The following is a 72,089-nucleotide window of genomic DNA, read 5'->3' as shown; positions in this document are numbered from 1 at the left end:
GTCTACGGGATAGAAGAAGTCTTGGACTTTTACGAGGACGTTTTCCACAATTCCTTTTGGATACTTTATGGAACGATCGGCTAACTGTAGAGTCATGGTGGTAGGTTTGAGCTCATGAAGACCTAGCTGTTTAAATAAGTAATATGGAAGTAAGTTCACACTAGCTCCTAGGTCTAGTAGTGCAGTAGCCGTATATTTGTCACCTAAGGTGCATGGAACCGTTGGTCTACCAGGGTCTTTGTATTTGACTATACCATTGTGTTCTGTAATGGATGGAAACTATTCGGTGAGGAACACTTGTTGAGGAACATTAGTTCTCCTTTTTGTGGTGCACATATCCTTCAGAAATTTTGCATGTTTTGGTAATAGTTTTAAGGCATCGAGAAAAGGCAAGTTGATCGTCAAATTTTTAAAAGTCTCTCGAATTTCCGCAAAATTCTCATCAGGTTTATTCTTTGCCAAGCGTGCAGGAAACGGTGCCTTGGGACGGAATTTGGAAAAGGGGTCTTCTTGCTTATTTCCTAAATTCTGAGATGTTGACTTTATTTGATCTGGTGAATCGTCCATAGGTTCATTATTAGAAATAGGTTCATTGAACCTTCCAGTTCCTTTGGTTGATCATCTGGCATACGTATTTGATTGTCTACCATTTTTCCAGATCGTAGAGTAGTGATTGCATGCACCTCACCTTGATTGGAGGTGCTTGTACCAGGTGCATTAGTAAGTTCAAAGGTTGTGTTTGCTGGTTTAGGGTTTGGAACTGCTTGTCCAGGAAACACGCCTTTTTGACTCTTTTCTTGCGCCAATTGTTGAAGTGATTGTTGGATAGAGGTTAAAATTTGAGACTGTTGGTTCATGTAGGCTAAGAAAGTCTTGTTTGACCTATCCGAAACGGGTTTCTTGAGGTTGTGCAGCGGTAGTAGTTCCACGATTATTCTTTGAGAAGTTGTTGATTATAGTTGGGATCTGGATTAAATTTGGAACAAGGCTGCGATTGGTTTGATAGTTAGCATTGGAATTATTTTGAAATTGACCTTGTTGGTATTGTTGATTATTTCCTTGGCGGTATGGAATAAAATTGTTGGTAGGTCGAGCAGTGGATTAAGCGAAACCACGGAGGAGCCCCATTTGTTGGTTATTTTGGCCAAAGCGAAATTCAGATGTTGTCTCCACGGTGCATTGGGAATGTTGAATTCACATGCCTCCTCCGATTGTTGAGTAGGGGAAGCATATAACAAGGGACAATATGCATCAGGATGGTCAGAACTAAGACAAGGGACACATGGGCCGATGTCAACGTTCATGAATGGTTTTGGTAGTTGATCGTTTACTTGAACTGCAAGGGCATCTACTTTTTTAGTTAGGGATTCTATCAAATTTTTTATTTCGGGATCGGGTTTTACCTCAAAAATAGATGTGGCCTTTGTAACATTGTCCTTTGATGACCTAGACGACTCAGTGTTACCCCAGTGTGTACCTTTTTTCGCTTGTTTTTCAAGAAAAGTATAAGCTTCAGTAGCTCCTTTGTCCATGAAGCAACCGTCGTTCATTATATCAAGAGTTTCTTTTTGATGATCAGAAAGACCATTAAAGAATGAACGAACAAGGACAGCTTTGTCCAATTGGTGATGAGGACATTCTAACGAAGATCGATAAAAACGACTCCATGCTTACGTAAAAGGATTCATGAGGATTTTGACGAAAAGAATTGAATTTTTACGAAGCATTTCGGTTGTTTTTTCTCGAAAGTGTAAAACTGAAGCATGAAAGATTGAACTAGTTTATTCCATGTATCTATGGATCGTGGTGTTGTCCCGCTAGCCAAATTGACGCTTTTTCCGCTTAAAGTGAATGGAAACGGTCGAAGCAAGAGTTGTTCCTTAGAGACTGCTGGATGGTGAAATGTTGTTGCCACTTGTTGAAGCCTCCGAAGATGATTATAAGGTTTTTCGTGCTCCAAACCATGATATATAGGTAACAAACTGAAAACGTTTGGTGGGATCTGAAAATCACCGACAATGTCCTCAAGTTTGATCGCGGGGAAGAAGGTCCTTCCCTGTAATGCAGTATAGAAGTTCGAGAGGGGCTTCTCTGCTGGTGGAGGATCGTCGGCCATAATGACAGAAGTTGATGGCGACGAAGGATCGTGATGAAGGTAATTAGCAAAAGAAGAACAATTTGTAGGTGAAAACTTACGCAATTGCGTATCGTATTTTTTTCGACGATAGGTATGTTCAATTTCTTTAGTGGAACCAGACCTTAATCTTATGCAAGCCTAAAATTAGATCTAACTTACAGAAGGAATTTAGTAGGACTCGAATTTTATTATTATCTTAAGCATTAGAGTTGAAAAACATATGCCTAAGCTGCTGCTAATGTAGCAGTGAAGCTAGGAATACGTGTGCATAAACCAACAGCCAGGTCACAAGAGAGATATGAGGGAGGCTTTCCGTACAAGCACGGTTCTAATTAAGTAACCTCAATCTTTCAAGTTTCCTAGACACCATTGGAATATGATTAAGATTTATGGAATTAAAATTTATGCAAAGGCGGTATTAATTTTAATTTAATTTGTTTTTAATTATTAATTATTAATTTTTTTATTTTTTATTTTTATTTTTAACTTTTTTATTTTTTTTATTTATTTTTAACTTTTTTATTTATTTATTTATTTTTTTTAAAAGATTTATGCAAGAGTTAAAATACAAACATGCAAATATGATCTACTCATACAATACTATGTACGGTAGCATGTGAAAATACTCTACTCATACGTATAGCTATACGAATAGGCAAGCTTGTGTCATCGATAAATATTTCCATACGTACAGGCAAATATACATCAGTAATACGTATATGTACACTAATTTGTAAATCGATATTACGTAAACGTATATCAATAGTAACAGGCAAATTTGAATCACTCATACGTATCTAAATACACTAGCATGCGAATACAATATACATATGCAGATAAATACGACAAAACTAAACATGCAAAGTATTATACATAAACTAAAATACGACTCTTGTATTGCATAATAATTCGATTTCGACAATACTCATTGAGATTGCGAGTGTCATATAGAGAGCAGCTTTACCCGTAGGGTTTAGAAACAACTTACCCAACTCAGATTTTAACCCTCGTTGGAATGTTCTCCTCTTTCTTGACAAAATCGATTTATTAGACAATACCGTGTACGTATACGTAGAGAAAAACTAAACATGCAATAATAGGCACTTATACATATAAATATAGATAACCATGCAAAACAGTACCATTGGTATGTACATATACATTAATATGCAATTCATACCCACTTAATCGCATATAAATATTTACGGGCGTATTAATACGATTCATGCATATTTTTAGCCCAAGACGTAAATAATAATCCATAAACTAATTTATAATAACTACGTACATGACATTCATGCAATAATAAATAAAAAAATTAAACAGTAAAACGTTGGAACCTGTAGCTTCCCGCTAAACCGCCAAAGAGTGAAAGAGACGTTTCAATCGTCGACGTGATTAATCCCAATAGATATTCGAAATTTTTAGGTACTGGTTCAGAGAGTTAGGCCTGGATATGGATCAGGGTGTATCAGTGGATGCTGGAGGTTGAACAGGAGAAGCAAACAAGGAAATACACCCGTGGATGCGGGCAACACCTGCGGACGCGAGTCTTTCCACGCACACGCGAGTCAAATATGCCACAATTAGTTCAACTTTTCACAGAAGTCTTATAATTGCCTGCGGTATACTTTCCCAGTCCTAACTTTTGGTATCTGGAAGTGCAACGAAAAATCCGTGAGCGAACAGGTCTATTGCGAGACAAAAAAACGAAATTTAACAAAAAACTTAAGAACGAAACTAAAAGGAAGAAAGGAAGAGAGTGGGGGTTCCCCCTTGATGCAACTTCCAATCTGTAGCACAAGTCCTATGGCTTTAGAACAGTAGTGGCGCCATTTTGATATTGGCTTTTTCTATGTCTTTCGAGATTTGATTCTCTAATTTGATGCAAAAGCGAACTCAAAGTTCCTTACTCACGATTTTCGTATCGTAAAGTGGAAGTAAGGAATGAACCAACCTAAAGGTTAGGACAACTACAACTTGGTTGCTACTCTTAGGGAACTAGTGAGTAAGTTTATATTAATACTAGGTTTATTTCCTAAACATTAAAGAAAAACATTAAGATTCGAAATATGAAACTAAGACAAAATACAATTTAACAAAGAAAAGGTGGAGAGCTAATCCTCCTCATGTGAAAATAACATTTAGTTGTTGATTTAAAAAGGTTCATTTGATTCTTCCTAGACTCATAGACAAGCCCTAATGGAAGAAAACTTGATCCCTAATATGTATGACTCATTTCTAAACTCATACATGTTAGCAATTGGAATCAAGTGATGACTTATCTCTAAGCTCATTACTTGATTCCTAACTAGACACTACACCAACTATCATTTTGGGATAGGATGTAGTGCTAGTTGTTCTTCCTAACAACCTACCAAGCCAACAACACTTATTTTCCCTCACATGAGTTGGATTAACTCCCCAAAAGGGAAGTTAGCTCATGATCCTTGGAATAAAGGATTACAAACTTGAAGAACAAAAGAGAGAGAGGAAGAGGAAGAAGAAAAACTAACTAAACTCACTTGCTTTTTATTTATTCTCTAGAAGAAAACCAAAGTTTTCCTCCATTAAAACTATTACAAGCTTTCTTACTAAAAACTAAAACTAAAAAATGGCTAAGGAACTAAAATAATACAAGGTAAGGAAAAGAAGTCAATGGAGTAAATGGAGTGTCCCCCCCTTTGTTTTGTTTTCTTCTCCATTTGAGAGACATCTAATTTCCTCCCATGTGAAACATCAAACCACATTTACTTCATTTTTATCCACCACATTAAAACAAAGTGACACCTTGCCTTTTTTTCACTATTAACACCTAATCTAATTAATTACATACAAGGTGTCAACTTTGCACCAATAATTTGTCATTTTTGTCTTGACATGCTCCATGATTGATGACTCATCCAATCTTCCGGGCCCGTATAGTAGGTCATATGTGCAGTCCAGTGGCGGTCCGGTCTTTGGGCAATTTTACAACTTCCCGTCTATGCGTAGAGTTCATTGCCCTAATTGTCTGAGCAGCTCACTTGTCGCGATTCGAGTCCCGGGTTCAAGAGGTAGGAGCTCGGGAAGTTTGATACTTACCGTATGGTTGGAAGATTTCATATATATGTCGTTTCCTCGTGCTTTATCGCGGGTTTAAACCATATTTCCATGTCTCTGCGAAATACCGCAAAAAGTATGAAAACATATTTATTTCATGATTATTAAACACATAGTTAACCAAATTTATATGTCTCAACGGGGTTTCATAATACACTTTTGGGTGCTTATCAATAATTCTTGTTCTATCTCATGCTAGTATACTTAATTGTACTGAAGCTCAACGTTTCTCGTTATAATACAATCCACATTATCACGTGCCAATACTATTCATTGCACGATATCCAAATATCTATATATCAAATCTCGAAACTTATTATTTCACGTGCCAATTATATATTGCACTACACCATATGGAATATCTCAAGCCTTCATAAATACTACAATTCATTTAAGTAGCAACTTATAAAAGTAATCAATCATGTAATGTATTCGTTCAATATATTTATGTGAACTCAATTCACCATCAAAGCCCAATACTAAAGTCTATGAATCTAACTCCGTATATAATTTAATTCTTATAAAAACGTATATATTTAAGTCTTATAAGAATTCCCCTCTTGTTACGTGCCAATATTTATATGCTTTACACACTACTCACGTCAAATCTCAATTAGATAATGACAAACCAATTTATACATGCTTCCATAACATTTTAGCATTTGTTTTGTCCATACAATTTACAACATAAAACGTAGTACAATTAAACAGTCCACAATCCACAATCAAAGCCCAAAAATCTAAATATTTAAAAACCTCATTTGGATCTATATTAAGTTATATGAACCGGCATAAAAACAAACTTAGAAACTGGCCTAAAGAAAAACACTAGTTAGTTTTGGCCCAAGCCCAAAAGTCTAAAGCCAACTTATTTATTCGACCTGACCCAATTGGGAACAGAAGGACCAACCCACATAAAATTAGAAACCGGCCCAAAGAATACATGAAATTTTGTCCCAAAGACTAAACTGAAAAAGCCCAAACAACTAACTTATTTCGGCCCAACCAAACAAAATAGAACTAGCCCAACCAAGCCAAATAGAATCGGGCCCAAAGAACTAAACCAACAAACTCAAAAGAAACTTGGCCCAAAACAACTTAAACTAATGTGGACCGGCCCAAGACTTAAACTAAAACTGGTCCAAAACTTAACTAAATTGGTCCGGCCCAACAACTAAAACTAAAGCCCAAAAACTGAAACCGGCCCAAACCAAATAGATTCCGGCCCAAGGCCCAACCAGCCAAACAGTCGTCTCCCTCACCTCAGCAGCTCTAGCAACTCTCCTCCACCAGCCACCACTGACCACCCACCGGCACTCCAACTAACCGAAACCACTCAGGAGGAAAAACCCAACCAAAAACACCGAAAATTGGAAGTGAGACTGGGTGCACTGGGTCGCGATCTCAGTCACCCAAACCAACACACCAACTCAATCCCGCCACCATCGATTCTTCTCCTCCTCTACTCACTTCCTCATTCCACCAGTTTGACTCCCTGCAAAAACCCCTAATACTTTAATAAATCCAAAACCTTAATTCATTGATCAACAACCCTTCCTCAAAATTGTATCGACATCCGCCATTAACAGTTATTCAAAGCTTCCAACAGCCCCATAAACCAACAACTCGATCCCCCTTTCCCAACCACAATTCAATCAACAACAACCCAACAAAACAACAACAAAAATAAGTTAAAGAAAATAGTACGATTCCTGAGCTCACGCCGCCATTAATGACCTACGGAGTTCGGTCCAACAGTTCCAACGAATCTTACTTCTAAAGTTTAAGTAATTAAGCAAGACAATACCTAACGTTTAACGAGTTAACCATTTAACAGGATTAGAGGAAAACAACATAGAAAAACAGTACAAAAATGAACGGAAGAAAAATAGATAAAAAACATATATAGCTTGCTTTTTTTTTTCTTCCCGTAGGTTCGATGAAAACAAAAAACTATAACTACTCACTTAATTAAAAGCTCCACGAATCCTTATAGTCCGAATCGTTGTGCTTCAACTCTCTAGCAAACGAGCTTTTATCTCCGCCTCCATTTTTATTTTATTTTTATCTAAAAAAATCATATTCTCTGGAAAAATATGTATATATACCTGGGTTTGAAACCTAAGCCCAACACAGACTCGGGCCCAGAAATCAGGCTCACGTATCCCAAATCCAATCCAACAAATTTTAAATAAATAAATAAATACCTATTACAAATACGGGCATTATAGCTATACACATCTCAAAAGAATCTCGTCCCGAGATTCGGAAGTAAAGTAATCTATACGAACAAATAATGTTGGTTATCAACTTAGAACCTACACAAGAATGTACATAGATTAAACTTAAGCAAGATAACGTTGATATTAATTATTTTAAATAATTCCAGAATATATGTCCTCATGCCATTACAAAATCTATTATAGTTTAACTGTCTATATTAAAACAAATTATTACTGTCACTTAAACACCAGATAAATATATCATTTCTCATTAGCATGCAGTTTCTTTACACGTAGCAACCTCTATGAAAAAATAATATTCTACTTAAACTAATAAATAATATGGAATAAGTTCATCCCTGCATAAAATATTATGGAGTTTTTTTTTTTTTTTTTTTTTTTTTTTTTTTTTTTTTTTTGCACAAAAGAATATTAGTGTCCTAATACACTTAAAACAAAAATCACTCATGTCATTGAAACTACAATAAAAATTTCAAATATTTTAATTAAGTGTACTCCCGTTTTATATGAGTCAATTCGAAAGGGAACCATCAAATTAAAAATACAAACAATAATATGAATCAATAACGTTCACTACTCTAAACACCAATGTATCATCATCAATAACGCATTAAAACACTCTTATTTAATTTTTATATCAATTTCTTCTCATGCATATATCAAAATTTATTTTCTTTTACTAGTAAACTATTTTTTTTTTCTTACTAAACAAACAAATCAAGTTTCTCTTATTATCATGGATGACGATCTAAGCAACGGACATGCTACATATTTCATAAGAAAATTGAAACAACAAAATGCATAAAATTTGTAGTTTGTTTCATGACTACTCACTATGATAACCCATGGATCTAAAAGTGTAAGAAAACTTCGACCTACTAACACATTTTAATCATACAATAATAAAATTAATAAGTCGGCAAAAGTTATAGAGAACGAATGAATTACATTAATTATTTTGCATGTGAAATCTATTGAAATGTCACCGGATAGTAACAACCTCAAACAATAAAACTTTATATTTACTTTACTCATGCTATCAGAAACCTTTTTATTTTATTATTTTATTGTATCGACAAATATTATTTATTTGCATTGTTAATAAACAAACTATTAAGGAACTCTAACTTAACTTCATGCAACTATGATTCATCAACACGAGAGGAAGATAAACAATCAAATCTATAATACTCTCATTCAAACCAGCAAAATTAAATCATTTAAAACTATATAAATCATGAATATGAAAACAACCATCGAATCCTAATTCAGGAATGCAACTGGATCAAATATAACATGTATTCAAAAAATAATTTTTTCATATTCATCTATCAAAATCCTATAGACTGAAACAAAACAATTAAGAAGAAATATTTGAATATGCAAAAATCAATGTGAAACCATATTAATCAATCCTGTCATAATTTATAGGCATGAAAGACACTTACAAGACAAAATAAAAGAATTTGTTTGTTGTTGAAATAAGATCATCATTATATTAAGACATCCTCTACAGAAATCCCAATATAGTTTAAGAATAACAATTATCATAATTATTTTAATTAATCATTAATAACATGACATTAAGAAAACAACTTTACACATGTCAAGTTGGTGATACAATCTTATCATCATATACCCATGGTAATAGTTCATCTACACACAATAATATAAGAAAGCGTGTATACGCAAGTATCCACATCTCAAAAGGAATACACATATATTTTATTTATTTTTCTTTCTATTTCTAACTAATCACATCTATAAATTAATCTTTTATACTTTAAAATATTATTCATCCATTAAATCTTTTACACAGAGGCAATTAGTTCCTTATTTAGTACATCAAAAGTCATCAGTTAATGCAGCTCATTCAATATAGATTAAAATATCTCATTATTTTTTGAATAATAATATAACACTCAAATACAAAGTTCACAGACATGTTATCGCATTTAATCCATAATCCATGTGAAAATGAACACTAACAATAAAACAATATTATAGCAGCACACATCATTTTGATCAAATCCGTTAATAATTAACATATTACACATATAACCACTCCTCATATGATAAGGATAATAAAAACATTTCATATGCACTCCACAGGAGTAACTAAGATAAATATACACATTACACATACAAACAAATCAAGAAAAATATTGACTTGCTTTATTTATGTATTTTTTTTTCTTTGTAGAAATAAAACGACTAGCGGAAATAGTTTTGAAAATAATACTTCTTAAACACTACCCATAAACCACGATCCGAGAATCACTTATATTTTTTTTGTATTATTGTTGAGAACTAAATAATACAAAATTTGTGACGTCTAACATTTTGTGACCTCATTTTGACGTCACAAATATTTGTGACACCATTTTAGCTTCACAAATATTTGTGACGTCACAATGACGTCACAAAATATAGTGACGCCATTTTGGCGTCACTAATTTGTGACACTATTTTGGCGTCACAAATATTTGTGACGTCAAAATGGTGTCACAAAATTTTGTGACACTATTTTGATGTCATAAATTTGTGACATCAAAATGGCGTCACAAAAATAATTGACGCCAAATTGTGATGCCAAAATGGTGTCACTAAAATTATTTGTGACGCCATTTTGGCGTCACAAAAAAGCTGTTTTGGTGTAGTTGTTTACACTCAACTAATTGAGATAATAAAAAGTATATTTCATGAGCTATAAATGTCACTCCCCAAAAAAACATTATTCATCTACGCTCCAAAACATCAAAGGTTTGACAGTCAGACAATATTGTCACTTTATTGATTTGCAAGTATTGTGCTAATTTCAATCCTTCAAAGATAGCTTTGGCTTTATTAGCCTTTTCTGCGTCTCCAGATCTAACTCTGTCATGTCCTGCACCAATGTATACACTAGTAGCAGAGTTCCATAAAGCATAGCTAAAGCTTGCTTATTCGGTGTAATTGTCCACCCAAGATACATCTATAGATATATATAACCAATCTAAGCCTATGTTGGGCCAATTGGTACTCCTGATAAGTGGTTGGTTGTTCTTGGTGATGTAAGTGTTTGCCCTGAAGAGGATAGCAGGGATCGGAGTTTGCTTGTTGTTGAAGGTGAGATCATTTCGATCGATCCATATAGAGTACATGGTTGTAGCTACGGAGCTAAGCATATCTATGGTATTATGCTTATTATTGTGTCGATTGAGAAGACTTACACAAGACAGAGCTGAGATAATCACTCGGATTCCAATTTTCAATTCTTAAGCCAAGACCAGAATCAGACCAAATACACTTAAACATAGTACAATGGAAGAGAACATGGGAAGTAGATTCCACCTGGTTATTACATCTTGGACAGATGACAAAATTATGTTCCGGTAACTTAAATTTTTCTTTGTTAGCAATGCATTTTTTACTACTTTCCATAAGAAGAGCTTTACCCATTGAGTACGTATTGTCGAGGTGCGGCCAAATGGAATTCTATAAAGAAGGTGAATTTTCTTGGTGATTACTGCTAAGATACTTGTACACTGACTTAACTGACTTAACTGTGAGTTCACCATTCTTCTCTCCTAACTATTTGATAGTGTCGTCATAAACAGTATGGCTGAGTGGGACCTTAAGAATTTCGTTTGCCACTACGAAGACGAATAACAAGTTTATAATATCCAAGTTCCATACCCTGTTTATGGGATCGATCAATAAGATCATACACAAACTGAAATTGGTTTGGCTTGGGTGGTGACCCAAAAGGTTTATGGTCACATATGGTAGGGATCCACAGATCCAACTAAATGTACGTCAATGTTTGCATCATTACCAATAATATGCCAACACAAGTTTGGTAGGATCTCATTGCAAGCTTTTATAATGCCCTTCCAAATTTTGGAGGAATTAGGCGAGTTTTTTGCTATGAGAATGGGTGTTCTAGGAAAATATTGTTTGATAAGGCTAGGTGCCCAATTCTTTTCAGGTTCTCTGACCAATCTCTAGAAAAGCTTAGCCAGTAAAGCTGTGTTGTGGTTTGAGACAAGTTTGATGCCTAGCACGCCCTGTGATTTGGATTGACAAATTTTGTTCTAGCAAATGAAATGGGTTTGGTTTGCATTGTTCTCATTCTATCCCCAAAAGAAGTTTGCATTAATTGAGTCCAATTTGGAACATGTAGTGACCGGTACATCAAATATCGACATAAGATATGACAATATGGCTGAAGTGACTGATTTGATGAGAGTGAATTTTCCTGTCTGGGAGAGAATATTAGCTCTTCAATCTTCCATCATCTGAAAAACTCGATAGTAGTGACCTCATTGAGGTCTTGTGTACTTCGTCAGTTTAATACCAAGGGTGTTCCCAAATACTTGTCCGAAGTAAAGCTTTTCTTAATCTTAAGAATCCGTTTTACCAATCTCTGGCGTTTGTGATGAGTGTTCTTACTGAAGAAAATGTTAGATTTTTTAAAATTGATTTCCTTACCAGAGACATTCTTGAAAACATCGAGGATATATTTAAGCTTGTGAGACTCGTCGATATTAGCCTTGCAAAAAAAAAAAAGTTGTCATCAGCAAATAGCAAGTGAGATATGTGTAGAACCAGAAGATTCAATTTAATTCAGTTGTAAATTTACTTGATTATATTCTAAAGAGGTTACAATTGTTTATATAGAGGTTGCTACAAATAGAAGCAAAACAGTTGGTGGCTTGAGAAACACGGGGCGCAGGGTGCGCCTAAGCTACTAGACTTTGGTCATGCCTGAGGCGCGCGGTGCGCTCCATCATGCTAATATTTGAGCGCGGCCTGCGCTCTATACATAAAATGCAATATACAACTTTCTACACTCCCCCTCAAGTTGGTGCATAGATGTCAATCATGCCCAACTTGTCAACTGAGCTGTCAAACACCTTGTGAGATACACCTTTAGTAAGAACATCAGCTAATTGCTCCTCTGAAGTTATGAACGAAAAACGAATAACCTTCCTGTCAAGATTTTCTTTAATAAAATGACGATCAACCTCCACATGCTTTGTTCGATCATGCTAAACTGGGTTATGTGCAATTTGAATAGCAGCTTGATTATCACAATGTAAATCCATAGACTTTTGAAGCTTAAAGCCTAATTCCATCAAGATAGAACGAATCCATAACAATTCACATACTCCCTATGCCAGACCTCGAAATTCAGCTTCTGCACTCGATCTGGCAACAACTTTTTGCTTCTTACTACACCAAGTTATAAGATTTCCACCGACAAAAGTGAAATATCCTGATGTAGAACGTCTATCAGTTCTATCACCAACCCAATCTGCATCTGTGTATCCTACAATATCCAGCACATCATACTTTCCAACCAGTAAACCTTTGCTCGGTGCCTTCTTCAAATACTTCAAGATACAAGAGACTGCATCCATATGTTTTTCACTAGGACAATGCATAAACTGACTCACCACACTCACAGTATAAGCAATATCAGGTCTAGTATGAGAGAGATAAATTAACCTTCCTACAAGATGATGATACCTTCTTTTATCAGTAGGAATTTGATCAGGATGAATGGCGAGTCCATGATTCATCTCAATGGGTGTCTCCATTGGTTTGCAATCTAACATTCTTGTTTCAGCAGGCTAGGCAAATCTAGGACATACTTCCTCTGTGAGAGTGAAATCCCATTTTCAGACCTTGCAACTTCAATTCCTATAAAATACTTCAGTTATCCTAGATCTTTCATTTCAAATTCTGCCGACAAATACTTCTGCAATTCATTTATTTCCTTCGGATCATCCCCTGTAACGATCATGTCATCAACATACACAATTAGAGCTGTAATCTTACCATCCTTGTGTTTGATAAATAAGGTATGGTCAGAATTACTCTGTTTGTACCCAAAAACTCTCATTGAATGTGTAAGTTTTCCAAACCAAGCTCTTGGAGACTGTTTCAGGTCATACAAAGCCTTCTTCAGTTTACACACCTTCCCAACATCTTTGGGATGGTTCTTCACACCTGGAGGCATATCCATGTATACTTCTTCCTCCAAATTCCCATTTAGGAATGCATTCTTCACATCAAGCTGGTGCAAGGGCCAACCTTTATTTGTTTGCAAATTAAAATTGATTTGTATTGATTTTTGCCACAGGTGCAAAAGTTTCCTCATAATCAATTCCATAACGCTGTGTGTATCCCTTGGCAACCAATCTCGTCTTATATCTATTAATAGTTCCATCTGCATTAAGCTTCACAGTAAACACCCAACGACATCCAACAATCTTCATTCCAACATGCATATCAACTACCTCCCATGTTACATTCTTTTGAAGGGCTTCCAATTCTTCATTCATTACTTTCTTCCATTTTGAATCTTTCAAAGCATCCTGCACGTTACTAGGAATAGATACAGTAGATAATTGATTTATAAGTACATGTGACTCAGAAAGGCTATGGTTAGACATAGAGTTAGCTATAGGATATTTGGCATTGGCTTTGATGTCTGGTTCATATTGTTTCTTAGGAACTCCTTTACTAGTTCTTTGTGATTGTCTAGTTTCAAGACTTTCTAACCCAATAGATTCATTAACAATTATAGGAGGTACTTGAGGCGGATCATTCTGATCGAGATCTTCAGTTATTGATGTAGAGGGGGAAATGTCTTGTACTACAGTTCTAGATACATCCAGATCATGTGCTTCTGTCTTTACTGCTACATGATCAATTTCTGCTTCAGGAACTTCAAATCGTTCCTCCAAGTGTTCCAATTCCCCAAAGACATCAGGATTCCCTTTGCTGGCACTCTCCCCCTGAAGGAAATTCTGGGAAACTCCCCCTGAGTAATACGGGTCGGATTCATGGAATGAGTGATCAAGAGATATATGCATCTTGTCAGTAATTGGATCATAACACCTATACCCTTTCTGAAACTCGGCATAACCTACAAAAAAACACTTCTTCGCACGAGGATCAAGTTTACTTCATTCTGGTTGTGGGACATGAACATAAGCTGTACATCCAAACACCTGAGGCTCCAAGTTAGGAATGGATGGGATGGACAAAAGTGTATGGAGTTTTTGATAAGGATTCTGGAACTCAATTACCCGTGAGGGAGTACGGTTTATAACATAGGTTGTTGATTTCACTACTTCACCCCAATAGGATCGAGGTACATTCATGACAAATAAGGAAGCACGAACAACTTCCATCAACTGCCTGTTCTTCCGTTCGGCTAAACTATTTTGTTGGGGGTACCATAATTGGAGGTTTGATGATGAATTCCAATTGACCGGAAAAATCAGACATGAGGCCATTCACAAATTTGCCACCATTATCAGACTGAAAAACCCTGATAGATTGGTGATACTGTGTCGCCACCATTTTGTAAAAACCAGTAAACATCTCATATACATCACTTTTGTTTTTCAGTAATGACACCCAAGTTATGCGAGTGCAATCATCAATAAAAGTCACATAATAGCGAACTCCAGAAAATGAAGAAACTTTGGCAGGACCCCAAACATCAGGGTGAATTTTCATAAAAGGAACAGGACATCTATTAATACTTGGTGAATATGAAATACGGTGGCTCTTGGCCAGTTCACAAATGTCACAATGAAACTCAGACTCACTAACAACTGAAAATAACTGAGGTTGCAACCTCTTAAGATAACTAAATGAAAGATGGCCTAACCTACGATGCCATAACCACACAACTTCTTTTGCATTCTCGACCCTATTGAACTGATTAGCTTGCCCCAGAGAATTCTTCTGTTTCTCTCCAGTTTCTGTCAAATCCAGATAGTACAGTTTCCCCCTTCTAACACCATAACCAAGGACTTGTCGAGTCAGAATGTCCTGAAAAACATAGAAGGATGGATAAAACGTCACAGTACATGTAAGTGCTAGAATGATTTAACAAACAGATAATAGGTTATAAGCAAGGGATGGAACAACTAAGACAGATTCAAGAGTGAGGGTTTTAGATAACATAATAGAACCTTCTCCATTAACCGGAGTTGGAGTGCCATCTGCAGTAGAAACAACGGTTTGAGATGAAGCTCTAAAACTTTCCACAAGGCTAGGGTCATTTGTCATATGGTCAGATGCACCCGAATCAATTATCCATGTACTATTCGAAATAACCTTACCATTCATACCTGATTGAGTTACATTTGTCGAAGCATGGTCTGGATGTCCATGCACAGCATTCGCAATGGCAGCCTTGCTTATATTCTTACGAGGCCTCTTTGCGATGTCCCACCAATCAGGATAGCCAATCACTTTATAACATCTCTCCTTGCTATGACCCAATTCTCCACAAACACTGCACTTTTTATCTGCATAAGGATTGGATTTACCTTTAGGGTGGCGTGAAGAACCAGAGAAACCGGGTGGAGTAATTGTCTTACTATAAACAACCAAGACAGAAGATTCAGTTGATACAGTGCGCCCCATAGCCTGTTTCTCCGATTGCACCTTGCAAATGTAAGCATAGCTTTGCTCCAAGGAAAATTTAGGGTCCTTGCAAAGAATCTCTCCACGCACCTGATCATACTCCGAATTGAGTCCACGCAAAAATATATGAACCAGCAATTTGGACATTGTTGACGTGTCCTGGACTACAGCTACAACATTGTTATTCTGGGAGGTCACCCTTTGATCAATCTCCTGGAACATGGCCACCAATTCGTTGTAATAGGAAGGAATGGGTCTCCCATTTTGCTTCGCTTCAAAGCACTTCGTATTCAATTCAAAAATTCGAGTTTCATCAGAGTCATCATAGAAGGTCTTCTCCACAGCCTCCCAAATGGCTTTGGCAGTAGGAAGACGAATATATCGATTCATAAGAGAAATCTCTATAGAATCAATAAGCCAACTTTTCACCTTTTCATTATCTATTGCCCAACCTTTATATTCGGTCGAATTCATATCCGGTTCAACCTTAGTGCCAGTCAAAAAACCAATCTTTCCCCTTGCTCCAATATGCATCCACATGAGAGGAGCCCATATGGTATAGTTGGACTCATCTAATGAAATAGATTTTAGGAACACTGAGTTGTCTTGTGGGGTGTAGTGGTGATGAATGACGTTTGAAGAATTGTTGTCAGCCATTGCAGAAGAAAACAAAAAAATTTAAGTTTAGGGTTTAGGTTTTGGAAAAAAAAAATTTGGGTTTGAGATTCAAGGATTCATGGATTCAAGGATGGTTTGATTAATGATTGTAATACACAGCGGATTTCAATGGTTTGGCTCCGATACCATGTAGAACCAAAGGATTCAATTCAATTCAGTTGTATATTTACTTGATTGTATTCTAAAGAGGTTACAATTGTTTATATAGAGGTTGCTACAAATATAAACAAAACAGTCGGTGGCTTGAGAAACACGGGGCGCAGGGTGCGCCCTGTTTGTACTGGAGAAGGGCGCAGGGTGCGCCCAAGCTACTGGACTTTGGTCATGCCTGAGGCGCGGGGTTCACTCCATCATGCTCATATCTGAGTGCGGCCTGCGCTCTATACATAAAACGTAATATACAGCTTTCTACACTCCCCCTCAAGTTGGTGCATAGATGTCAATCATGCCCAACTTGTCAACTGAGCTGTCAAACACCTTGTGAGATACACCTTTAGTAAGAACATCAGCTAATTGCTCTTCTGAGGTTACGAACGGAAAACGAATAACCTTCCTATCAAGATTTTCTTTAATAAAATGACGATCAACCTCCACATGCTTTGTTCGATCATGCTGAACTGGGTTATGTGCAATTTGAATGGTGGCTTGATTATCACAATGTAAATCCATAGGCTTTTGAAGCTTGAAGCCTAATTCCATCAAGACAGTATGGATCTACAACAATTCACATACTCCCTGTGCTAGACCTCGAAATTCAGCTTTTGCACTCAATCTGGCAATAACTTTCTGCTTCTTGCTACGCCAAGTTACAAGATTTCCACCGACAAAAGTGAAATATCCTGATGTAGAACGTCTATCAGTTCTATCACCAGCCCAATCTGCATCTGTGTATCCTACAATATCCAACACATCATACTTTCCAAACAGTAAACCTTTGCCCGGTGCCTTCTCCAAATACTTCAAGATACGAGAGACTGCATCCATATGTTCTTCACTAGGACAATGCATATACTGACTCACCACACTCACAGCATAAGCAATATCAGGTCTAGTATGAGAGAAATAAATTAACCTTCCTACAAGATCGTTGATACCTTCTTTTATCAGTAGGAACTTGATCAGGATGAATGGCGAGTCCATGATTCATCTCAATGGGTGTCTCCATTGGTTTGCAATCCAACATTCCTGTTTCAGCAAGCAAATCTAGGACATACTTCCTCTGTGAAAGTGAAATCCCCTTTTCAGACCATGCAACTTCAATTCCCAGAAAATACTTCAGTTGTCTTAGATCCTTCATTTCAAATTCTGCCGACAAATACTTCTGCAATTCATTTATTTCCTTCGGATCATTCCCTGTAACGATCATGTCATCAACATACACAATAAGAGCTGTAATCTTACCATCCTTGTGTTTGATAAACAAGGTATGGTTAGAATTACTCTGTTTGTACCTAAAAACTCTCATTGACTGTGTAAGTCTTCCAAACCAAGCTATTGGAGACTATTTCAGGTCATACAAAGCCTTCTTCAGTTTACACACTTTCCCAACATATTTAGGATGGTTCTTCACACCTAGAGGCATATCCATGTATACTTCTTCCTCCAAATTCCCATTTAGGAATGCATTCTTCACATCAAGCTAGTGCAAGGGCCAATCTTTATTTGCTGCAAGCGAAATTAAAATTCGGACTGTATTGATTTTTGCCACAAGTGCAAAAGTTTTCTCATAATCAATTCCATAACGCTGTGTGTATCCCTTGGCAACCAATCTCGTCTTATATCTATTAATAGTTCCATTTGCATTAAGCTTTACAGTAAACACCCAACGACATCAACAATCTTCATTCCAACATGCATATCAACTACCTCCCATGTTACATTCTTTTGAAGGGCTTCCAATTCTTCATTCATTGCTTTCTTCCATTTTGAATCTTTCAAAGCATCCTGCACGTTACTAGAAATAGATATAGTAGATAATTGATTTACAAGTGCATGTGACTCAGAAAGGCTATGGTTAGACATAGAGTTAGCTATATGATATTTGGCATTGGCTTTGATATACTGGTTCATATTGTTTCTTAGGAACTCCCTTACTAGTTCTTTGTGATTGTCTAGTTGCAAGACTTTCTAACCGAACAGATTCATTAACGGTTATAGGAGGTACCTGAGGCGGATCATTCTGATCGAGATTTTCAGTTATTGATGTAGAGGGGGAAATGTCTTGTACTACAGTTTCAGATACATCCTAAACCCTAAACCTGGCTCCAATACCATGTAGAACCAGAAGATTCAATTCAATTTAGTGGTATATTTACTTGATTGTATTCTAAAGAGGTTACAATTGTTTATATAGAGGTTTCTACAAATAGAAACAAAACAATCGGTAACTTGAGAAACACAGGGCGCAGGGTACGCCCAAGCTACTGGACTTCGGTCATGCCTGAGGCGTGGGATGCGCTCCATCATGCTAATATCTGAACGCGGCCTGCGCTCTATACATAAAATGCAATATACAACTTTCTACAATATGGGTGTATCAGAGTGGCTAATTTTGATCCCATTGATTTGCTTGTTGATTTGAGCCTTCTCAAGTAGTCTAGATAGGACTTCCGTGCATATGATGAAGATGAAAGGCGAAAGAGGATCTCTTTACCTAATACCTCGCCCTGGTTTAAGGAGACCAATAGGAGAACCATTCAGCTTAAAAGAGAAGGAAGTGGTTGAGATGCATTGTTTAATCCAATTCTTCGAATTCTCGCATAAGCCAAAAGCTTCTAACATTTTTAAAAGAAAACTCTATTCAATTGTGTCGAAAACTTTGCTCATATCTAGTTTTATGGCCATGTAACTAGATGTGCATTTCTTACGCTCGAGTGTCCTAATAATCTCATGGGCTAGAATAATATTGTCAAAAATATGTCTTCCCTTGACAAAAGCACTTTGGAATGGAGATATGATCTTCTCGAGTAGTGGTTTGAGGCAGTTTTGATTACAAGTATTTTGGTGATAATTCTAAGATTGACATTGCAGAGGCTGATAGGCTTTAATTAGTTTAGATTTTCTAGGCCCTGGACTTTGGGTATAAGGGTGATGTTTGTGTGGTTTAGGCATCCAGATAATGGTCAGAAGTCATAAAACTTTGGTAGATACTATGACATAATCTACTCTTACCCTACTTTACTTTAGAGCTTTGAAATAAAATACGAAGGACTGGAAGATCTGAGACGTGTTCACAACGTACAAACCAACTCAATGCATGGGTTTTAGGGCATTTTGAGTATTTGTATCAAGGAAGCAGTTGGTGCGTCACTGCGTACTGAAAATGCGCAAAGATGCAAGACAATTGATAGTTCCATCCCATGACTTAAATTGATCTGCTTCCATTTCAAACCAACCTGTATCGTAAATAAGGATGCAAATTAGGCGGGCAAGACTGGAACCAAAAATTTACTTGCCATAAATTTTGGTTGGTGATTCCATTGAGCACTCATCAAATTGGATTGGGCAACCCCTCAAAAAAAAAGAAATTTTACAAGTTTGCCATCAAAGCCCAAGCCCAGCAACCAATTCAACCGGTATCGCCAAAACGAACCCGCCGGGTCGTTTCTGTTTACACTCAAACGACTCATTTGAGTGTACACTCAAACGACTTGGCCAAGTCGTATACACACAAACGATATGGCCATGTCGTTTGAGTGTACACTCAAACTACGTGACCACATCGTTTGAGTGTACACTCAAACTATAAGGTCACGTCATTTGAGTGTTAGTTTGAGTTTGAGTTACACTCAAACTACATGGCCAAGTCATTTGAGTGTATACTCAAACGATATGGACAAGTCGTTTGAGTGTTACTCACACTAACACTCAAACTACGTGACGATATCGTTTGAGTGTACACTCAAACGACATGTACACGTCGTTTGAGTGTACACTCAAACTACGTGACCATATCGTTTGAGTGTATACTCAAACTACATGACCAAGTTGTTTGAGTATACATTCAAACGATATGGCCACGTAGTTTGAGTGTTAGTGTGAGTAACACTCAAATGACTTGTCCATGTAGTTTGAGTATACACTCAAACGACTTGGTCATGTAGTTTAAGTATACACTCAAACGATATGGTCACGTAGTTTAAGTGTATACTCAAACTACATGACCAAGTCGTTTGAGTATACACTTAAACGATATGGCTGCGTAGTTTGAGTGTTAGTGTGAGTAACACTCAAACGACTTGTCCATGTAGTTTGAGTGTACACTCAAACGACGTGGACATGTAGTTTGAGTGTACACTCAAACGACGTGGACATGCACTCAAACGATTCCAAACGCACCCAAACGCACTCAAACGATTCCAATTGAATTAGAAAAATTGAAATCCGATTTAAAAAATTGGGTTAGAAACAACACAATTACACTAATAAAACAACATGCACTCTGCACTCTTTATCTGTTATGACATAGTATCTTTATAACCAAGTTAAAACATGTAATCAAACATGCTAAAATCTAAAATAATAATTTGTTTTATATCTAAACTTGTTATTATTATTATTATTTCAATTGTGAATCATAAACTAGTTTGGAGTTCAGGGTTTAGGGTTTAGAAATTTCGTACCAACATATTTCACTTAATTATTTGAAATAATAATTTGTTTTATATCTAAACTTGTTATTTTTTATTTTATTTTTAAAATTGTGAATCATAAACTAGGTTGGGGGGGTTTAGGGTTTAGGGTTTAGAGTTGTTTACAAATTTCGTACTAACATATTTTACTTAATTATTCAAAATAATAATTTGTTTTATTTATAAACTTATTATTTTTTATTTTCTTTTTCAAATTTTGAATCATAAACTAGTTTGGGGTTTAGGTTTAGGGTTTAGGGTTTACAAATAAATATGAAGAAGAAGCATTTGAGGTAATGTTTGAGGTACAACAACAAATTAGAGAAGAACAACAAATTAGAGAAGGAGAAAATAGAAGATATGTTAAAAGTGAAGAAGTGGAACAAAATGTTGAAGGTCAAGGTGAAGAATTTGAAGATGCGACAAGTCGAGCAAATGAGATGCCGAGAAATCGTCGACGACAAAGTGCAAACCTAAATAATGAGGTAACACCTGATTAAAATGAATACAAAACACTTGATTGATTGAATGAATGAATGGATGCAAAACACTTGAATGAATGCAAAACTCGAGCCCAAACGACATGGCTGGGTCGTTTGGGAACACTATAGAACGACATGGCGGTGTAGTTTGAGAACACTATAGAACGACATGGCCAGGTCGTTTGGTTACACTATAGAACTACATGACCGGGTCGTTTGATAACACTATAGAACTACATGGCCGGGTCATTTGGACCCTCTATGAAACTACATAGCTGGGTCGTTTGGACTAAATTTAGTTAAAAGTTTTTTTTTGTGACTTTGAAACTAAATGCAAATTGTTTGAGACTCTTATTTTATTCTTCTATATGTAGAATTCTTTGCCGCTATCCGGGAACCGATCCTCTGCAAACTCAAATGATGTGGATTGTCAACCGATTTTAAGTGATACAACAGAAAGTTTTACTACGGAAGAGGTATGATTGAGTAGGCATTGATTTAATTTTTTTTTTAAATTTTCTAAATGTAATTTTATTAGTGTATTAATAATAGTTGTTGTTTTTTATGTGTTTAGGTCTTTCATACACGTAGCGAGGCAATCGGTTGGGCAACCGCTAGAGGAAGACAAGTTAATGTTGTTGTGGTCATTAAAAAGTCGGAGTGTGCCAAGGAAAACCGAGTAGCAAGATTGAATTTGGCTTGCGAGTGCTCGGGTGTGTATCGGTCACACAAGAAGGAAGGCGAAGAGAGGGCTAATAAGAAAAGGTCGGGAATCAAGAAATCGGGATGTCCATTTAAGTTAAACGGTGTTTTCCAACGAGGCACTGTCGATAGTTGGAAAATTGTCATTTTTAATGGTGTTCATAACCATCCATTGGTGAAGACCCTTGAAGGACATGTATTTGCTACTCGACTAACCGTTCCAGAGTTTGAGTATTTGTCAGAGATAAGTAAGTGTGGAATAAAGCCTAAACAAATTTTGGATTCCATCAAGAATATGTATCATGATAACATCTCTAGTATATCCCAAGTCTACACTGCAAGGCAGAAGGTGAGGAAATTGGATATGAACGGTCTCACACAATTGCAGAGATTGCGTGAGTTGTTAGAAAAAGAACATTATTTTGATGAGTTGAGACAGGATGAGAATACCGAGGAGATAATGAGATTGTTATGGGCCCATCCAGAAGGTGTTAAGTTGGCTCGAACTTTTCCAATAGTTTTCATGTTAGATGCTACCTACAAAACTAACAGGTATCGGTGGCCTTTCGTACAGTTTGTTGGGGTGACTTCAACGTGGAAATCTTTCACCGTGTGTTAGGTGTTGCTTCAGTCTGAAACAATAGTCGACTATGAGTGGGCCCTATATCATTTTAGTGGCTTGCTTGGTGACATAAGCCCATCTGTGATCGTGTCTGACAGGGACTTGGCCCTGATGAGTGCCGCTGACAGAGTTTTCCCTAACGCACACAAGTATCTATGTAGATGGCATATCGCTACGTGCGTCCTTTCAAAATGTTAGGATATTTTTCCAACTACAGAACTTGTAGAGAAGGCCCAATTCTCGTGGAACACTGTAGTCAAATCGAAGACAGTGGTTATTTTCCAGCGTAGATGGGATGTTTTGGAAAAATATTATAGGGTTGAGTACTCCAATTTTGTTAGTTATTTGCGAGAGACTTGGTTTCCTCACAGGGATCGATTCGTATGTTGTTGGACTGACCAACACATTCACTTTGGGAGTATATATAACGACCAATAGAGTTGAAGGGTCTCATGCTTAGGTGAAGCGTGTACTAGGAAATGCAAACTATCATGATTTTTTGAGTATGTTTAGCTTAATCCACCCGATTCTAGAGATTCAGATGTTCGAGATTAGAGCTACCTTCGAGAGAAGTATGATTGTAACTCAGCACCACCATCGGATTCCTTTGTTTCGTGAACTCAGAGGCCTTGTCTCACACAAGTGTTTGGACTTGTTATTTGAAGAAATAGATACCCGCGTAAAACGTGTTAAAGATGGAGAGATAAGGTGTTGGTGTTATTTGCGCACGAGCCATGGACTGCCATGTGCTCATGAATTAATTGAGTTTGAAGAGCAAGAGCGGTCCATCCCTTTGACTGCTATCGACCCCTTTTGGAAAACATTGTCTGCTTCTCCCAATGTGTCTGTGGGTGTTAGTCCCGATGTTACACCTTCGATGGACTTGTTCATGAATAAGTTTGCAATAGTTTCTGAAGAAGAGAAGAGGGTTATGATTAGGAAGCTTATGGAGATTGATGTACCAGAAAGTACATGGCTAGTACCGCCTCGTGAGGAAGCAAAAACCAAAGGTCGGCCAAAAGGTAGCTGCAGCAGAAAGCTTCCAACTGGAGATGATAACTCTTCAAAGCGATATCCATCTCATTTTGAACATTCTCAACGTGACCATGAGAAGTGGGTCTCGTCACAACCAAATACTACGTCCACCCAAAACACCCACACCACACCAAGAAAGAAGTCTTCTCTAAAATACCAACCCAAAACATCCACACCACACCAACAAATAAGCCTTCTCCAAAAACACCAAAAACAACCACACCAAGAAATAAACCTTCTCCAAAACACAAAAACAACCACACCAAGAAATAAGCCTTCTCAAAAACGGTCACACCCTAAATGTGAGAGATGGCTTAGACTTTGGAAAGACGAGGGTCCTAAGGATTACGAGTTGGATATTCTGAAGAAATGCATAAATACATTGTTAGAGTCCATGAACCCGTTGGCGATGGCAACTGCGGTTATAGAGCTTTCTCGTATTGCATTAGGAAGAAGTCAAGAAGAATGGCCACGGATGAGAAGGGAGTTTATGCGAAGAGCTTTATCGACAACCTCTCCCTTTATTGTACTTTGTACAATCAAAGTGAGGTTTTTATTCAATGAAGGAAATCTACATGAAGAAGGTTATGCACCCTTAAATAAGTGGATGAGCATGCTCTTTTTCTTTGGATACTTATTTGCTTCAAGATTTAATATTGTCCTTCTGCATTTAGGAGCTCGTCAGTGCTTCCTTCTCATGCCGCTGAGAACCCAAGCAAATCCTGAGAGAGTGACCCAAGTGTTGGGTAGCGCACATGTTGGTGGAAATCATTTTGTCAATGTTAAACTTGTTGAAGATTGTCGGTTCCTCGATGTCGCCAATGCCAATGGCTTAGAGCTCGATATGATATTGCTGAAAGTTGGAATTTGGCCTTGACAGCAAGGCAATTGCAATTTATGGTATTGAACATTCTCAATTTAATATGGGAAAACGAGCTCGTTGAAGACCCAACATTTATCGACTAAGTTGTTTGTATGTTGTCGATATGATATTTTGATGTAATTTGTATTTTGATGTAATTTGGAACAAGTGTAATTTAATTTGATTTTTATGTTATCAATGTTAGGGCTTTTATTTGATTTGATTTGGAAATCGAGTGATCGACTAAGTTGATTCGGACGGCAATCGAGTGATTTGGAAATCGAGCGATCGACTAAGTGATATATTGATGTAATTTGATATTTTGATGTAATTTGGAACAAGTGTAATTTGATTTTATTTTTATGTTATTTGGAAATAATGTTAGGGCTTTTATTTGATTTGATTTGGAAATCGAGTGATCGACTAAGTTGATTCGGACGGCAATCGAGTGATTTGGAAATCGAGCGATCGACTAAGTTGATTCGGACGGCAATCGAGTGATTTGGAAATTGAGTGATCGACTAAGTTGATTCGGATGACAATCGAGTGATCGATTAGTTGATTCGGACTGCAATCGAGTGATTTGAAATAATGTTCGTATGTTGTCAATAATGACCGAAACTACACGGTCAAGTCGTTTGGCTTTAATCCCAAACGACCCAGCCACATCGTTTGGTATAAAAGACAAACGATCTGGCGAAGTCGTTTGGAATTTAGACCAAACGATGTGGCCATGTCGTTTGGTATAAAAGCCAAACGATCTGGCGAAGTCGTTTGGCCTTTAGACCAAACGATGTGGCCATGTCGTTTGTCATAAAGGCCAAACGATCTAGCGAAGTCGTTTGGCCTTTAGACCAAATGATGTGGCCATGTCGTTTGGTATAAAGGCCAAACGACTTGACCATGTCGTTTGACTTTAATCCCAAACGATGTGGCTGGGTCGTTTGGGATTAAAAGAGAACGATCTGCCGAAGTCGTTTGGTATAAAGGGAAAACGATCTGATGAGGTCATTTGGCCTTTATGCCAAACGATGCGGCTGGGTTGTTTGGAAAAAAAAAATTCAAAATTCATTTCGTTTTTACAACACTTTCATATTCATCAAATTCCACTTAATTCCATTCAAACATCGAACATCAAACACCCATTCATCAAATTCATCCATTCATATTCATCAAATTCCATTCAAATATTAAACATCATTCATCCATTCAAACATCCAACATTCATTCAAACATCATATCCATCCATTCATTCGAAGTTAACAAAATTACAAACCCTAAACTGAAACAAATTACATCCATCAAACTAAAACTGAAACAAAGTTAACAAAGTTTTAAATAATCCATCCATCAAACAAATTACAAAGTTACAAACCCTAAACTGAAACAAATCATGAGCTATAGCGTCCACCAATGTACTTGCACCTAGTCAAGTTGTACGCCTGTTCGAAGGAGGACCTTGCTTCCTCTGGCATATCATTCCTAGCCAATTGCAGACCTCTCTCTAGCAAACAACTGGTTTCATCGATGACGTCGTTCTGTCGAAAAAAGGGAAATCAAAATAAGTTACCAATCGAATGCAAAAAATCACAGTTAGAGAAACTGAATTAAAAATCACAATACTTACAATCGGTGAACAGTTAGGTAGTGTCTCCAGGGAGGGATGAATAGGAAGAAGCTCAGGGTTCACCAAAACTACATGAGAATTCCTCACATACCAAGTCATATAGTTTTGATGACACTCCCATGGATAAGACGAGATAGGTCCTCGGTTGCAGGGTTGGATCACGTGATTCTGCCACGACTCCCAGTAAAGTGGCCCAATATTGGTCCAATTCACCTCATACCCGTGTCCTGCCACAGTTCTTGTTCTCCAATTTGGTATTGGAGGATCTTTAGGTACAAGCTACATGTGACCCAACTGACACACCACCCTTGCGACAGCGTAAAGCTCGACAATGTTGAAAAAACATAGCAATCCCTCAAAATATGCAATGTCATCGATCGGGTTTGTATCTCTGACATTTTTGTAGGGATGCCAAACAACCTGAAACAAAATCAAATGTGTCATTAACAACTCCAATGATTAATTACTAAAAAAAATATAAACAAACTTAAATACTTAAACTTAAACTTAAATACTTACATTGAACTCATTCAAATCATCAATTATCGCTCGATAAAAATGCAATGCATACGTTGTATCGTAATAGTGTGGAGCGACTGGGATGTGTCTATGAGCACGCGGCTAAGACGAGGTATAGTTGAAGTTTGGGACTGTTATGAATATCGAAAAATACTCATAGATCCACGCCTAGATATACACAAATAGTTAACATATTGATAGAGTAATAAAATTAACATTAAAAAAAAAATAAACTCTAAAATACTCAAGTTTTACTTGTAGAAGAGTCATATAGCTTGTAACCCCTTTCACCTTCGCACATGTGGCAGCCCCGAGACCTTTATACAAAAATGTCAAAATTGCTGCACCCCATGCATACTCTTCTATCTCACTGAATTTCAACAACGGCCTCAGATAACATATAGGCACTCCAGTCCCAGACTTGTCAGTAAAAACGGCACATCTAAAGAAAAACAAGATAAAAGCTCTAACAGTCCGTTGAACTTCCTGGACACTCGAGGCCTTCTCCACCACCTTCCCAGCAGCGTCACATATAGGGCTATCATGAACCTTGTTCGCAAAATGCTTCCGGATGAATTCTAGCCTTACTTTTGAAGTGAACCTACTAGATTCCATCTCCGCCCTAATCAAATCAATAGGGAGCCCCAGACCAAGATGTAGGAGATTTATCAATTGTTGTAAGTTCAACTCACTATCCCCTTGCACCACTCTTCCTCTAACTGTGACCCCACAGATTTGGACAATATCGTCCAAAGTCACAGTCATCTCCCCAACTGACATTTGGAAGGTGTTGGTCTCTGGATGTCATCTCTCCACAAACACAGAGATCAATGGTGGATCCATATGCTCGTGATAACCTTCCACGAGATCAAACAACCCAGTCCTTCTCAACTGCACGACAAATCTCGGAGACCTTTCACATTCATTTTTGAAATCCCATTGGGATAACTTCGCTAAGTGTGAAACACACTTCAACGCTCCGCGATCCTCCTGAAACAACCGAGCACGCATTAGATATATATGAATAGAAACAAAAGATTTTGTAAAAGAAAATCAAAATACACAAGAAAAACAAAATACTACCCTTCTCTCCCAAACATCGCGAGCGACATGCACCGCATAGTCATACAACAACTCTGACTCATACGGGCCTCCCCCATACACACCTTTTTGAAACTCCAAATCATCATTGGATTTTCTTACGAAATCCAATACCGGAGGTGCTTCTTCCACTGGTGGTACGTCTTCTACCACATATTCTTCCACATCATCATCCTGCTCATCCCCCTCCTCACCCTCCTCCTCACTTTCCTCACTCCCTTCACTCTCCTCTTCTACTATACTCTTCCCTTTGTCCATATTTACATCTAAACCTACATTAGTATCACTATCTATACTATCTACACTATCTTCACTAGATGAATCAACCTCAGGAACCTCTTTTTCCAAATGGTCCCCTCTACTCCCTGATGTCGTTAAGCCGTCTGCCCTTTGTCTTTTTCTTCCAACTGCGTCACCACTAGAGGAACCACCATCAAACAATTTCTTCACACCCTTGAATGTAGTTTTCGCTACATTTTTCACATTCTTTGATCGAGGACCCATTGCTATAAAGAAAAATAAAACAAGTATTAGTAAACCATATTTAAATAAACAATGTACAAAGAAAACCACTAGAAAAGAGAGATCATCCCAGTCGTAAAACTAATATACTTATAAACTTGCTATGATAACTTCAAGTATATATGAAGAAATAGAATGAGGCGTTACACTATCCAAATTCTATCGAATTTTGGGCAGAGTTTCCTTTGTTTAGTCAACATTTCGTATACTTAAACCTGTCATAACCTGGAAATAATCAATAATGACATCCTTCCAACAACCATATGTACATAGCACCCTATAAAATATTCAACCCACAATACAATTTCTAACTGCATAATAGGTGGACGCAAGTAGAAGGAAAAGATAGACTTCCAAAAGAAAATTTTTTGTTCTTTCAAAATGCCATGGTTATATGTCTTGTAACTTATTAACAATATTAACAGTATTAAGAAAGGACAACCACTACAAGTTACAAGAAACTATTAACAGATGTCAAAGAGTAAATATTAGGAATACATTGATCGAACAACTAATTCTTTACTGACATGTGAGATTGAACAACCATATGTACATATAACCTAATTTTTACACGACAGTGAAAATGTATATATATACAAGACTGTTTCTGTATGAACCGTCATTTATGTACATCAAGTATTACAACAAAATAACTGGACTCTCTCTACAACAAAATGAACTTGACTCTGTCCCTCATCAAGCATAGGGGAAACCACCCAAAAAAACCACCTTGATTGTACATTCAGTAAGTTTGATAACCAAAGAAAGTGCTTCTCACCTATAATGTTTTACCGCTTCAGTTTTGTTCCCCTGTATCCAGACCTTAAGCAAGTACTCATAAAAGCTGTATGTGATCAAGGTCATTACTCATTAGTCAAGACTCAAGAACATAAGCAGTATGAAAGGTGAGTAACAGAATGTACAGAAACACTAATCATAAAATGGTAAAAGTATCTTCTCTTATAACATCAGGCCCTAAAGGAAAATACTAGGTATGAAAGATGAGCACTATGAAAGTTTAGCAACAAGATGTAAAGCAACTCATTTTTTAATTTTCAAACGGGGCCCTAAATCACATGTTTGGGGGTATCACCATGCTACCCCTCTAAGGGGTAGCATCGCTAGTATTTCTCTAAGCGTATTATTACTAAAATGGAGAACTTTATAGAATGTAAAATAATCTCTAACAAAAGTAGCTTCAAGTCTTCAGCTTATGCAAATTAAATGCAGTCCAAGTCATGTTACTAGTAGCTAGTACTTCTTCATGGTAGTTACTTGTTCCAAGATGTCATGGGGAATATGAACTGAGAAAAATTCCGTTCGCACAAATATAGTTCAAGATTACAACAAGGGATCAGACCATCTACATCAAAGAGTTGCTGCAATATGACTCCTCGTGTCATTTCAATGCTAGGTCTTCTATTTATTATGTTAATTGACTTGACTAAATGAGTGATAGATGTCGGTAATGGAACTGAAAGTATACTCGGAGTCGTGCTGCAACCTAGCATAGTTCTTACAACAAAAGTCGTAAAATCACAAATATATATGTAGGATATGGTCATTATCCATATTAGCCAATTTGTTTAGCATATTAATAATCCTATCTCCAGCCATTGATGTGCCCACGCTCTTCTGAAGGTCCAGTTCTACATACGAGTTCGTATAAAAACGGTGAAGAGTTTTTTGGAAAGAATGTTTTGGTTGTGGGATGTGGAAATTCTGGTATGGAGATATGAACCTCCAGTTATAAAGGGAACCTCAATTGATTACTCCTCAATCACACGATTCTATGATGATTCCTCGAGAAATTATAAGGTAAGAAAAAAAAGCCTTCAAGAGTCAGCTGGTGCAATTTGAATACTTTAGGCAGTCTAGAGTCTGTTGAACTCAAAGCAATGAATTTTTCAGTCATTTGAGCTACAGTGTCACGGATGTGACCAAGACTAGTTTCTATACTCACCGGACGGAGAAGAATTTCCAGTGTTCCCTTTAAGTTTCATAATGGAAATATAGTTTTCCACCTATATAAGGAGTTCAGACAAGCAATATATTGATGGCACAAAGACCAAGCCAATATGCATAGCGTGAAATGCTAGAACTTTGTCTTAGGAAACCTTGCTACCCCAACAGATCCAAGTAGTGGGGCTCAACCGAAGCTATGTCCAAGACACATCCTAAAGTCGTTGGGAACCCATGACGCACCCTGGCCCTGGTATTGCACCAAGAAAGTTTCTTGATCTCTCATTCAATACTTTCAAATGCTACACTTGATCTCTCATTACTTACACATGTGCGTGTCATCCTTGCCCATGCGCAAGGATGACACGCACAAATCGAGAAATGGTCCAAATTTTTTTTCCTTAAAAATTACAAAAACGATCGACTTCTTTCATCAAGTAAGTTTTCTCTAAATTAATGATTTTTAACATTTATTTTTCGTTTTCATAAGCTTTTGAGCAGACAATAATCTGTAAGTGATGATGACTATTATATACTGATATATATTTTTTTTCTTGTTTTAAGTTAGCTCAAGTTATTACATATCAAATAAACATGGGTTTCTCTTCTAGTTGGGATGGTAAACTCTCGCCAAATGACTTTAACATCAGTGCAAGAGCACTCTGTGAGAAATGGAAAGTAATTTATCCTGTGTTTCCTCCATGGGCATGGGTTCCTTGTCCAAGGCCATTCGGGGCTGCTTCACGTCAGGTGGAAGGTTATTTATCTTTGGGGGGTTTCTGTTGTCCTAAATCTATTGAGGTTAGTTATAATTCCTTTTTTTGAAAATTCTACTTCTTCTCTTTTTCTCATTTGCAAGCTAGCGTCTTCTGAGGGTGGGATTGACAATGGAAGCTCTAGCAAAGAAGAGACTACTTGTCCTACAGAGGAAGAAGTTGTTGATGATGCAACATTGGTATACCTTTCAGTTCCTTTATGATTATTTTGTTTGTAAGAAACCTAATAGTTTATGCCATTATTGAAGGACGCAAAAGAAACTCTGTCTCTACATATGTTGTATAAACTAGAGAACAAGTACAGGATCATTTTTAGTTGAATTGTATGCCAATTCATCTTTTTTGTCCTCTTTTTAATTGATGGCATAACCAAGTTTTTTCTGTTTATAAGGTTCAAAGAAATGATCGGGCACTCATCAAATTGGATTGGGCAACCCCAAAATATATATATATATATATATAAATATATATATATATATATATATATATATATATATATATATATACCGAGCTAATGTTGCTATAACTTGTCAATAAAGTCAATAGAATTTGACAAAATGAGATAGACATGAAGTGCTTGTCTACCAACTCAAAGTGTACGAAGATCAAGACCTGAAGACCAACAAATTGGATGGAAATCTAAACAGAAGTATAAATCCACACTAGAAATAAAAAATACCAGACGAAACAATATTCTCTACCAATAAAAAATGCCAGACCACTACCAATAGTTTTATTGTTTATCGTTTATAGTCTGCTACTCTGTTTAGAGGTAAAAACCTAAAAGTTCCAAGCAAATGCTCATTGCTCAAACAAAGGATAGGAAAAAAAAAAGGTTGAGAATTTCTACCTCCAAATATTCAAAAAGCTCGACTACGTCCTCCCTAAAGCTGAACAAGACCTCCTTCTCGCCACCTCATACACCTTCTTCTGATAACTACAAAACCATTAAAAATATATCAATTAATAATCTTTTTAATAATATAGACTGATAAAAAAGAATCTAAAAACAAACCAAACCTTCTGGGATCAAAACTTTTAATAGAATGAGAACCATTTTGTTTCTTAAAAACTGGTTCTTGACTAACAACAACCATCTTGGTTTGTGATTGCATGTCTTCAAAACTCCTTTTATTTTTACTATTATTATTTTCTGCCATTATGGAAGAAATCTTTTAGAACCAAAACAAGACCAAGGAATAAAGCAAGGAATGTGTGATAACCCTTAAAAAAAATCTTTTGTTGTTCACTTTCAATGCATTGATTCTCTTTTCCAGTTTCTCTCAAAGAAAAAAAATATATAGGAAATTCGAGCGCTCATTTTCTCAGACTATATAAAGTTGAACAAGACAAACATCACATTCCCATAATTCATCAAATTAAAATTAAGAAGAACTAACCTGAATTAATTAAAACATCACATTCCCATAAGGAGAGACTTGCTGGTCGGGGTGTTCGACGATCGTGGTTTCTGCGTGTAGGCGAGCAGCTGGAGCCAAAAAACATGAGCGCCCCTTTCCGCTTCTTTCTACTTATTTCTCAAAGTAAAGCAAGCACCCTTTCTACAAACCTTTCGGGTTCAATTTTGCTATTGTTTATGGAACTGAACTGTTTCAATTGGATTGTTTATGGATTGTGTAACGCCCGTATTTAAAATACATAATTATTTATTAATTTATTTATTTATTTAAAATTTGCTGGATTGGATTTGGGATATGTGGGCCTGGTTTCTAGGCCCGAGTCTGTGTTGGGCTTGGGTTTTAAACCCAAGTATATAATCACATTGTTTTAGAGAATAGGGTTCTTAGAGAATAAAAAAATAATAAAAATGGAGGCAGAGATAAAAGCTGGATTGTTAGAGCGTGGAGCGCGACGATTCGGACAAGGAGAATTCGTCGAGCTTTTTATACAAGTGAGTAGTTAATTTTTCTACTTCACCGATATATAGAAACAGTTTTATTGTTCATTCTGTTTCGTCATGTCTCGTTATTATTAAACTGGTTATATATTAGTATATTGTTTTGGTTATTATTGAAATTGTCCGAACCGTTGGAAACTCGGAAGAAGTCGTCAATGGCGACGCGAGACAAAACAAACAGTGGTCCTGTATTCGATTTGGAACTGTTAGTATATTATTTGTAAGTGTTTGTAGATTATACTCTTGTTGTGTTGATTGAATTACGGATTGGGTGGTGCTGTTGAACTTTGATGAGGTCGTTAATGGAGGCGCCTCACTTTTTTTATGTTGTTGTTTTGGTGGGTTTAGGTTGTGGTTTAGTTGGTTTTTTTGATTTGGTGATAGTGGGGTGTATGGGGGCTGTTGGAGCTTGGAAGGAGTCGTTAATGGTGTCGACAGTTGTGAGCCTGGAGGTTCGGTTTGGGTGTTGATTACACTCCAAAGGTTTGGTTGTGAGGGGGTGTGTTTGAGTGGGTGAGGGCGGTCGAATAGGGGCTGTTGGAAGCTTGAAACAAGCGTTAATGGTGGTGGGAATTATTTCCAGATCTAGTTTGGTGAATTTTGGATTTAAGGATTTGAGGTTTTTGGCTTTGTTAAAGTTGTAGGGGTTGTTATGGGGATCAAAATTGGTTGGTTGAAATGGGTGGGCGATCGGAACTGGCGGTGGCCGAATTGGTGGTGGCTGATGGAGAAGATGACCGGCTGGGCTTGGGCTTTGGGCCAAAGCCTTTAGTTTTATTAGATGGGCCGGTTTATTTGGTTTAGTTTGGGCCCAGTTTAGGTTAAGTTGTTTGGGCTAAAAGTAATTGGTTTTGTCTTGGGCCTTAGTTGGTTTTTGGGCCCGATTTTAGTTTGTTTTGTTTTGGGTCAGTTCTATTAGTTTTCTTTGGGCCGGTTTCTAATTTATGTAGGCTGGTCCTTATGTCCCCGATTGGGTCAGGTGGTATAAATAAGCTGGTTTTAGACTTTTGGGGCCGGGTTCTAAGGTTTGGGCTTTGCTAGTTGGGTCCGAACCATGACTTAACCATTACCTTAGTCATGATCCCATGAACCATACACATTGACCTTAGTCATGAACCATGGCTATGACCCTGAACCTGCTGAACATGGAAACGACAGTTTGACTTTGACAATGACGTGTTGACTTTAACTTTGACCGTTGACTGTGGAATGTTGACTTTTCCAGTTTTTCACATATTTAAGTATATGGACAAATGTAGTTATAAAATATTGTCGGAAATTGTATAATTTTGGTTGTCTTTATCTAATTAAGATTTGACGTGGGTAGTGTGTAAAACCTATAATATTTTGGCATGTAACAAACAGGGAATTTTTATAAGACTTAGATATATAAGTTTTTATGATAATTAAATTATATACGGACTTAGATTCATGGACTTTAGATTTTTGGGGATTTGATTGTGGACTGTGGACTGCTTAATTGTGCTACGTTTTATGTTGTAAATTGTATGGATAAATCAAATGCTAAAATCTTTGTGGAAGCTTGTATAAATTTGGTTGTCATTATCTAAGAAAGATTTGACGTTGATATTGTGTATATTTTGACATGTGACAAGATAGAAACTTTTAGGAGATATAATATTCCTAAAACGCTACAAAAAAATGTTATGCGATATGTTTGCAATTGTGATATATATAATATGGGATATATATATATATATATATATATATATATATATATATATATATATATATATATATATAAATGCAATAGTTTTGGTGAAAAAAATGTATAGACACTCCATTATTTTATTTGTGAGATGCTAGTATAGTATTTGTGGATATTTCCCACGGGATTGTGGCGTAGTGCAATAATATATTGGCACGTGAAAGAATGAAAGTGGTTATGAAATATAATTGAGATATTTCTAAATATTGTGGCTTAGTGCAATAAGGTATTTGACCGCGCATTGATATAGTGGAATTATTATGAGTCATAAATGTATGACACCTGAATAAATTACGTAACGAAAATCCTAGAACCTAGCTACCACAACTCATGTGATTGGCCCTTCTGGCGTTTCAGTGAATTTGAATGGCCCTTCTGGCGTTTCAGTGAAGTTGAATGGCCCTTCTGGCGTAGCCGAATAGTGGCTTGATTATTCCGTTCGCAAAATTAGAACGAGATGCGCGATATTTTATGCCGTATAATCCTTCCCGTTCTCAGTCCAATGTAACCTTTTTTTTAGGAAGCGTTGCGACAAACGAGGTATTTTTTAATTGATATGAGACCAGAGACCTAATTATAATGCAGTACTCACATAATGGCTTTCGTGTGAGGGTTACCTGGTGTGCGGCATCCCATTTCGGGGTAGTTAATACGCGAAGTGATTCATTATGTGAGGGAGACATGTGGATGTACATGTTGTTGGGAAGCGATTGTGGTAGCCAGGAAACTAGGTAAAGACATAGATCTGACGTGATTTTAGGGACACGCAAAGAAAGCCTTAATTAATATAATTATGGTAATGTGTTGGTTAATGATGTATCTTTAGATAGATGATTGTATATGGTTTTGCAGAAGTGTGGGTCAAACTAATTACTTGGGCAGAGACGACCCACTCTGTAATTGAGCATGAAATACGGTAAGGATATAATCTGCATGGTTGGTTATTTGTTTAGTTAGAACCTAAAAGGCCTCGATGGAGGAACTACATGCCTTATTTATTATCGCATTATAGTTTGTTATGCGGTTAGTGGGAAGTTAAAGGTTTTAGTGGAGGAACTACCTGCCTTACTTATTGAACTTAAGGATGTTGTATTAGTCGTGGAAAGTTAAGGCGCCTCGGTGGAGGAACTAACTGCTGTATGGATTGTGTGTATATTTGGTATAAGTATATGTTGTATTTTAGAGCTACTCACACCATCATTTTTATAATGCTGACCCGATTTGCATGTTTGCTTATCGGGTTTGTTCATTAAATGAATATAGTTGATAAATCTTGATAGGTTTAGTGTTGAAGAAGATTGGTTGTTGCTTGTGGTTTGCGTTAGCGCCGCATTTCAAGATAGGCTTTGTTTTCCTTTGAGGTGATATAGATTTTCAGTTGAGATAAGATTATTTGCATTTTCATTTGTTAATTTTTGTAATGAAGAGGACTTTTGTTAATTTGAAATTTTTATTGGCTTTTAAATTATCTTCATATTTAAACTGTTTATGGGTTTTTGGGAGTTGAGAGTGCGTCACACCTCGAAGATCGAAGAGTCGGGAACAAATATTGTTTTTTTCGAATTCTGTCGAAATTCGGGGTGTGACAGATTGTTTATGGATTGTTTCAATTGGATCGGTCGAAGGTTCAATTGGATTTTTTCAATTTTGCGATTGGATTGCTTCAATTCGGATTTTGGATTTTTTTGGTTAGGGTTTCGCTATAATTTGTCGAAGGGTTTTGCGCGAGAGAGATGACTAAAGGAATAGGTTTTTCCGGTTTGCGATTTGGTGGGGGGGGTGTATTGGGCTTTGTTGTTTGGGCTTGGGTTGGGCTGGAGACTGCCCGATCTAATTTTAGTGGCGCCCAATACATCACCCTTTTGGTTTTGTTAAAGTTAAGGCTGAGTCCAATGGCTCCCTATCCCTTTAAAAGTAGAGCTAAAGTCAACAGATTTTACTCTTTATCATTAATTTTCTCTTTATATATACAAAGGATTTTACTCTCTATCTCTATTTTACTCTCTATATATAAAATAGAGATAGAGAGTAAAATCCTTTGTATATATAAAGAGAAAATTAATGATAGAGAGTAAAATATGTTGACTTTAGCTCTATTTTGTTGACTTTAGCTATATTTTATTGACTTTAGCTATATTTTATTGACTTTAACACTACTTTTAAAGGGATAGGGAGCCATTGGACTCGAACCCAACCCAACCCAAGGCCCAAACCCAAACTATTTCGTCGGGTCGAGAGTCGAGACTAAAAGCTAGTCTGTTCCGCGGTTGTGGAACCAACACGTCACGACAAAAAAAGAAGCCACCAAGCAAATTAATCAATTCTTCTACCTAATATACTTTTAAGAATTTAATATTAAACAAAAACCCTTACTAATCACTAAGATTACATTTCCTAATTTTTTAATTAATAATAATAAAAAAAGGGTGATTTTGGACACACCCATAAAAACACTTCCGTACCTCAACTTTAAAATAAATAAATAAAATTATTTAAGACATATTTAGATTCCTAAATTACTATTTTTTTTATTAGGTGTATTAAAGACAAAACAAGTCATTTATTAACTTATAGACCCGTGCATACGCACCGGCTCTTTTGAAAACATTTAGATTTTTTTTAAAAAAAATTGGGACTATCGTTTTAGTCATTAACCAGTTTTAATTTTCTAACAAATTGTTTTAAATAAAATACCATTTTTTTAATTGGGAGAGAGATTCTATTTTAATAGAAGAATAATTTCCGTTTTAATTAGATATGTTAGATTTTCTCTTTTCAATAGAGGAGGAATTCCCATTTTAATAGGAGAATGATTCCCGCTTTAATTAGAAGTGTTAGAATTATAATAATAAAAAAAATTCTCGTTTTTCAAATAGGAGAAAAATTCTCGTTTTAATAGGAGATGACGTGGAATTTTAATAGAGCTTGAAAAATACCCTTTGTGGGAGTTTTAATATTAAGATATAGATAGATATGACAAGGGTAACCAAAACATCAGTCGGGTCTTAAAAGTATGTAGGTCCGTGCATACGCACTTACTCTTTTGAAAACATTTAGATTTTTTTTAAAAAATTGGGACTACCATTTTAGTTGCTAGCCCGTTTTAATTTTCTAACAAATTGTTTTAAATAAAGTTTTAATTAAGTTTTAAAAACCTGTTTTTTCAATTGGGAGAGAGATCATGTTTTAATAGGAGAATAATTTCCGTTTTAATTAGATATGCTAGATTTTCTCTTTTTCAATAGGGGAGAAATTCTCATTTTAATAAGAGAATGATTTCCGTTTTAATTAGAAGTGTTATAATTTGTTTTAATAGGAGAAGAATTCCCGTTTTTCAAATAAGAGAAAAATTTCCGTTTTAATAGGAGATGACGTGGAATTATAATAGAGCTCGAAAAATACCCCTTGTGGGAGCTTTAATATTAAAATATAGATTTTTTTTTTTTTTTTTAAAAAAAATAAAAAATGTTAGTGAAATTCTTCTCCAATAATATACCTCGCTCTTTAACAATATTTCTCTCACCAATAAACATAATTACAAATCAACAACTAATTATTTTGAATTTTGAAATACAAGATTACAAAGCCGTATGTATGTTGCTGTTTTTTTTTATTATTTATTTATTAGAAATGCCCCAAATGAATTTGGGTATGACAAAAATAGTTATGAGGTATTGAGGTATGGGAGTGGTTTTATGGGTGTGTCCAAGATCACCCATTATAGTATTATACCATGAAAAAAGTGTATTATTCTTAAAATATACATTCAAACGGGGTCATGGCAGCAATGACCTATAATCTTGTTCATCATCACAACACAACCAATCTCTCTCCTCGTAAACCATTCTTGTAAGTAAGAATCCTTTCTTATTTAAACAACTTGGTGTGAAGTAAGATCATGAATGAACGTAACTTTTACTATTATAACCAACTGTTTTGTACGAATGACATGATTACATTTTTTTTTGATATATAGGTCATGTAATACAAAACAGTCATGAATATATGTTAAGGGTTTAAACATCTGAGCTGAAGGACGTAAACATGTTAATAAGCATGATGAGTCTGTTAATAGTTGAGCTTATTATTATGGTGGATCATATCATTATGGACTTATCCGTAGTAGAAATGGTGTTGGGAAAACATTTTGCAATACAGGAGTATTGGCATTTGATCAAACTGTATCGGAATGTCGTTCGGAAGTCACGCAAGAAAAGACTGGAGTGCTTCTTTTGAATCTCGAATGATGTTCAGCCGTTTCTGTTTAATTTATTTGCAGATCCAGTATGTCCCCTTTCTACCATTTATATGATATTGTTACTTAAGGATATGTAGTCATAGTAATGTCTTTTGACAGGATATTATACGACTTCCCATACTGTTTAGGTTTCTTCAGAGGCCATTGGCACAATTGATTTCAGTTCTTAGAGCTCCAAAAGGTAAAGAGGGGTATGCTTCCATAGGGGGTGGATCGCCTTTGCGGAAGATAACGGATGAGCAAGTAAGGGTGTAAGTTTAATTGTCATGAAATTGATTTCATTTGGTTGGGTTGTCCAATGCATTAAAAGTTTGAAACTCAATTCTTATTTGATAACAAGGGTGTAAGTTTAATGAAGAGTCAATATATCTTACTTATTTTGAATACTTGTTTGGCTTGTTTATGCAAACTGATAAAAGTCTGTAACATGTGTGCCAGGCACAGGCACTGAAAATGGCTTTAGAAGCAAAAGAATTGCATGACCCGTTTACCGAGGAAGCAGTTCAGCAGGTTAGTACTTAAATGTATTTTGAGGATTTACTAAATCTTTTTGATACGGTCTCTTTTGTCCACAACTTGACCAGAGCAGAGTTCTTTATTTATCGGTAGAACTTTTTTTTTTTTTTTGCTAAAGGGTAATTTTATAAATTGAAAAAGGGAAATACAAGTAAAACAAAAGTAACAGAGAAAGCAGAAAAGGTACATTAAGAATGCCTATGGCCTTAATCCATGGCTCTGCCACTAAATGAACCTATAGTAGGTACAATTTGAGTCTTCTAACTTTGATAAGAAATCAGGCCTGTGTGTCCACCATGCCTTGACACCTTTTCCCATTGAACAACCTCTGTTAGAGCATGAATCCACCTCAAAGTTCGATTCTCGCCAAGTGGAGGTGAGATTAATCCATTCTGTTTGTGTAAGAAGCTTCCTCCATGCACTCTTGAATCTCCAACTCATCGTGTTGCTCTGAAATGCTTGCACGGCAGCTTGGGAATCATATTCCACCCATATATTCCTCCACCCTAGTGCAACTGCTTTCTCTACTCCCTCGAGTATGGCTTGGCATTTAGCTATATATGATGTTGCAATTCCCATACCCCTTGCACCAATAGCACATATATTCCCATTACGGTCCCTAAGAGTAGTTCCCCAACCAGCAAGGCCTGGGTTACCTTTCGAGGCTCCATCTGTGTTTACTTTAATTGTTCCCAGTGGAGGTAATAACCAGTAGCATTCGATGATTTTTGGCGCCTTTTTATGCTTATGCTCCAACTGCATCTTTTGAAGCATTACTGAGTCTTGTCCCGAAGCGTCTGAGTGTCCAGTTGACCTTTTGTGAGCCATGCATACTCCTTTCTTGATGCTCCTGCGAGCGAGGTTGAGGTTGACTCCTTTCTGGTCATACATGACTTTATTTCTGTTCTTCCAAATAGCAACCAAGCAACATATGCTTGCTGCGGCCCACATGTCTTTAGTTAGGGAGCTTTTGTTAGCACAAGCACTGAGAATGTCTTCATGGCTTTGAATGTTCTTTTGTACTTGCAAATTTTCTCTGACGTAGTCCCAACACTCCCTAGCAAAACTACATTCATACAACACATGTTGTTGTGTCTCACATTGTTGCAAACAAACTGAACATCTTGACGCAAGCTTGAAGTTTATGCTTTGGAGCTTGTCATCAGTGTGCATAGCTCCTCTTAGAATCTTCCATCCAATGGCAGCAGTTCTGGGGTGTATCTTGGCGTTCCATAGAAAGGAAGTCCACTGTGGCTTCATTTCTTTCTCTCGTATAACTTCATGAGCAGATGCAGCTGTGATTTCTCCAGTTACTGTTGATTCCCAAATCGCCTCATCTTCCTTTCTAGAGTCAGGTTGCTGCAATTCTACGACATTGACTCCTAGTTGATTCAAAATGATTAACAGTGATGGAGGAAAACTCCACTGGCTCTCCCTTATGCAGTCACTCAATGTGGTGTTGCATTTCAACCAAATGCTTGCATCAATGGGTAGACTGTCCTTAATAGCTCCACTACTAAGCCAGTTGTCGCTCCACAAGTTAATTGATTTGCCATTACCAATAATCCAAGAAGTGTGTGGTTGTAGTTCTTCTAGCGCCCACCTGATTCCAGTCCAAACTGTGGAGTGCTTGCTTGTCGTCCATGAGCCAGATCTCTTCTTGTACTTCCCTTTCATAAAGGTTGCCCAATCGGTACGCTTCTTTAAGATGCTCCAGCTCATCTTCATAAGAAGTGATAGATTGATGTCTTTAAGCTTCCTTATACCCAGACCCCCATCTTCCTTTGGTTTGCATGTACTATCCCATGAGGTTGTAACTAGTTTTCGGCAAGATGGGTTTCCAGACCATATGAAATTTCTGATGATTGCTTCACATTCCTTTATGACAGATGTTGGCCACTTGTATATTGCCATATTGTGAACTGGCATACTAAAAAGGACATGTTGAGCTAGCAGAGTCCTTCCCTGAAAGGAAAGTAGTTTACCAGACCAGCTTGAAGCTTTTCCTCTAATCTTGTCAACCAGAGGAGCCAGAGAGTGTCTAGTAAGTCTTCCCGTTATCAATGGCACTCCCAGATATTTTTCTGGGGGTTGACCTTCCTGGATGCCTAAAAGCTCAACAATGGAGCTTTTCCTGTCATTTGCAATGTACTGGCTTAGAAAAAGCTTGCACTTGTCCCTATTAATGTATTGACCACCAGCAGCTTGATATCTGTCTAAAACCTCTACAACATTCTTTATATACTTCTTGTTAGCATTACAAAATAGAAAGATGTCATCAGCAAACATAAGATGAGTGGGACTGGAATAGCTAGGGTGTATGATCATCTTGCGAATCTTGTTGTTACTTGCTAGCCATTCTATACTTCTACTGAGACAATCTTTAGCAAAGGCGAAAAGGAGAGGTGAGGGAGGGTCTCCTTGCCTGAGCCCTCTTTCAGCTGTGAACTTATTTAACCTACACTGCTTAACACCCTCTCCCCACAATCACAAGATCCTCGTGTCCTTAAGTTTTACCAGCAGGGCATGGACACCTTTAACCATCAGTTGCGATTCTGTTAACGCTGTGGGGCTGACTTCCATAACCCTTTCGTCTTCGAGTTTTTACTTTTTAAGAATGCCCACTGATTTGCATCTAGTTTTCTGTGAATATAGTGACAAGTTCACAACAGTTTTACTTAAATATCTAGATGTGATTTGCAAAACATTCAACCTAAATAGTTTCATTCCGTCTGAATTGCACCTGCAGATACTCTTATTTTCTGTTTCTTTATTGATGAAATTGGAGCATGTTCACTGAGAATTCTATCAATCAATTTGGACAACCAAAGCTTGGATTACATAGTGTTATTGTTTCTCTCAGAATAGTAATGGTCAGTAGAGTTGATATATTTACATTTGAATCAACAGATTAAGAAGGATGGAATCACCAGACTCGTTGTGCTACCGCTTTATCCCCAATATTCTATATCTACTAGTGGATCAAGCATACGTCTCCTTCAAAGTATCTTTAGGTAGGGATCTGATAGTTTTGCTCCAGTTTGTGTCATCCATATTTCATATCTAGGAATATTTCACATCTACTTCATTTGGCCTACTTAACTGAATAATGTTTGATCTATCAGGGAAGACTCATATCTTTCAAGGTTACCTGTATCTATTATACAATCATGGTATCAACGTGAAGGTTATATTAAGTCGATGGCTGACTTGATCGAGAAAGAACTGCAGAGTTTCTCCAAACCTGATGAGGTAGGTTTGTATTAGTTCTAGTGTGTTCTGCTTCTGTGGACGAGCTACTAATCCTTATAGTAAAATTATAGGTGATGATATTCTTCAGTGCACATGGAGTACCAGTTACATATGTTGAGGATGCTGGAGATCCATATAGAGATCAAATGGAGGACTGCATCAGGTTGATCATGCAGGAGCTGAAAGCTAGAGGAACTGCCAATAACCATACTCTTGCTTATCAGGTTACTGGCATATCTAAGTTTTAACTCAACTTTTGATGATTTCTTTTGAAAGTATTTTATTTCATTTTTTCTCAGTGCAAACTAAAATGAATTTGGTTATTCATTTTTTACTTCCTTTCATTAAATCAAAGCTTTTTGGTTTGTTGGAAAGCGCAAGAATTTTTCTTTTTCTTTTCTCAATCATGCGAGGAACCTTTTTGCGTTTTTCTTTTTTCTTTGTTCTTTTTTTGCAGATTGAGCAAATAGCTTAAGCAAAATTCACTCTTGAGTCATACTTCTCAAAGAAACATTATTTCTCTTTGAGGACTTTAGTAACTAATCCAAATGATAGACAAGCTTTTATCAAATTTGTGAATGGAAAAACTATCCTTTAAGTAGCTAATTATTTTATCAATTATCAAGAAGTAAATTTTCTGAATAATAGATTTGTTGTAAAATACAGGATCCCAGTGCTTTTACTCAGATCTAAATGTTATAATCTACTCTTCTAACTAGGCAATCAACTTGTTGTGGTCTGGAAGCCATATACTGTGAGACCTTTATGAGTTTCTATTTCCGTTGTATAGTCTAGTAACTTATTTACCAAGGACTGCTGTTTTTTCAGAGTCGAGTTGGTCCTGTACAGTGGTTGAAGCCCTATACTGATGAGGTTCTTGTTGAGCTGGGACAGAATGGTGTGAAAAATCTCCTTGCAGTTCCCGTAAGGTATGTTTATATGCTTCTGGATAACATGAGAGTCGTTGGCGATCATTGTTAGTTCTAGTTAACATTAGCTGTTAGCACTGAATCGCATTCAGATACGATTTCATGCAGACTTCATCGGGTCCTTGCGCCATTAGGTGATAGTCAATAAATCTCATTAATTTTTTGTGTCATTTTGGGCTTTTAATTTTTTTATAGCACCTCTAGAGGGAGAAAGATCTGGTAATGAGATCATAGATCTAATAATTGAATCTCAAAAGAAGAAATGAATTGCTAACTGCATTTAAAGTGGTATATTGTAGCTATTGTCAAGATATAACTTTTTTTTTTTTATTGGCAAGCCTATTTTAAATGAGATCAGTAACTCTTTGATGCTGGCGGGGTTCGAGCCCCAGACCTCTGGTATCATCACCCAAAGGTTTTACCGACTTTGCTAGTTGGCACCCAAAGTCTGTCTGTTTTTTTTTCTCTAGTGTAGGCAAAAAAAAAAAAAAAACTCACAAAGATTTGTTTGCAACTAATTCTCATTTGGACTATATAACAAGTGTCAAGATATAACACTCGTTATATAGTCCAAATGAGAATTAGTTGCAAACAAATCTTTGTGAGTTTTTTGCCTACACTAACACCAGTGGTTTATAAAAGATTGTTTCTTCGTGTCGCATATCTCTAGTATCAGTTGATTAAAGAAACAATTTAATTTTATTCCTACTCTCTCTGAAATCTGAATCTGAATTGTTACCGTCGTCATTGCGTCTAAATTTTAAGTTTTGAGTTCCTATTGTTCATTTGTGAGAAAATGCTAAGTGATCTTGAAACTTCTTTTGGATTTGATTATGATATCTTTGATTGTGATTATAACTTCCAGCTTTATAAGCGAGCACATAGACTCTTGAAGAGATTGACATGGAATATAGAGAATTAGCTCTTGAATCAGGCATTGAGAACTGGGGCTGAGTGCCAGCATTGGGGTGCACCTCTTCTTTCATTTCTGATCTAGCGGATGCCGTGGTTGAAGTTCTGCCTCTTGCAACAGCCATTTCACCTGAAAATTCAACCAGGAAGAGCATGTCAGCAGAATCTGACACTGACATAGTGAGATACGTGTTGAAACTGTTTTTTGGTTCGATCTTGGCATTTGGCTTTCTTTTCTTTAAAAATAGGGTTTCTACATTTAAAAATTACTTGTAAGAATACAATCACAACGTTTTTTTCTTTAGATTTTAGGGTTATACTGATTTTATAGCGGGTTATCAGTAACAGTTACAGTGTAGGGTACTACGATAATAAGGTTGCCTTTGGGTTGTCAACTTCGGAGGATTTATTCCTTGAAGGTCTTGTTTTGTTCTTTTTGTAGTACTTTTGCAATACATTTTAAGGTTTACTAGACCAATAGCTATCTCATTAATTGGATATATATAGTGTTTCATTTCAAATCTAAAACAACTAGATTACCAAAAGCCAATTATATGGACCTGCTCGTTTTTGGCAAGATATAAGTGATTTGAAGGTCTTAAATTAGAAAGGTTAAGTAGGTTTCGTTAAGTAGATTCCTAAGATGCACAGTCGAACTTAAGACTTCAAAAACAAACGAATAAGTTTTGCAAATCAAACCTCTTAAAGTTCTGCATATATGTAGAAGCTACTTTTATGCATAGGGAAAAAAAAACTACTTTTATCCGATATCTATGAATAACTTATATGCATTAATGCACAACATTTATGATTGCTTATCCACGTTTATCATTATGTTTGATATTCTACCTGAACATTTGGATGGATCTTCAGGAACTTACAAAGTTTGGAACCTGAAGATTTTGAAGGAAACAATGTCTATAGTTGTTCGCAAACCAATCTTAGGGAACGGAAGAGGCACCTCAAATTCCTTCCGAGTGTGACAAATGAAAAAGTAAAACAAAGTTATACATCCTTCAAGGAAACTGCGCATCCAGGGAATCGAACCCTGGTCAGTACCGTGGGAGGGTACTATGATACCACTACACCAGATGCGCTACGTTGGCTCTTCCTTCTAAGAAACTATAATAACTAAAGCTTCAAACCAACTCAACTCAAAAGGCGCACGATGGTGCTATGAATTTGTGATACAACTGCACCAGAAGCGCTGTGCTGTACTGAGTGCGTGGCTTTGACCATGTTTAGCCCAAAAAATTACCACTAGTATGGAATTAATTTATCTGAAAAAATGTTGATTAACAGTGATTTTGTTATTGATTCACTGATCAGTGAATTGGGGCCACTTAGATGCATAATACTCATAATACTAGATTTTTTGGTGGATAATCTAGAGCTCCTTTTCGCTGAAGCTAAAATGATCCACAGAGAGGATGAGTAGTAATCTTAGGACCCTAAACATAAGGGTAGGTACGCTTTCAGGCATCAACCGGCCAGCTTGTTAGGGCAGGGTCATTGTCCATGGACACAAGATTGTACCATGTACTGATTATGCTTTAAAGGCAGCCCAGCCCCAAACCCTTATTCCTTCCACGTAAAGTAGTACTATGATTGTTTCCCATTGTAATTTCATACACAATAAAACTAATATTGTTTACTTTTGGTTGCACAAGAGTGCTTTGGTGCCTAAATGGAATTGCTATCTCAAATCAATGTTTCTAACTGTCTCTGTTTTCTAAACATCGTATACAATGTCTACTTCATCTAACCTGTTCAAAATAGACTGACAAACAATAGTCTTAATCCATTAGTTCATTTTAAAATATGTAGCATCACCGCAAAGGATGCAATGAAAGTGGACTTGAGGAAATGGGGGTGCAAGACAACTGGTTCAAAATGAATTTAATAGGTTTATAACTTTGGTTTGTCAAATTCTAGATTGCTACTTTTATTTTCTCAGTTCATATATTCATTTTCAATATTTGTCCTATGGATTTTGCAGATTTGACGAGGTCATGGTCTAGTGAGTCTCCTGATCGAATTCACAGCAACGTTATTTGTAGCGGTCATGAGGTAGTGAATCACATATTGCCATAATGTATATCATATCCTTTTCTTTTTACTTTTAAAGCTTTGTGTTCGTAATTCGTAGCTAGTTATATAGTAATGTTGCACTAGTGGAGGGAAAGTGTGCCAGACTAATGCCAATGAACAACTAACATATGGAGCCTAAAGAATCAAAATGTTGTAACCAGGGAATGATTAACTTGTCATCCAAAGAAGAACTGAAGATTCGTGGTGAGCTAGAAATTGAAATAGAAAGAGAATTGGAAGAAGAGATTAAAGATGGTATATCCCAACTCGCTCTTAGACTGCATCGACTTTATCAACATCAAAGGGAAAGGATTGCAGTAGAAAGCTCCACAAGCGGGTCGAGGGTAGGCACAAGGAATGCTGTATTTTCTGAGATGAACATCATTATCAGGATGGAAGGAGAGGCAAAGATTGAAATAAAGGAAATCAAGAAAGAAGTTGGCAAAAAGGCTCAAACAAATAAGTTCATATCCAAATATAAGCAAGGAAAGATAATCAAGGTTGGTAAGGAATTCGACTGGGTGAGGACCCCTCGTTCTGAAGGAAGACCTTCTCCTTCCACTGCTAAAATGAAAAACGAGACATCACAAAGTCATTGTAAGGTAAGGAAAAACTTTGCATCTAATTTGAATCAAGGACCACTTGGGGATGAGAAAAGGTGCTCCAATTCTTCGAGAAATCGTACAAAGAAAGAAAAATATAACGAGGACTTGAAGTTACTTGAACTGGGATGGCAAAGCTAAGTTCATGTCCATATCTTGTTGCAGTGTTGCACTCACGTAGCTACAGTAAGCGGCCTATACCGTAGTACCAATGTACCATTCCATTATGAAGTTTATTTGAGTTTGACTTGTGAAAGTTTATCTATATATACTAGCCTATTTGTACGTGTCTCTGCCACGTAAACAAAAAAAATGGCATGACCTGTAATATTTGGGTTTGGTAAGGGGCAAAATCGGAAAAAAAAATAATAGCGTGATGAATTTACTGTTGACACTCTCGTTTTCTTTAACAATCTCTGATTTTATTTTATTTTTCATTAATTTATAGACGTGAAACTACTATTTTACCCATGCAAAAAACAAAATAAAAAAATAAAACAAACAAATGGCATGAGCTGTAATATTCGTGTTTGGAAAGGGGCAAAATTAGAAAAAAAATTAATGGCGTGATGAATTTCACTGTTCCTCCCACCGTTTTCTTTAAAGAAGTTAGATACGGGCCGGATTGGTTGACAGCCGAAAATCTAACAGCAACTTTATAGCTGAAATTCAATGTTGGATCACCCAATCTAAATTAGAAATCAAAACCCAATCTAAATTAGAAATCATAGGCCCAAATATTGCCTTAACTAAATAGAACTAGCCATGCAGCCCGACCTGTGGTCGGGCCTGCTATTTTGTAGAACTATTATGTGGGTCTATTATTCAATTTATATTTAATTTTAACGGGCCGGTATTTTTTTTATTTTGGGCTTTAGGCCTTTGTCCAAATTTATTTGTATATTATTATGGTTATTACCAAGTGTTACGATTATCGCCACTTGTTTTGCATCTGTAATAGAAGATAGCACGTGTACACATTTTGGACAAATGTTTTTGACGATGCTTTGAATAAAAAACCTTCAGTTTTCTTATCCCCCATTTTTTATCTCTTTATTAGCAAGATGATGAAACTGCTGCTATGATGATCTATGATTCGTCGGAAATATGTGTAGATCATTGATTATGGTTCATGTTCTATAAGACCAACACAATATTTCAGGTACTCGGAAGAAAGTATTGAAGCGAACTCACACCCTTGTTTAGAGCTTGATGCCGAAGATGAATATGAATTTTTGCTAGAAAATAACGTAGAGGTCAGAGAGGAAAATTTTGATTTTCTCCATGTTATGCTTTCTCATGAAGCTGATAAAAAAGGAAGTGGGTGTTGACTGCTCAGTTGAGGAATGTTGGGAAGAGCAAGATGAGAAAGGTGGTGCCTTTATGCTACATGAGCCACCACAAAGAAGTGCAGATCATTGTGATTGTGCGGCAATTTCTATGACAGGTAACTTTCTTTTTTCGCTTTTTTTTTTTTGCCTATTCCATCATGGGGGTTTAATCTTCTCATGGTTGCAGCACGCTGCCAATTATTGTGGAGTGTGAAGGTAATGCGACAACAAAGAAAGAGGGGAAAGGTGATGAATTTGTAGAGAAGAATATGATGGAGAACATAGAAGGCAAAGATGCTAGAAAGGCAGAGGATGAGTCTTCAGGGACTTCGCATCACCCATAGAAGTACATGCTTTAACTTATTTAGGCTTCACCTATTACGATTTTTTTTTTATATGTTGCCATCTATCATCTTTACAATCTGTGATCAAATAAATTTCGCCTTTGACTAAATTAATTACTGATGTAGAGAGTTAGTGTTAGAACTTAATGAGTTGCAACTTATTTGTGTTTTATTTTATTGATAGATGAAGAAGGAAACATTGTATCTTCTTTGAGAATGCTTTTCGCAGTCGAGGAGGCAGAGGTGCGTGGTATAATGTTAGAATGACCTATAAAGAATGATGTAGAAAATGATATAATGGATGAAAGCAATAGTCAATTTGCCGAGTTATTATTAGCTGGTCGCTTGGGAAGTTTTGTCAAGGGTCGATCAGTTCCAAAGGAAGTTCTTCCATGATAAATTAATTTAGTCCGTGATGCTATATCGAGGTCTTGAGATAAGGAGCGGAGGGAAAAAAAGGTTAGTCTTTTTTGTCCTTTAGTTTAACTATGAGGTATAAGTTTCTGTTGTCAAAGTTTAACTTGGCTTGTTCCATTGCAGGGAGGACCAGTACTTATACCTGGATTCTGCCTTCCTAAATGTCTTCAGCCATTACTTCTTGGGTATGTACTAATTATGTGGAACTTGGACCTGGTTCTGAAGGGGGATCAGCTACTATTTTGGCTTTTGGAAGCCTATTTACTTCGCCGTACAAAGGTTCCGAGCTTTATATTGATATCCATGATGCTCCAAGAGACCACAGAATAAATTATGCGTTTGGTAAGCTTGATGCTCTTACATTTGTTCCTGAGATTATAAGTTCCGGGAAAAAGTTTGGCATTGAGAAAATAAAGGATCCTTTCCTCTGTACGCAGCTTAGATTGCTAGATGGATAGTTCAAGAACCACTTTGGAAGTCTACTTTTTGGGTTGGAACAAAATTGGAGTCTTTTGGAAAGATGGCAATCTCCCTATTCACATTTTGTGATGACCGATCTTTCTGAAGCTAATTGGACTGATAGTTACTTGGGGAAGTTGTTGAAGGAGGATACATACAAATTGCATATCTTGCAAGAGGGGGATGAGCTGGCGGTATAGATTGCAAAGAAGATTGCAAATGTAGAATATGGATTGAGATATGGTTCTCTCGTTAGGAATCTAGACGCTAATAAGAACAAAAAATGTCGTGTAGATATTTTACCCGATATAGTTTTGTACTTGGAAGAAGCCATTTGCAGTTGTGGGAAATGGGGTTTTGTCGGGACTGCTGGGTCGACCATAGCATAAAGTATAGAGCGATTGAGGAAAAATGGTGTTTGCTTGAATGAAGGTTAGCCTAATATGCAACACTGATTTTGGGACCATACGTTTAACTGCGTTACTTCCTAAAGTGAATTCAAATTCGAAGTTTACACAAAGGGCTCATCTGTTTTGGGTGTCCTCTGAATATTTCAAGTCGGGGAAGCCTTAGCAAAGTGAAGAATTGGAGGTGGGTCCGCTCAAAGTCCCGATTGACCAAGTGCCCCTGTAAGTTTGGTCCACGAACCTTATTTGACTTTCGCAAGTGGATGATCTATACTTGTATCTACTCAATCGATTGAGTCATTCCCAAGATTCTTCGCGATCCTTCCTGCGAGGGGGCTTCTTTCAACGCATATGGGATTCCATAGCGTGATCAAGGTCGATCCATAGCCTATAGGTTCTCTATTTTTTTGGTCTAGGCTCATTCCCTGGTATGCCCACTATATTCCAATTCCTCAAGTCAATTACTACTTCATTTCTTTGTTAATTGAATGTATTTTGAACTTTGCTTGTTTGCAATATCCTTTCTTGTAGATGGGCATGGAGTCATCAACCCCAAAGGCCTGAATTATTACAACAATCTCATTCATCAACTTGTCACTACGGTGCACCTGAATATCATTGTTTCCCTTTGTATCGATAAAGAGTCCACAACTATGAAAGTATTAGTGAAATAACAATGATAGGCTTTCATTCATGCCATTTGTGTATGAAAACTTCTCTTCTTTCCCCGATTGATCCTACAGAATTGAACCTCATGTTACTCTCAACCATTTCGATATTCCACAGGCCCCGCAAGATGAATATGAAGGTTACTTGAGCCCAAAGTTCATGTAATTATTCCATCACTTGCACAAGAATGACGATTGTCGGTTCAAGGGGTAGTCTAAATGTCTTCTCCTTTATTGTTGGTTCTATTGCGGTGAGGATTTCTGCATATGCTGATGTATGTTTCAAAGAATTTGGAGACAGAGTAAACACTTGGATGACTTTCAATGAACCGAACATATGGACAATCGGTGGAAATAGTGTCGGCATGATGCCCAGGGGCCGGTGCTCTTACCCATTTGGTGTTAATTGTACAAAAGGGACTCAACGACGAACCGTACATTGGTGCTCACATTATTTTTTTGCATGCAGCAAAGAAGGTGCATTTATACTGTAACAACGTGCGGGTTTTACTTCTCTCCCCTTCATCCTCTTGTACATCCTTGGACCATGAGAATTACTAAGAATAGTGATTTTGGTGACCTACTATTGCAGTAAGAAAGTTGGCATTAACAAATTATGCTTCATTTGTAGGAAAAGCAAAGAGGCGGATAGGAGTAACACTTCTAGGATTTTGGTTTGAGCCTATGACTAATTCACCACGGGGACATCGCTGCAAAAAAAGAACACTTGATTTTTCGTTGGTTGGTAAGGGAGATATGCATGAACATAAGCGGTTGAGATTAGTCCTTATTATTATTTTCATCTCCCTCAATATTAAACCAATCTCCTTACAGTTTGTAAGCAATGATAACCTTATATCTTCTTAATCATTTTACCAGGTTTCTGGAACCGCTTGTATATGGGAGATACCCTGCTGTTATGAGGAAGATTATTGGATCTCAGTTGCCATATTTTAAAGAAAATGAACAGGAGTAGATAAAGGGATCCTTTGATTTCATCGGTTTAAATCATTATTGTGGATTTTACGTTCATGACGTTCCTAAATCCTTGGATAAGTATGGCAGGGATTACTTTAGAGACATGCCTGCTAAATCAGCATGTAAGTGAATCTATCAGTTACCATTTATTAAAAAGAAAAAGAATATCAATGCTGATGCTTTTGGAGCAAAAAAAAATCAAGTGCATTGAAGTACATTGTCTCATCATAGTCATATAGGAACTTGATTTGGTGATTGTCATGAACTTCTGTGTTAAATCATGTCCACTTTATCAATCTTTGGCATTCATGCTTATGATGCGATTCTGAGATGGGCTTGACTAAGGCTAACAGAAGGTTGGGCTCCTGACATGAAACCTGATGGAATGATTATAGGATGGGGACTACGAAACTACAACAATCCTGCCACTTTTATCCATGAGAATGGTACATTAGTACACTTTTCCCTTCACAATTTTTAAACCTGGAAATTTTGAGCTTCATCAACCATTACTTCAGTCTTAATCTTAGTTCCCATGTGTTTCACCTTACAACAAAGCAGGATGAATGTGGATGACTCGTCTAGTACTGCTTCACGCAATGACACTGAAAGAATTGAGTACTTAAAGATATACATCGAAAATTTGCTTCTATCAGTAAGGTATTTTTCATCATTCTCTATGATTAAATTCTTAGGTTAGTCTGCTACACTACTAATTTTTCTTATTTCTCTAATTGTTACTTTTTTTTTTTTTTTTTTTTTTTTTTTTCTGATTCTTCTATTCTATATATTTTTTACTCATTTTTTAATGTAATTAGCAACTAACTAAACCACCAATTGAAGTTCCTATATTCGAAGATACACATACTGATATTGGTTTAAAATATAAACTATCTTCAATATTAAAATTGACGAACTATATCTGCCTTCAATTAAACTTAAATGGTATAATAGAATTGAGTAACTTAACCAAAGTACATTAAATGATAAAATGCTTGAAATGATATGAATCAAAAACAATATAATGAAAAAGAAATTGGTGCAAAACTTAGTATTCAAGCACAATCCAAAAAAAAAAAATAGAAAATCTAACAATCAAATATACTAATCCATTGTTTCTGGACTTCCTAATTAATGCAGCTATTGAGTATCACTCCTCAAGCTCATTTTTCTGAAACAATTAAATCAGAAAATAAATTATTTAACTGTAAATGGATTATAGCACTATAATGAAATAAATTCAATCATGTAGTTTGTTTACCTAAAATTTTAAGCTTTTGCAAGCTTTTTTTTATTTTGGTGTTTCTTCTGGAAGTTATGTTTTAATGGTCTTTTTAGTCTTCCATTCCTAAATGTTGCACACAATATTGTTAATTTTTTTGGGTAATTTTAATGAAAGTTAGAAATTTACTTTTCTAATGAATGGATTTACCTTTTTTATTGAATTTGTTGGTGTGAATTGATCTGAATTTGATTCCTGCATTAATAGATGTGAAACCCAAAAAATTTAAAAAGTGGTATAATAATTGTTTTGTGTAAGATATGGTAGTTAAGTTAATAATACCTTTTCCATGAGATCTATAATTTGTGATGGTGTCATAGTAGTTTTCTCAGGGGTTGATAGCTCCAAAGATGTTTTGCTTGATTCTGATTTCTGTTAAATAAATAAAAAAATGAAACAACATATAATAATAAAGTAGCATGTATCAGATAATATTAAACAAATATTATAAATAGGTTTACATACTTCTTCTTCTTGATCAATGCTTTCAGGAACGACATATAAAATAGTGAATGCTTTTGTGCTATAGTTGTTGTTGTTTGATTCCTTTATACGGAAAACAAACTCCTTCCCGACAGGACTTTGCAATATTTGATTCACCATATCTTTGTCATCCTTTACAAAGTAAAATTAAAAGATAATTTTTCTTTGAAATTGATTTCAGTATAATTGGTTGAATGAGAAATACAATACCTCTTCTCCAATTTTGTAGAGTTCATTTTCTGAATATTTGAGCATTATTTTTGCTATATTTCCAAATGCAACTGCATTGACAAATGTTGATTTTTCTGAAATCACAATGTTGACCTTGTACCTGTTGTGTGAATATATTAAATTAATGTATATGTATAAGAAAAAAAACAATTTAAATGATACCTTTTGAGAATTTCTGGAAATTTTTTGCATCTTTTGCACCAAAATTTATTGTTGATTTGATCGAGTCCACTGACACAATTTTTGCACGCTTTGTAGTACCACAGTGATTTGACGTTGTCATTATAGACTCTTGAAACCATTGCTTTGCACATGTATGATTTCTCCTGTTGACAAATAAAATTAATTCATTTATATTGTTTTCTAATTTCATTTTTTAAGTAAAATAGGTAGTTCTTACCTTTACAGTGTTATCCAAATCCATTATTTCTGCCAAGGTTTGAAACTCATCTTCTTTTTTTATTTGGATTGAATTTATATTTCCTTCCTGCACTTCTGCTGCTTCCGTCTTGATTTCCGGGGCTCTGCATGTTAAATGATTAAAATAAGGTGTAAACGTTGTTGTCTATCTATACATTAAAAAAAAAAAAACTTAAATAAATCTTACCTTTCTAAAATGGATTCCATTTCTGGAATTTCAAGATTTGTATATATCTTGGTAGCGAATGTTGACTGGAGATAATAACCTGGCCAGGTTTAAATATTAGCTAGTATTGTAACTTATTTTGATAAACAAAACCAAAATTATTTATATGTATAAAGAAGTAATTACTCTTAAATTTTTTAACAGAAGTGGACGTCACTATCAAGACATATATTTTGTCTGGTGAACGGTCAAAATCATGTGGAATTTGATCCATAGTATGGCCCCACAAAGTAATTTTTATTGTTCTATATCTGCATTTAACATAGAAAAATTCATTTAACACAAAAAAATGAGTCAACGGGTATTAAAGTTTTTCATATAGCAGATTTAATTAAAAAATATTCATACCTCTCATCTGCAAGTATAATGTCACGCCTTTGTCTTGTAATACGCCTCGATAATTGACGTTTCTTTTGGTTTGACATTAAGTAGCATTCCGACAACAGCTGCAATATAACAAAATAAGTTATTGTTTGTTTTGTTATTTTAACCTAAAATCACATTTATTTTCACAGTTTGGAAGTATACCTGTGAGTACCATGTTGTCTTCTCTTAAATGAATGTCTTCGAAAGGTGTGAATAAGAACATGTTCCTTGGTATTTGAACACCTTGCTTGTTGGTTTCCTTGATTATTGTTTTATCATTGAACTCAAGTTTGAAGTCATGATTTGCAGTACGAAAACCTTTGTCACTTTTAATAACTGTGAAATTTTCCAAAACTATTACCGTGTCTTCTTCAAGATGGTTATTGAATATTTTTGTTAAGTGTAACGGATACATGGCTTGGATTTCATGTCCCTGTGATATTAAATGGTAATTAGCATTATTAATTTTCTTTTAATAAAGACTGTGTTTGAATCACATGAAGAAAGTAAATGGCTTACTTGTTCATCTATCAATAGAACATCTTTACTTTTGATAGCAAGATTTGATGCATAAAGATCGTCCCACTTACGTACGACTCTGACTTGTAGCTTCCATGGAGTATCTGAATCTGTGCTGTTGATGTTGCTTATTGCATGATATTTGTTAGTCATGTTGTTAAGTTGCAAAAAAATATGTGAAGAAAAGAAATATAATTCTTAAATTTGTTTTATATGAAAATGTGAATTAAAAAATAAGTAAAAGTTGCAAAATTTTACCTTGATAGTAGTAAAGGTCGATGGAGCCTATGTTTTTACAATCATATAGATATTTATAACTTTAACATGAGTAGAATTTAACTTTTAGGTGAATTCTTTTTATGGGAGTCCTTGTTTGTCAAAATTCTTGTTAAGATAGAAATTAAGTGTTTTTGATAGACCTTTAAGTATACTTAATATATCCGGAACTTAAGTTTTGTTTACAGTTTGTAGGTTATGAAACTTCTTTTTCTAGAGTCTTTGTTTGATGAAATTCTGCCTATATTAGTATATTTTGTTTTGCCGAACTAAAGTTTTGTTTAGGTAACTTCTTGTTTTTTGGAGTCCTTGTTTGGTGAAATTCCGCATGTATTAGTATTTTTTTTTTTTTTTTTGATCTATTATGGATCTAATGTAGTATTTGCCTATTTGGTTTAAAATTACTATCCATGTGGAAAAAGCCCAAGACATGCCGAACTTTAAATATGGCTGTTATTGACTCGTAATTGAATTTGATTAGTGAACAAAAATATTAAGTTATTAATTTCTCTATGTTTGGACATTGTACTTTGGATTACTTCAGTCTTGTTAGGACATAATTTTTCATAAAATTATACACTTCTTTTACTTGATGGAAATGTGATTTCTTTGTTTCTCAGTCTAATGTTTCATATCGAATGAGACATGTTAGTTTTAGGCATGTTAATTTGACTTGTGAGGTTTAATATCAAATGAAATAAAGAGCAAGCATTTTCCTGTTAGACAACAATTCGTTGAACTTGAACAAATATACCTACAACAAATCATTCTAAATACTAACTGATATGTACAATTGAATATATATTGCCACATCTTCGACCTCCGAAGTTCAAATAATCCAATCAAACATTACATACTAAACATTACCTCGAATTTGGCCAACTGGTACCTACCTACTATGGATTCTACAGGGTTGTTAAGGATCATATTGTCAATATAGAGCTACTGAAACAAAGTATGACACAGACCACACATGCCATAAACAATTGGAAGTATTCATCATAATATCCTTTAATTTCAAGTCAAATAAATTTAAGATATAGCGAGTTCCACTCCAGCAATACAACCTAAACAATAGCAAAAAAGAATGACTCTGTCCATTTTAACATGTAGAGCTCCGCATAATCTCCATCCTCATCAAAAGACTTGGAGGTGACAGTGAAATTAGTGTGAATCCCGGCAAGAACTTTGAGCAGCCCTTGAAAGACAGCAAAGAGATGGGCTGAAACACCTCCTATAACCCAAAACTGTTAATTTATTCACCACTCATCAATCCCTACACCGCTCCATCTCATCTCCAAAATACCAGTGGCAAAGATAGACAAAAAATAGGGATAGAAACCAAATGCTAGCAATGTTACTGATCTGCAAAGAGGAAAAATCATCAGATATTAAGATCATGTACCACTCAAGTCAAAGCGGTCGAACAGCTCGTATAGCTTAAAACCAATAGTCAACAATTGGGACTGTCTTCAAAATTTTAGGTTTTTTTTTCATTTCAAGTCCTACAAAATCATGGAGGTAGACATCCAACTTTTTATAAACTGTTGTCGAACAAAAATCTTTAAAAAATTTGAATTTAGCTGGAAATGAATACCAGTTCCTACACTTAGCAAGGATCGATGCTAGTATAGGCATTTAGGGGCATGAGTGTATGACCCTCAAGACACAAACGTATCATACCAAGACACTTTCTCTTCTCATTACAAAATGTGATTATGTGATCATGATTAATAACTAATCATGTAATCATACTACAAATGATACTTTTTATTATATACCGAAGAAGTGTTTAATATAATTTTCAAGCAAAAACAGTTTTCTGTAGTTAAACTAATTTCAAGGGTACTCTCGAACCTACCTAACAGCATTTGGGTTTGTTTAATGGCTAAAGCGCTTCACATACTGCACCAAAAACCTACATGAAAAGATTAGAGCATTTAATTACATAAACAGATGCAAAAAACAGTTGATTACATGTATGTAGTACCAAAATTATTTGGGCTATTGGATCATTTGGCTTTGACAATCAAAGTTTGCATTTGTTTGATTATTGTAATTGTTTACAAACAATAAAAAAATAATAATATAAGTTTTTGATTTTTTTTATTCTTACCTTTTGACGAAGCTTCATTGTGGCAAATTGTTGAATACTTCATAATAGACAATATTTTTTGTATCTTTGCTTCAAATTATCTTTTTTCGTCCTCGATTAGAATTTTTCAGACCATCACGTGAAGTTACACGCGTGATACCGCTAACATATAGTTGCCCATGGGAAAAAAACAGTGTTTCTAAGATAAACTCCAACATTCTTCTTCACCGTCATTGGCTTTTGTTTATCGTCATTGAATAGCAAAGTTTTTATTGGTAATGTTGTCTTTGCTTCAAGATGAAAGGCCACTTTGTGTTTTCGGACAAAAAGTCTATCCGATGGATAGTGAGTCTGTCTCCTTTATTGATTCCAGTAATAATTTCAGCTTCCAAAGCAAATTTTGACAAATCAGTCACTATAAGTCTCGTACCAATGCAAAGACCTTTGCTCTGGTTTATGTTTTTAAGAAGCATTATAGGTGCTCCTCGTTTTAGCTGAACCAAATGATTAGCCATTCCACGGGTTTTGGAGAGTGTTGAGGAATGCTGTAGGATACAAAATATCTTGATTTGCAGCCTTATTATCCGAAAGCGGACTTAATGTGTCTGCACTTGAGTAACTAACCAATTCTCCTGGAACTAAAGATAGAACATGAGAGTTTATTTCATCTGCTGATTCATTTGTAGGTGTTAGAATGCACCTATCTCTGAGATACTCGGCATCATCATATTTTTGTAAAATATCTGTGTACACCGTCTTCACAATGTTTTCTATCCCATCACCTTCTGATTGAATAAGAATGTCTTCTGGGATTTTAATCCAAGTAGGCTCTTCTCCCTCACACAGTGATCTTCTTGGAATTGTACCTTCACCAATAGATAATATCTATTTGTTGAAATCTACATCTGATTGTCCGATTCTCGTTATGCAACCGCATGTTAAGCGTCAAACTAAAACACCTCTAGGTAAGCGCCATAAGTAGGATCTGTTTATGGATGCGAAACAATTGCTTCTCTTGAACCCTTTTCGATAACTGGTAATATTTGTCTAAAATCACCACCAAAAAGAATAGTTTTTCCTCCAAATGGTTTGTCATTGAGCTTTATATCACTTTCTGACATGATATCTCTAAAAATGTTGTCAACAGCCTCGAAGTCTGTCTTTTTACTCATAGGTGCTTCGTCCCAAATAATTAAATCAGTTGCTACAATCAGATCCGCCAAGTGAGTTCCTTTTCTAATGTTGCAAGTTTTAGACTTATCTTTCTCTATTGGAATTTTGAATCTTGAGTGAGCTGTACGACCACCTGCATGAGCACCACATACATAGCAAATATTAAAAAAATGTAGTAATGATAATAATAACAATATTAACATTTATAATAAAGACAATAATATATTTTTTTAAACACCTGGTAAAAGAAGCGATGATATGCCTGATGATGCAACTGCAAGCACTATTTTTCTCTGTGATCGTAACCTTGCAATGATCGTATTCCATAGATATGTTTTCCCCGTACCTCCACTTCCATATACAAAGTATAACTTCCCTTTACCACTTTCAACAGCAGCAATGACAGCGTCAAACACCTGTTTTTGTTCAACATTCAATCCAATGTGCAATTCTTCATATTCTGCAATGAGTGCTTCAAAATCATAGTTCAATTCCTCCCGTAGTAACTTTGTTATCTAGTGGATCTGGTTTTGGAATATCAAACTGGAAATCAGCAAGTGTTCGCCATTTTCTTTCATATCATTTTCAAGTTCAAGAAGTGTACATTTTTTAGTTCTTCATTGGCTAATTGTAGTTGGATTTGTTTCCAACTTTTAATCGTTTCATAGCCAATATGTCATCCGAAAGCATCTCCCAATGCTGATCCCACAATCCAACTGTGTCAGATACTTGACAAAACAGTAAAATCGTAAGAAATAACTGGCGCAATGATCTACTGTTAGACCATTTTCCTGCTTCTTTAATTGTCAAGTGCCATTCACTGTCACCTTGTAGCAATCCACGCGCACGACATGCTGATTTGAAGTCTGCATAAGTTTTATCATGCACAGTCCTTATTTCTTCAAAACTCTGTGGACCTTTTACTATATTGAGAAGCATACGCAAGTAAAACCTTTCACCTTGTGTTGGTTGTGCATAATATATCCTACCAATCTTGATGCCATTATGAGCTCTTTCTATCCAGATCTGAAAAAAAATATGACAATGTTAAAGATTACTTTAATTTTTGTTTTTGATCTATCAAAATTATAATTCATACCTTCGTGTCTTTGTGCCACACAAATTCTAATGGGAAGTCAACATAAGTTAACCCGACGAGCTTTTTTCTTTTTTCTCGATTAGTAAGCATCCATTCTCGTGAACATTGTTCTCTTTAGCCTTATCACTTTGTACAACCTGAAATGTATTGAATTATCACTTAAATACAACATTTTGTTGATTCTCAAGATGATAATTCATTCTCTCAACAGATGGATCTCAAAACGAATGTCAAAATCAAAGATTCTCCGGCTTGCTTCGGATGAGAGATATATCGAAAGTCCATATAACGTTTGATTTCATCCACTTCCCGAATGGTAATGCGTTTTCTTGTATTTTTTGTCGTACTTATAATTCTCCTCAATAATGCCTGTAGCTCGATCTGGACCTTTGGTAATATACTTGAATAAGTATTTAATCATCCGTGTACGATTGCAATGCTCAACATTAATGTGACACTGAAATTCCTTGCTGAGTTTAGGATTGTAAGGAACAACCCATCTATTGTCAATCTCAACTGGGTTATAACGACCAACCATTGCAGTGCGCTTGTTGTTTCTTCTTCTGTATACAACAAAACCATTTTCGTCAAATTTAGTCTCACTGCAAAAATCTTTAGGGAAATGTCTAGAACATCTGTTCTCTTTCATGCAAGGAGAACCCTTTTTCTTTTTACCACACGGACCATGAATCATTGTACTGACTATAGTTTCGTAAAGTATTGGATCTGTATCTTTGTCAGGTAATTCTGCTGAAATAAGCCTGTCTATGTCGGATCCAGTTTTAGGTTTGTCTTCCGGATGCAAAAATAGCAAAATGTGAGCATGTGGCAAACCTCTTTTCTGAAATTCAATATCGTACAACACTGAAAATAATAATAATTAGATATTAGTAAAATATTTGTGGAATTAATAATATCATTGCATGTTGTTTCCAATTCTTCTTTACTTAGATTTATACATGTAAAATAAAAAGGTAATTTTAAATAGTATGTACCTGCAATGACTCTACCAAAATGATTCCCATAACGGAGTCTTTTCATTATGCAGTCCAACTTTATTTTGAAAGCCCGACATCCAACATCTGGTACGTCTTCTGATTTTAATCCAAGGTCATACTTTAAAAAACTATTTATTTCTTCCCAATGTGGATTGCAAGTTACTGATTATGAAAAGATCGGGGGCCCCGCCCATCTACATATCGCAATAGCATCTTGATAAGTCTGCACCATATATCTAGGTCCTCCTATAAATGATGATGGAAGGATCAAACGCTTTCCAATCGATGATGCCGAGGAATCTCCTGTAAAAGGTAAATATTTCCCGAGTTTATCATATTTAAATTTTCTATTATATAGATACTAAAGATAAATGTTATCTGAAATATGATATTTATAATACCTGCAACAACTGCATCCATTAAATGGTTGTACAGATCAGATCTAATGGTAGCTTGATTTGAAAGATACCATTGTAACCTAGAATGTTGAATGCATGTATAACCATCAACAATGTAAGTTAGACGAAGACGACCACCTATCCACAATGTTGAACTTTCTCTAATTCTTCTTTGCAAACGGAAAGCATAAAATTGTCTCATGGTAACAGTATACCTCTTTTGACTATTTTGCACATTGTTTATATCAACTCCTCTTAGCAAAATCCCAACTCTATAACCATCTTCTCCACGTGGGAATAATATAGGGTATTGCATTGCCATAAATTTAGGATATAACTCGTTTATTCTCTGTAGAGCACCTCCTTGAGTCTCAACAATTATGTCCCTGTGATCAATAATTTCTAAATCATCTCCTACTATCAAAGCTGCAACTTCAGATGAAGTTGGCAAATTGTATAACCTTCCATCAGTGATGCGATTATTAATGAGTCTTAAACGAACAGGAAGGACATCATCTTCTTGAAACCTGCCTCTTGCCGATCTAAACCACTCAACAATCACATTGTTTTCATTAAACATCTTTATCAATTGGTCAACAATTAATGGATCCGCAGTTCCTTCTTCTTTAAGAACAGCATTCATTCTATTTTGACGCTCATGTTCAGCATCATAGATATACAATTGAGCAAAATGAGGGGGCTGATTTTCTAAAGGAAGAAGCGAACCAATTTTATGATGATTCTGACCACTAATTCTGTATGTGTAAGGACCACCACCATTATTTAAAGTCTTGTCTATTTTACCACCTGTAGAAGTAAATTGAAACATACAATTGTACACTCGCATATTCTCTCTGAAAGCGATAGATTTAGATCCTCCTTGCAAGTCCATAAGTTTTGTTAACAAAGGAGGTGCAGACCCTAATAAAGGTAGCTGGACTTTTCCATTTTGACAACAAATTGAAAAGGTAGGTATACCTTTATTTCCTTTGTTGTTTCTTTCTTCTTCCCAAACTATTGCTCCACAATATGAACATTCTTTATTTGGGGATCCAAAATAATTAGTACCTATAAAAATAAATGTTTGTCAGTATATTGTCATTCCATAAAGAATAAACTTGATTGAAATGGGTACCTTTACTATCAATATAAGAATTTAGTCGCAGGTCAATATTATGACGATATCTTCGCAATTGATTCTCTCTACGTTTGTCGGATGAATTTTTTGATGCGGAGATCCTTTCACGACGCATTGAATTAGTATTTGGTGGAACATTCAGAGGTACTACAAAAAAATCAATTACATTTATAAATTTTATTATTCTAAAAGCAAATATATAAAAACGTTATAATTCTAACCTCTATTTTTTTTGTTATATTTCTTGTGGGCCAATATACTATATCTTCTTAATCGTGCCAATTTAGCATCAGATGACTTGTTTGCCTCCATTTAGATGAAGCAAATGCCTGGATAAAAAAAACAAACACGTGGTAAAAAAATACTCATCTTAGTTCAAACACATAAGTAAATACTGGATATGTGGTTTTTCTATAAAAAAATATGAACTCCTGATGATTGCTTCTTTTGGAAGAGGTAAAATAGGGGGTTAGGTAACTTATGATCTACTAAGATTATATATTACACATTTTGTCAAATTTATTGATGGTGTTCTTATTTGGATATTTATGATGGTGTCATAGACAAGGAAAGAGTTGCTTCTTGCAAGAAGTCCGTTAACTTTGGATAGTTCCAGAAATTTGAAGTGCTTAAGAAAAACTTTGCCTTCCTCCTTTGAATGTGATCCCACTCTTTCTGAAAATGCTAAACCTGAAGGCATAATTCGGCAACGCAAAAGGAAAAAAACTACAACGTAAGTTCTCCTCTATTTATATACTCTTTGTATATGTACTTGGCAGTTGGTAACTTTTATTTCTTGGGTTCTCAGTTATACTTGAAATGTATTAACAGGGATGTACTTGGCAGTTGTAAAATTTTTGTATTTAATAAATAGCAATGCAGTTATATGTGTGGCTACCCCTGTACCCCTTAGCAAGACACTTAGAAACCTCTCAAACACACAACCTCAAAGAACCCAATTGTTTTTCTCCTTTGAATGTGATCCCACTCTTTCTGAAAATGCTAAACCTGAAGGCATAATTCGGCAACGCAAAAGGAAAAAAACTGCAACGTAAGTTCTCCTCTATTTATATACTCTTTGTATATGTACTTGGCAGTTAGTAATTTTTATTTCTTGGGTTCTCAGTTATACTTGAAATGTATTAACAGGGATGTACTTGGCAGTTGTAAAATTTTTGTATTTAATAAATAGCAATGCAGTTATATGTGTGGCTACCCCTGTACCCCTTAGCAAGACACTTAGAAACCTCTCAAACACACAACCTTAAAGAACCCAATGTAGGCACCCTTCCATCATTAGGATAATAATATGGTTTCATCCTTCTAATAAAGGAATCCTGACAAATTTGTTGCTTTTATATGGTACAATGGGGTTACTTTCAAAATTATATGAGCATTGTGGTATAATAGGTTTTGAAATACCAAGGCCGACGGCAGGTTTACTTATTTACTTATTCTTGTTGTCTATCATTTTTTTTTTCTCCTTTTCAAATCCCTAATCCTGGATTAGATTGGAGCTACTTAATCAACATATTGTATTAATAATAGCAATGCAGTTATGTGTGGCTACCCCTATACCCCTTAGGTAGCAGAATATCATGTTTAAAAGGAGCAGCCAATGGAGATTCAATGCCAACTTGTCGACCTCAACGGCACTAATGTAGATGCTGGATCACATTCTGTGGTGGCTGAAATCAAGATCAAAGGTGTTGAAGATAAGCAGAGCTCTGTTGCCACTGGATCCCAACACGTGACCACTCAACTGATTGCTGAACTTAGCAAGATGTGGGAAGAAAATCATGTCGTGTCAGACTCGGATATTCCAAGGAAAGATGATACTGATGGGCCTAGGGTTTATTTAATAAACCTTAACTGGAGATGATTGCTTCTTTTAAGCCTCTGGATTGATATGTGGAGACTCATTGTGGGGTATGCCAGCAGCTATACTCTCTTTGGTTGGTGTTAAGTGCTGACAATTGTCTTCTGATAGTTTCTGTTTGTAGTTAAGGTGGCTAGTCTTTAGTTATATGAGTCCTAGCTTCCAGTTTAGCTGGTTGTAGCTTTCAGTTTAGCTGGTTGTAATTTTTTTTTGTCCAAAGAAATTAAGATGGTTGCATTCTTGCATATTGTTGTTATTTAATGAACCTTAACTGGAGATGCTAAAGTCTATACAATCTTAGAAACCTATACAACTATGTAAGAGTGTTTTGTTGTTGTTGATGCTAAAGTCATGTAAATACTGGGATTGCATATAATAGAACTCTTAATTTTGTGATATGTATAACAAATTACACTTAAAAAAAATGCAATTCCATAAAAAGCTAAGCTAAGATAAACCTGGACAAATAGCAGCTAGGCGTCTCTGATCAAGCTCTATCTTCTGAATATGAAATCAAGAGAAGGAAAGGGTTTTACGTTTTTATTTTGGTTTAAGTTTTTAAGAAGCTAAGATAAACCTGGACAAATAGCAGCTAGGCGTCTCTAATCAAGCTCTATCTTCTGAATATGAAATCAAGAGAAGGAAAGGGTTTTACGTTTTTATTTAGGTTTTTGATATGCTTAACGAAGGGTTGGGTTATGTATATTGTTTTACCTTTTTTTTTTGTTAATTACGAAAATAGCCTATGCGTACATGTGAAATAAGGGCGTAGCTTTGTTTTTTGTTTTAACATAACACATTAAAAGACAATTTTGATTTTTATTAAATTAGAGAGGACACCAAATTCAGGGTTAGTTTGGTAAGAAAGCGAGTAATTATTTTCTAAATAGGGACTTTTTTAAAAAATATGCTGACGTGGCTCACTGTGAGCATATTGGGAGAAACGGATATTAATATAGGTAGGATATGGGTATTTTGGTAAATTATTTTTTTTCTCTCCCAATTTTCATTTCTATTTTACGATCAAAACCCTTACCTTCTCGCTCTCTCTCTCCAAAAACCAAAAATTTCCATTTTAACTATCAAAAATCAAAATCAAACCGAATCCAAAACAAACTCTTACCTTCTCGTGCGCTCTCACTCTCTCCTCAACTATTGAAATCAAACTCAAAATCAAATCCAAACCCAAAATCAAACCAAAAATTGAAATTCTAAAAATCAATTTTAACAGAGCTTTGTGAATAATTGATTTTACATTTGAATATTATGATTAAATAATTTAATCAAACTGAAATACGTGTATAATAGAGTCAATAGCAAAAAATATAGCTATTAGTATGGAAGAAGACGTAATTGTTGGGTCTTCTTCCAATAAATCCCCGGACAGAGAAATGCATAAACTAGTTGTTCCGTTTGTAGGTATGGTTTTTAGTAGTGTTGACAACGCAAAAACTTACTACAAACAATATGGTCAACAAAAGGGATTTGAGACTCGTGTTCGGTCGACGGATCAGAAAAAAAGCGGTGTGGATTTGGCTACGGGCTGTTTAATGGTTTGCTCTCGTGAATGGCTCCATAACAAGAGAGAAGTGGGAGAAGTGAGTGTTTCTAAAAATACTAGCACTATCAGGTGTAGTTGCCCCGCTAGAATGCATGTTACGAAAAGAAAACACGAAGATATATACTATGTAAGTTGTGCTGAAAATGACCATAGCCACGATTTGGTTTGTCCAGTAAAGAGAAATTGCATGAGATCAAACAAAAATATGCCTGAAGCAGAGAAGAGGTTGACTGAAATTTTTGGTGAAAACGGTTTACCAGTCATCAAAGTTGCAGCTGTTTTTAATGGGGAAGAACTTGGGTTTACAAAGAGGGATTGTTGGAACCATCATTACGGTTCGACCAGAAAAATGCCTAAAGAAGGTGATGCAACTGCTGTGCTTAACTATTTTATGTAGAAGAGTGCCGAGAATCCCTATTTCTACTACGCCATTAATCTAGATCAAAATGGGACTGCAGTAAACTTTTTCTGGGTTGATGGGAGGTCCCGAGTGCAGTATGAGTATTTCGGGGATGTTGTCTCTTTTGATACTACATATCGTACCAATGCATACTCTATGCCTTTTGCCCCTTTTACTGGAGTCAACCATCATATGCAATCGATTTAGTTTGGTTGTGCATTGTTACTTGATGAGATAGAAGATACATTCATATGGCTGTTTAAGGTCTGGCTTGTAGCCATGAGTGGTCGTGCACCAACGACAATCATCACTGACCAGGATAGAGCGATGACTGCAGCTATTGCCAAAGTGTTCCCTGATACTCGTCATCGTTACTGTCTTTGACATATTATGCAAAAATTTCAAGAGAAGCTGTCATTTACTAAAATCGAGACACTGGTAACTAACTTGAAGAACACTATTTCTTTCTCGTATAGGATTAGTGATTTTGAAAGAAGATGGTGTACAATAATAGAGAATAATGAGTTGTCTGAAAATCCTTGGTTGACATAAATGTATAATATACGGGAGAAATGGGTGCCTTGTTATCTCAATGACACATTTTTTGCTGGTATGCATACGACTGGGAGAAGTGAATCGATGAATTCTCATTATGACCAATTCGTAAATTCGACAACTAGGCTGATGGAGTTTGTACATGGTAATGTGAGGTCTTTGACTTTGATTGCTAGGGATTAAAGAGATTCTGATTACCGCACAGAGCATAGTTCACGAATTGTGCCTAAAGATGTTTTTCTCCTTATGCATGCTGCAAAGGTCTATATAATTAATCCATTCAATAAATTTAAGGAGCAATTAAAGAAGGCAAAGACGGAGTACAAATTTGATGGGGACGAGATTGTCAACAATGGAACCGGAAGCTACATGGTAAAATTCAGAGACTCGTAGAAAAAGTCCGTTTGGAAAGTGAGTTTCAATAGAAGAACCTTAGAAGGAGACTGTGAATGTAAGCATTTTCAATTTATGGGGTTACTTTGTGGTCACATGTTAAAGCTTCTTCAGCGTTACGAGATCGAAGAGATTCCAATGCATTTTCTTTTGAAGCGGTGGATGCAAAAGGCAAACACGTATAGAGCGGAGTTTGATACTAGATTAGTGGTCGGCCATGAAAACTATGAACCTTTGAGAGTGGCTCATTGTATTAAGGTTGCTTCTCAAGTGGCTTACGATGCAGGGACTATTGTTTAGGCTTATTCATATTTTATAGAAAAGATGGGTGAAATGGCTATTGGAGTTTCAAAGTTGAATGAAACTTCCGAAGGAGTCGCAGATAATGAAGAGCCTCCAGTTGAAGAGCCTTCGATTGATACCTCACAGGTTAATTGATTTTAATGTTTAATTTGATATAGGTTTAATGTTTAATTTGATATTAATATTTATTTCATTTTGACTTTCAAATCTTTATTTTAGATATTGATTTTAATCCTGATATTCTCAAACAAAAGGGAGAAAGAAGAACGCAGAGAGATTTAAATCCCCTAGGGAGATAGCCCTAAACAATTCAGGAAGAATGTGTAGAAACTGTGGAAAGATTGCTAACCATGATTCGAGAAATTGTCTAGAGAAAAAGAATACGTAATCTGTGAAATGTAAGTATTTTTGGTTATTGATTGTGTTTTCATGGTCTATTATTAAGGACACTGATGCAAGCTGAAGTCTGTCAGAGTTTTGAGTTCTGTTAGAGTTAAGGGTGTCAGAGTTTTGAGTTCTATCAGAGTTAAGGATACTGATGCAAGCAGAGTTAAGGATAAAGATTATTAAGAGAGTAGATAGAAATAGTTTTCGTTCATAGTATACATATCTTGTTTTCTTTTGAACTTGTGATGTGGATGTTTGTTTTAATTATGATTGAGATGGGAAATGATAAACTAGATCTTTGAGTTGAATTGAATTGTTGAAAATCCATTGCCTAAGATACCAATGAGGGTGCACCATGGGGGAAAATTCATTAACTATAGTGAGTACTGCTAAAGATTATGCTAATGGGTCTGATTATTGAATTTTTAATGTTGATGCAAAAAATTTGTGCTTGGTTCGATTGAATGCATTGATTCTTACGCTTGTCTCGAACCAATTTCGTTATGAACTTAAGATTGGTGGTGACCCAATATATTGCTTAAATGGGGATAGACTAAGTATAAAGAATGACAGTGATTGTAAGATGTTTGTGAAGGATTCTGATGTTGATGATACTTGGTTTTTGAATTTATTTGTGGAATTTGTTGTTGGGCCTCCTAAAAGATTTTCAATTGGGGATGGTGAAGTGTTTGAAGTAGTATGTGAAGGTAATGAGGTGGAAGAGATAACAGGGGGGTATCTCAAATTGACCCATGAACATTCAGTGCTCATAGTCTACTAAGACTATGAACATTGAATGTTCATACTCTTGTTGGACTATGAACACTGAGTGTTCATAGTCCACTTGAATGTTCATACTCTTGTTGGACATGTTCATAGTCCAACAAGAGTATGAACATTCAGTCAAGGCCCAAAATATCGAATTCAGTGAATATTTCGGTGTACCCAAAAACCGATATATATCGGAAATATCGGATATATATTTTTTTTGTGACCAGTCCAAACTATCGAAAATATAGGAAATATCGATAAAAAAATATAAAATATCGGAAATATAAAAAATATCAGATATTTATATTAAAAAATGGTCAAAAAGTTAAACGATATATATCGTAAATATTGCATATATCGGTTATATCGGCGATATAAAGTTTTATATCGGAAATTCCGATATATATCGAGAAAAAAAGGATTCATTATTCGGTGGATATATCGATGTCGGTGTATCAAAAAAATGATATATATATATATATATATATATCGGTGATATATCGAATATATTGGCGATATTTTAGGCCTTGCATTCAGTGTCTCCATCAACGATGAACACTGAATGTTCATAGTCCAACAAGAGTATGAACATTCAGTGTTCATACAATTCATAGTGTATGAACACTGAATGTTCATATTCTTGTTGGACTATGAACATTCAGTCCAACAAGAGTATGAACATTTAGTGTTCATCTTCATAGTCCACTAGGAGTATGAACACTGAATGTTCATAGTCTAACAAGAGTATGAGCATTCAGTGTTCATAGTTGATGCAGTATAGTTTGCCAATGCATATGTCAATGAAGTTGGTGTTTCAACCCCCACCTACGTGGCAAACGTTCATTAGTAGGAGTCTCTATTTTATTCATTTAATCGACAGGGCTAAAGCCCAATTTGCAATACCATGGATCAATGTACAGGCCCATTAACTCATGTGTCTAAGGCTGAATCTTAGTCACATGGTTTGCCACTAATATACATTGATTTATGTCCAGATTCATTTCTTATCAAAGAGATAATTATCAGTTGAGAGTTATAGTCTATCACAATTACTCAAGCTACAAGATACTTGAGCTGCAAGGACTCTATACTCTACCTATATAAATACCAAACTGTTTTTCATAAGGAACTACGTTGAAACTTGATCCCTAGAGAATAGATCTTGGGTACGTAGGCAGCCATTATTTGGCTCAGTTTCATCTCCCCCAACATCAAATTCCTCTGTTTCTTAATGCGTTCTTTACCATTGCTCTCGTTGTGTTGAAGCAGTTTACTGTTGAAACATAATTGGCGCCGTCTGTGGGTTTTTTGAATCTATTATCAAGTAAAAAAAATCAAGATGGTAAGCACAAGAAGCAGACCGAACAGACAACATATTCCTCCTGCCAATAGGAATCGCAACCCTCGAAATTCAAGTCGGGCAATGCAAGAACCGTTGAACAATCGAGTTGCTCCTAGTGGTAGGATCAATTCTCAACATCCAACTGCAGCAGCACCGCTACCGCAAAACGCGATACAAACGCCTCCGAAAGAAGGCATCACAGAAGAAAGTATAAGGAAAACCTTCATCCCAGACTAGACCGACCTGATAGGGAAGGCCGACCTCGCAAATTTGAGGAAAATCGTCATCCTAGACAGGTTCGACCAGACAGGGAAAGAAGGCGTCACGGAAGAAAGTATAAGGAAAACCTTCATCCCAGACTGGACCGACCTGACAGGGAAGGCCGACCTCGCAGATTTGAGGAAAATCGCCATCCTAGACAGGTTCGACCAGACAGGGAAAGAAGGCATCACGGAAGAAAGTATAAGGAAAACCTTCATCCTAGACTAGACCGACCTGACAGGGAAGGCCGACCTCGCAGATTTGAGAAAACCGCCATCCCGCATGTGTCGACCGGTGCAGGAAAGAAATCCTGTAAGAAAATATAAGGAATACCAATATCCCAAATGAGACTGACCTGACAGGGAAGGCCGACCTCGTTGACCTGAGGAAAATCGTCGTCCTAGACAGGTCTGATCTAATAAGGAAGAAAGGTGTCACCGAATCAATTAGAGGGAAGACCACAATTCCAAACAAACTACCGACCTAGATAGGCTGGTTACATGCAAAGAAAAAGACAATCTCCAGTCGGACCCGAACGTGTGTATCGCCTAAAATCTCTAACTCTTGTAAGAGGTAATGGCAGGTGTCATCTTCCACATAGGCTCGACTGGGGGCGTCTGTCTATTTAAATCTTCTAGATAAAATGGATTTCACCCCACTTAACACGAAGTCCCTTTGATGTAACTTCCCACTTATCGTAAAGTTCATCTGAACCTTAACGAACCTTAACAAAGATTGTCCGATTCATCCGTATCCGTTGCCACGAATTTCTGAACTGGTGGATGCCACTTCGGGCTTCCAACGCCTATCTTTCATGGATGCTTCTTCAGGGTACTACCAGATCTCTTTGAATGTGGATGACAAAGAGTTCACCACCTTCATTACCGACCAAGGAATTTTCTACTACACTGTTATGCCTTTTGGTTTGAAAAATGCCGGTGCAACCTACCAAAAGCTTGTCAGTACAATTTTTTCCGATCTGCTGGGGATAATAATGGAGGCTTATATCGATGATATAGTCGTTAAATTGAAGCTTACTAGTGATCATCTTTCCGATCTTCAACTTGTTTTTTATAGGCTTACAAGTATAACATGAGACTCAATCCTGCAAAATATTCTTTTGGCCTCTCTTCTGGAAAATTTCTGGGATACCTCATGACTCGTAGAGGTATTGAGGCTAATCCTGATCAGATACGCGCCGTTATTGATATGACATCACCAAAAAATAAGAAGGAAATTCAACGACTTATCGGGTCGAATTTGCCATTTTCTTCATAGATTTATT

At 36.1% G+C, this 72,089-nt stretch overlaps 4 protein-coding genes, 2 long non-coding RNA genes, 1 other non-coding gene and 1 pseudogene across 9 annotated transcripts; 4 read left to right on the top strand and 4 right to left on the bottom strand.

Moving 5' to 3' along the window:
- Positions 1-13,078: 13,078 nt before the first annotated feature.
- Positions 13,079-16,575, bottom strand: LOC147490148 (uncharacterized). The gene is made up of 6 exons (XM_086574817.1): positions 15,385-16,575; positions 15,159-15,318; positions 13,896-14,401; positions 13,608-13,742; positions 13,309-13,546; positions 13,079-13,170 (listed from the first exon to the last, which is right to left on the bottom strand). The coding sequence occupies exons 1-6, from the start codon at positions 16,573-16,575 to the stop codon at positions 13,079-13,081; spliced, it is 2,322 nt and encodes a 773-aa protein (XP_086430943.1).
- A 9,500-nt stretch (positions 16,576-26,075) lies between these two features.
- On the bottom strand, positions 26,076-28,681 carry LOC147490147 (uncharacterized). The gene is made up of 4 exons (XM_086574816.1): positions 28,160-28,681; positions 27,077-28,066; positions 26,558-26,977; positions 26,076-26,468 (listed from the first exon to the last, which is right to left on the bottom strand). Exons 1-2 carry the CDS (start codon positions 28,679-28,681, stop codon positions 27,881-27,883), a joined length of 708 nt encoding a protein of 235 aa, XP_086430942.1. The 3' UTR covers positions 26,076-26,468; positions 26,558-26,977; positions 27,077-27,880.
- A 9,970-nt stretch (positions 28,682-38,651) lies between these two features.
- On the top strand, positions 38,652-45,429 carry LOC147490146 (ferrochelatase-2, chloroplastic-like; annotated as a pseudogene). Its single transcript, XR_015202570.1, has 9 exons — positions 38,652-38,933; positions 39,243-39,368; positions 39,471-39,585; positions 39,781-39,852; positions 42,769-42,872; positions 42,984-43,110; positions 43,182-43,334; positions 43,939-44,039; positions 44,905-45,429. The product of XR_015202570.1 is annotated as a ferrochelatase-2, chloroplastic-like (transcript).
- A 548-nt stretch (positions 45,430-45,977) lies between these two features.
- Positions 45,978-46,048, bottom strand: TRNAG-CCC (transfer RNA glycine (anticodon CCC)). Its single transcript has one exon. It is a non-coding gene; the product is annotated as a tRNA-Gly (tRNA).
- Positions 46,049-46,659: 611 nt separating this feature from the next.
- LOC147490144 (uncharacterized) lies at positions 46,660-48,236 on the top strand. Its single transcript, XM_086573156.1, has 3 exons — positions 46,660-46,857; positions 46,951-47,021; positions 47,204-48,236. Exons 1-3 carry the CDS (start codon positions 46,818-46,820, stop codon positions 47,783-47,785), a joined length of 693 nt encoding a protein of 230 aa, XP_086429282.1. The 5' UTR covers positions 46,660-46,817; the 3' UTR covers positions 47,786-48,236.
- A 384-nt stretch (positions 48,237-48,620) lies between these two features.
- LOC147490143 (uncharacterized) lies at positions 48,621-50,201 on the top strand. The gene is made up of 4 exons (XR_015202697.1): positions 48,621-49,091; positions 49,163-49,321; positions 49,504-49,778; positions 49,860-50,201. It is a non-coding gene; the product is annotated as an uncharacterized LOC147490143 (long non-coding RNA).
- A 2,387-nt stretch (positions 50,202-52,588) lies between these two features.
- LOC147490142 (uncharacterized) lies at positions 52,589-59,810 on the top strand. 2 transcript variants are annotated; one of them, XR_015203036.1, is made up of 3 exons: positions 52,589-52,694; positions 52,810-52,908; positions 59,294-59,810. It is a non-coding gene; the product is annotated as an uncharacterized LOC147490142 (long non-coding RNA). The 2 variants fall into 2 exon arrangements; XR_015203035.1 differs by having other exon boundaries at positions 52,810-52,943.
- A 133-nt stretch (positions 59,811-59,943) lies between these two features.
- On the bottom strand, positions 59,944-62,706 carry LOC147490141 (uncharacterized). The gene is made up of 5 exons (XM_086574815.1): positions 61,818-62,706; positions 61,615-61,719; positions 61,414-61,509; positions 60,864-61,282; positions 59,944-60,345 (listed from the first exon to the last, which is right to left on the bottom strand). Exons 1-5 carry the CDS (start codon positions 62,704-62,706, stop codon positions 59,944-59,946), a joined length of 1,911 nt encoding a protein of 636 aa, XP_086430941.1.
- Between the last annotated feature and the right edge of the window lie 9,383 nt (positions 62,707-72,089).

This window comes from Coptis chinensis, chromosome 7, assembly GCF_015680905.1.
Source record: "Coptis chinensis isolate HL-2020 chromosome 7, ASM1568090v1, whole genome shotgun sequence".
NCBI lineage: Eukaryota > Viridiplantae > Streptophyta > Magnoliopsida > Ranunculales > Ranunculaceae > Coptis > Coptis chinensis.
Note: the sequence above shows the minus strand (reverse complement) of the source record. Positions and strands in the feature narration are given on the sequence as shown.

Bases quoted from the DNA above. Each gene is read 5' to 3' on its own strand.
- LOC147490148 (XM_086574817.1), bottom strand. From the start codon at position 16,575: ATGGCTGACAACAATTCTTCAAACGTCATTCATCACCACTACACCCCA. The intron at 15,319-15,384 runs GTTTGTTAAATC...TATGTTTTTCAG, and splicing joins TTGCTTATAACCTATTATCT to GACATTCTGACTCGACAAGT. The intron at 14,402-15,158 runs GTAGGTTAGGCC...GTTTTTTTGTAG, and splicing joins AGTTGTGTGGTTATGGCATC to GTTATGCCGAGTTTCAGAAA.
- LOC147490147 (XM_086574816.1), bottom strand. From the start codon at position 28,681: ATGGGTCCTCGATCAAAGAATGTGAAAAATGTAGCGAAAACTACATTC. The intron at 28,067-28,159 runs GTAGTATTTTGT...CGGTTGTTTCAG, and splicing joins GCGATGTTTGGGAGAGAAGG to GAGGATCGCGGAGCGTTGAA.
- LOC147490144 (XM_086573156.1), top strand. From the start codon at position 46,818: ATGGGGGTGCAAGACAACTGGTTCAAAATGAATTTAATAG. The intron at 46,858-46,950 runs GTTTATAACTTT...TGGATTTTGCAG, and splicing joins GTTCAAAATGAATTTAATAG to ATTTGACGAGGTCATGGTCT. The intron at 47,022-47,203 runs GTAGTGAATCAC...TGTTGTAACCAG, and splicing joins TTATTTGTAGCGGTCATGAG to GGAATGATTAACTTGTCATC.
- LOC147490141 (XM_086574815.1), bottom strand. From the start codon at position 62,706: ATGGACTTGCAAGGAGGATCTAAATCTATCGCTTTCAGAGAGAATATG. The intron at 61,720-61,817 runs GTATTATAAATA...TACCTTTTACAG, and splicing joins AATGGATGCAGTTGTTGCAG to GAGATTCCTCGGCATCATCG. The intron at 61,510-61,614 runs GTAGATGGGCGG...TAAAATCAGAAG, and splicing joins TCAAGATGCTATTGCGATAT to ACGTACCAGATGTTGGATGT.